Genomic DNA, 72,089 nt, shown 5'->3' on the forward strand with positions numbered 1-72,089 from the left:
AGAGTATATGGCTAGTAAAATGAGTTCCTATATATTGTCTGAGTTTATCCTCACAGAAACACTTGGGGAGAGAGAATAGTGGTACAGGAATTATTAACATCTCTGCTTTGGGCAAGTAAAATGGAGATTTTAAAAGGGTTAAGGGAATAGGCAAAGGTCATCTGGTTAGTGAGTAGACAAAGGAAGACTGAAACACTCATCTGGTTTTAAGTCCCAGCCCAGCCTGTTTACTCTGTACCTCAGCCAGCTGTCTCTCTTCCAGCAAGACCTGCCATCTGCGTGTGTGCCTAGGACCCTCCTGGCCCCCATCGTGGCCACAGCCCTCCTGTCCTGTCATAGACTCCCACCACGCGCAGCTCTCTCCGCATCGTCCTGCCATATACACACTCCTCACACTCCTGGACCGCATGCTCACAAGCTAGTTTAAATGGGATTTACTAGAACACAGTGACTTGCCTGGAAGCCGAGCCCTACTCTGGATCAACAACTGACTTGATGGCCCCAGTGTGACTGGTCTACTGTCTTTGGAGCCTTTACAAAAAGCCACAGCGAACTCTCATAACAGAGGAGTATTATTTAATTTGTCTTATGAAAACATTTTTTTTCTCTTGTATTCATCTTCACTTCCTCCCCTCCACGCTATGGCACGAAGGGGACTCAACTCACTGGAAGTCAGCAGACATCATAGTTTGTTCTGATGTTCTTCTTAACCATTTAGAGGCTGTGGAGACATCATAAATACTGTGAAACCTCATCCGTGAAAAATACCCAGGCGTGTACACACACTCAAAATTTGGCCCATAAGTTTGGGAGATCTGTACTCCCAGAAGCCCATTCCCCAGCCCATGAACTATGCCAGCCATGTCCCAACCATGCCCAAACAGGAAGAAGCCTGTCCTCATGCATGTTGTTAAAATACTTGAAAATCAGATACGGCTCTCCAGGACCTGAGCCTAAAACACCAGCCCTTCTATGACTGAGAGATCAGGAGCGTGGAACAGTCAAGCCGGCTGCCTCAAAATTGCAGATCTTCAAGCCCGGGCTCAGCCCCAGCTCGGTCTGATGTTGGAGTATTTGGGGATGCTGGTTAAATGACCCGGTCTCTGGGAACTTTGAATTCCTCACTCATGAAAGAGCAGGAATATTCTTATTATCATCAGTAAGAACACAATGAGCCCACAGAGTAAGTAGCGTTATTTGGGACTCTTGTAATTAAAAAGTATGATACAGTTCTCACTTCTGGAGTTTGCAATTTATTTGATGTGTTTTGCCAAAAAAAAAAAAAAATACTGAGGTGAGCTGCAGGCTCTTGCTCCCTACGTGTAGGTAAAATTAGGGGGTAGGCACATAGCCTGTGGAAATCCAGGGCAGCCAACCCTTCCTGTCAGCACCATGGTCCTCCACTCTTGTCTCCTCCAAGCATTCTTGCCCTGTCCCCTCCACCTGCTACATTCCCTTTCTTCCCTACCCCAACTGCAGCCCCCACCGTGCTTTCCGCTCTCTAATTCTTCTCATAGATCCTCACTTCCCTTCCTCAAAATTTGTTGCTGCCTGCGGCTTAATTTATGCTCAGGTGAAACACAACTGATAACAGCTTTAAAATGTTCCCCATTCACATATATTTACACTTAAAAATCATCAGAGTCTTTCTCAAAACACAGTTCTGATGGTGGAATTTCAAACAGGACCAACAAGGCAGGGTCTTGAAGAGGGGTAAAGGGAGAAACGAGTCTGCCAAAGACCTTCCCAGGCAAGGTCACCTTTAAGGTTTTGGGGGTTGTACATCGTCCAGCACTAGGGGGCACACTTCTCATATACAAGAAACAAACCACCTGCATAGAAATGGATTCCATTTCTTCACCCTACACTCACTCATCATACTTATTCCTGGACCCAGCAGGTTGGAAGGTTTCTTACTAAGTTTCCCAGGATGGGAGGACTTCCACTTAGTAAGCTACTGCCCTCAAATTTTTTATCTGGCTTTTCATTTACAAATGCAAGTGGAATTGCTACCTCATCTCTCCCTATCTCTTATTAAGCTAGTCAATGCACACTGCCTCATGTCATGCTTCAGGCCTCTGTTTCACTCTGGAAGTGCAGTGAGCAGACAATGGGTAATGAGCAATGGATGTCACCATGGGCAGCTCTCTCACCAAGGTGAGAGCAGTGAGCCCAGAATGGCAGAGAAGATTTCCAACTGTGAGTCCACAACCTAGTATGCATGAGGCTTATAGGTGCCAGCTCTCTCTGATCCTCAAGAACATCAGAAACTAAAGGGCAGAAAACTCTGGTATTTAACTACAGTAGAACATAAACTAGACCTCAACCCAGATTAGTGGGAGAAGAAAAGCTGTTTCCAGGTGTCTGGGCTCAGACCCACCTCCCACCTGCGTGTGGGCTAAGAGCAGAGCCCAAGGCATCCAGCAGACCCCACTCTTCTCCCACCTTGGGTGCCAGTGCTCTGCTTGATGTTATCTCCTTCATGAACATTTGCTGTCCTTCACCTGCCCTTGCTTCCTCCTTCCTGCACCTTCATGCAGCCTCCTTCATCACTGCGGACATTACCAAGAGGTGATGGGACATGGTGATGTCATTTCCTAGCCAACCTGATGGGAGCAGCCCCTCAGTTTGTCCAATACTTTCAAGCTGTGGTTGATGAGACTTCAAATATCAAGTTACTCCAAGTGAAGATTTCTCCCTTTCTCCCCTCCTTCTCTCCCAGCTACCCAGGAATCTCCTCCTTCCCCTCAGAACATCCCATCCTAACATTGCGAATCAGCCAACAGACCAACTGAAGACACTTGCAGACACAGAGCGCCGCTGGGTGGGAATCACTGCCTTTCGTAAAGTAAAACCAAAGGGCTTATTGCTTCTGGAAGTGTCCCAGATGTGGGAGAGGAGGAAGCAAGATTAACAATTGGACAGGCAGATTTCCCTGGGCTCTTGCAAGCATGAAAAGAGAGAGGTGGAGGAATGGGGAAACTGAAGAGTAGAAATTTGAAAGAAAACCGCTAATTTCACATACATTCACCCAGCAGAGTGCATTTTTACAGCATCAACTACACGTCTCAGTATTTGACTCCCAACTGGCGACTCCTCGTCCCTGTCACTGCTGAGCTTCCGTGATAGCCCAGTGAGGCGCCAGTAGGCCCAAAATTAAACTGATTAGTCGCTCCTCTCCACACGCCCTGCACAACATACACGTACGGGCACACCTTCTTCTTCCTGTTTTCCCCAACTTGGCCAACGGCATCTCTATCCATCTCACCCCTCAACCAGTCAGCCTTATCTTCTCCCCAGCCTGGCGTCTGCACCCCCCCACTACTCCCCCACAGGGCAAACTCAGAGGGGTCCCCGTGTGTTCCTCTCCGTCACCACCACTTCCTTAGTCCAGGCCCACACCATTTCTAGAAAGCTTGTCCCGATGGGCCTCCAACTTTCCAATGCCTCTCTTCATGTAGCACTCAGTCTATATAATTGCTAGAGCGGTTCTTCTAGATGATAAATGGAGTCATGTTACTTCCCTGCTTTAAGTCTTTAGGGAGTCTTCATCACCTCTGGAAGAAAGCTCTTGCCCCCCAGGGGGACAAACACACACCCTCCTCACACGCCAGCCCAGCTGATTCTTCCAGCTTCATTGCTGCCACTCCTGGGCAGCACCTTACACTACAAACCTGTAAGACTCACTTTCCCAAATGCAAAATTTCCTGTGTGTGTGTGTGTGTGTGTGTGTGTGTGTGTGTGTGTGTGTGTTTAGAGAAAGACAGCATGGCTTGAAGCTCGGCTGCCATTGTAAACAACAAAGTAACAATCCAGACCAGGAAGTTCATGGCCAACTGACTACTTCAGCGGAAACAAATGCTCATTGGGGTTCATCACCCCGGAAAGGCAACAGTACCTAAGACAGAAATTTGGGGCAAACCAGCCAACATGTACAGGACTACCCAGATATCATCTTTGGTATCTGGATTCAGAACCCATTTTGGTGGTGGCAAGACATCTGGCCCTGGCATGACTTAGGAGTCCTTGGAGTATGTGAAAAAAATGAACCCAAACATAGACTTGCAAGACATGGCCTGGATGAGAAGAAAAAAGACATCAGGAAAACAGCGAAAGGAGCACAAGAACAGAATGAAGAGGTTATTCTTCAGAGGGACTGCAAAAGCCAATGTGGGTGCTGGCAGAAAGTGAGCGGGAGATTGGATAGCAGGAGTCAAGGTTCTTCAGGGACTTTATCTATGGTGATTGTACAGATTTTTCATTAGAGGATTAATAAACTAAGAACTTTAAAAAAGAGGGAGAGAGAACTTGGCTGGGAGTGGGTGACAGATGTCACATAAACCATATGAGCTCAGGTTCTGCTCTGCAGGGGAACAGTGGGATTAGATGTGACACTGGGCTGAGAATCCACATTCTAGTCCTGAATCTCTGGGAAAATGCTCACGTCGCAGATCTCAATTTCGCCATCTGTAAAGTGAGAAGTTAGAAAAAGGATCTCCTACTCTCCGCCTCTAACGTCTGTGTCCCTTCAAAATCCTGTAGTGCCAATGAATCTAATGAAACTCCAGACAGAGAAGACTGTAAGGAAGTATGTTCTAGGAAGGCAGGCAGGCAGGCAGGCAGGAAGGAAGGAAGGACTCCTATAACTTCAGGAAGGGGCATCAGTGGACAGCTGCATAATCTGCTCTAGGCTGAGATGTCTTAAAAAAAAAAAAAAACTGGGTTTTTTTAATCCAGGTCAAAAGGATGCCCATTGCCTCCGCTACTCAAGAATACTTGAAAAATAAAATGAACGAGGCCTTAAAGTTCTCCTCTCCCACCCAATTCAAGAATCCTCTTGTAACACTCCTGCAGGTGCCCTCTGTTGTTGCTTGAACAAATCCAAAGATCAAAAAGCTCTACCTCGGCAAAGTCTTGCAGAGATGCACATGGGAAGAGATAACAGGGCAATTACTTGGGAGCCCTGGCATGTGTCCCTGACCTTTCCCCTTCATGGTAGAACCACAGTGTCTAAATTCTACCATGAGTTGTTTATCTCTAGTTAGTCTCTTAAAATTCAGACGCTCTTGGTCGTACTTGCTATCAAACCAAAGTGTTCATGATTTAGAGAATCCCCTTCTGTTCGTGAGAGCAGAAGGTCGGGTGAGCACCCTGGGCAATTCTAAAAGAAGGGAGACACTGAGGATGAGGGGAAAAAATGCCGAGACAAACTCCAGATATTTGACAGTTATTCTGCAAAGGCAGGTAGGAATGCATGATGATGATGATGATAGAAATTAACATTGATGTGTGCTTCATATGTGCCAACCGCTCTTCTTAGGGCTTCACATTCCAACTTGTTGTGAACACATTTCTACAAAGCAGATCCTTTTTACAGCAAGTCTCTTGAAATAAAGACTTTGAATAAGCACCTTACCTCTCTGAGAAATTACCCTCCATCCAAAGATCCTAGTTCCTTTCTTTCGTCCATCTTTCCTTCCCTCTAAAACAGGGAGAAAGGGTGCAGCTTTGCAAGTTAATATTATAAATTTATAAATCTATTTGTGCGTGTGTCTGTGTCTGTGTGTGTGTTATCAGATGCAGTTAAATAAACCCATTGTTACTAGAGATTTTAGAACCTCCTAGGATCAGCTATAAAAGATATATGTGACAAGACTTCCATCTAGTGGTTAGAATCAACAATGAAGATTTGGGGGCAACCTAATATTTGTATTAATAATTAACTGGATGTGCAGAAACCAAGCCATCCTCACAGTTAAGGTGGTCCCAGGCCTTGGAGACATCTCAACTTGTCCAGCTCTCCAAGACTGCCTGTAATCTGAGTCAAGAGATACTGGACTGATGAGGACCAGAAATGAAGGCGAGAAAAGAACAGTAGGAAGGAGAGAAGCACACGTTATGATAAACAAGACAACCGCACAACACCTCCTCCACCCTTCCCCAGTGACTGGGTATAAGAAACATAATAAACACTCAGCTTCTTTTGTGTACAGTTTTAAATAACTGCTGTCTCAGACTTTTATGGCATGATAGAGATTTCTAACTTTTGAAACCTTTTTTGAAAAGGTTGCTCTGAAAAGTGTAAGAGGATAAATATTAAATTGCAACAATGCCACCTGCTGGCCATCATGTGGTAAAGCAAGTATGACCTAAACTTAGGATCACAATGTCCTTTGTTATTCCTGTAAGACTCAGAATCCTCAAGTCACAGTAATATTCACTGACGCACTGCACAAGGAATCTTGAGCAACTTTATATGTGGGGTGCCCAACACTGAACCCAATAACTTGGCAAGTAAGTCACTGAAAATACAAACAGTGGGAATAAAAAGGCGTATTTGTGTGCTTCTTGGTGTATTAAAATCCATTACAATCCGGTCAGCAAGCAAGTCAGTGTCACCATTACACTCAAGTTTGTGCTAGATCTGGTTCTCAGAGGTAGAGATAATAGGATTGAGAGCACATCCATCCAACGGGTGTCTGTAAGCACCAGAATGACCAGATGAAGGTAAAAAACGCATTCTAAGTAGCTAGCGCTTTATAGAAGTTAGGAAGTTGAAGTTTAAAAGTAGTCGCAGGGGTGCCTGGGTGGCTCAGCGGGTTAAGCCTCTACCTTTGGCTCAGGTCATGATCTCAGGGTCCTGGGTTTGAGCCCCACATCGGGCTCTCTGCTCAGCAGGGAGCCTGCTTCCTCCTCTCTGCCTGCCTCCTCTCTCTCTGCCTGTCTCTCTGTCTGTCAAATAAATAAATAAATAAATCTTTAAAAGAGTATGAATTAGTGGTTTCCCAAATACTGGGTGAAGTTCCAAAGGTTCCAAAAGATAGAACATTTAGAACTAAGAAAGAATTAGGCAGAATAAAAATACGTAGGAATACTTGGGTACTTAACAGGTGACAATCACAAAAACTTGCATGTCAAAGGGAAAATAAGGTGAATGTCACCACAAATGTGATGTTAGAAACCAAGCATAACCTTCCTGGGATAGGTGCTCAGTAGTATGTCAGATAAAAACCAGGGAATTGTCCCTCTGTTATAGGCAATGCAGGGTGGTCATTACACAATAGCCAAAATTGTAGAAAACGTACACAAATTATGGTAAAAAGAGTATTATTTTGTTTAGAAAGAAAGAATCTTGTTATATAAGTGCTATAACAGTCTTTTGAGAAAATCTGTTTATTCCCTTTTCTGGGATCTCTAAAAATGAATCCTACAATCCCTTCCAGCTCTGTAATGCCATGATTTAATCCTTGGTTCTAAGTAAACAAAGGAACGCTAATTCAGTGCAGGACACTGTCACCAAAAAATAATATGTTTAATTGGTAGTTTATGAATGTGACCAATGAATGCCTCCACTACTTATTAACTGAGCCACGCTAAGCAAGTTACCGCACCTCTCTCAATCTATTTATCTGTCAGATGCCTTTTTCAGAGGTCTACCCTCATGACAGAGTGGAATAATGCTTGTGAGCTGCTCAGCACAGTGCCTCGCCCCCCAGCAAGCACTCTTAAAAGATGGAAGCTCTCATTTACTGAGGAGTAAATGAAAATTAAATTAAAATGAGCCTTTAGAACAATGCCTGACCCAGAGAAAGCACTCGATCTTAATAAAAGGTAGGAATTGCAAATGAAATTTGACAGTAATGCAATTTCTTTGCCTTCATACAGGGGGTATCATAGTATCTTGGGAAAAAATTCACCACTAACTATGCGTCTTTGGGCAAGTCACTGAAACCTCCGCATTTCTGTTTCTTCTCTGAAAATGGGTGTAAAGTGGATTAGATGATGACTCACGTGTTTTCCAATTTGGTTCTAGAAGGAGGTTCTAGACAATACCCGAGCTTAGTATACACTATAAGTGTATTGTCTGTAAAACTCCAGTTGTGAGCTAAGAAATAACTAGTGACCAACAGTACAGTTAAAAACTTAAAATTCACAATAGACCTACAGTATAAAGTACCATAGACATAAAAGTCTTTATTTAAGAGCTGATTAAATAATGAATAATTACTAGATACAGACTCAAGCACAAACATGAATCTTTGAATTTTATTTTTCATATAATTGCCTTTAAAGTTAAAACCAAGAAATTATTTTGAGCCTCTCATTCTGTAAAAGTCACGTAGTGAATTTAAATAATCCCATATTCCAAATGTGAGGACTCCAAACTAATGTTGCTTTACTGTAACCGAGGAGTCAGCAAACATTTCCTGCAAAGGACTGGACTGTAAATATATTTTAGGCAGTAAATATACTGCCTTTACAGTACAAGAACAGCCCATGTGTAAATGAATGGTTGTGACTACATTCCAATAAATCAGTAATTGTGGACACTGACATTTGAATTTTGTACTGTTTTTAAGTGTCATGATTTTTTTTTCATTTGTTCAACCATTTAAAAAGCGTTGACACCATTCTTAGTTTGTGGGCTATACAAAAACGGGGAGTATAGGATTTAGCCGATGGGCCCAAGTTTGCCATCCCCTGCTGTAATGACATACTTTGGGAAAGAATGTGATAATATAGGAAAGCCAGAATTAGCAGAATACCCTTTAGGATTTTCACTGGTTGGTTGATCGGTGTTTGTTCTGTTCTACTGTTTTCACCTACTATTTTCCTAAGGGTTTTCACCACAAACCAGGGACCTCTCAGTCCTAGGGCCAGGGCACGCACTGGGTTTAAGCATAAGTAAGGCAAGCCTGACACCTTGAGGTCGCTCTTCAAGTGGCAGGTGCTCCCCCGCCCCGAAATTGACTAGCAAGGCCCATCTCCTGGGAAGTATGAATCCAGGAGGGGGCAGCCTTGCAGACTCCAGGCAGCAGTGAGCCAGCCAGCAGCTGTTGTTATTGTTGAAATGGGGCAGGATAAAGTCCACAGATCACTGTCTGACTTCTCTCTCCAAAGGGCTGTCTTTAGGGGCATTTCATACTATTGAAAAAATAAGTAACTTCCAGGGCCTTCCCAACTGAGATCAGAGGGCTCCAAGGACATGCAAGACTTTCCCTGGTCTGGATAAGTCCCTGCCTGCAGTTATTAATACGTTATGTAGGAGAGAATGGGTTATGGAACACTACGGCCCCATCCCTCTCCTTTCAGACGCTTACAAAGGAAAAAGAAGGGAAATGTGTAGGACATAACTGCTACTGAAAATCAGGAGTTTTCTTCTGGGAGATGGTGATAAGGGGCTTTAAGAAGCAAAGGCCAATGACGGAAAAGTTACAACAGGCTTGAAGTAAATAGGATTGTTCATTGCCTGTCCAGGTCAGACTCTCCCAGGACTATCATGCCGTTGTGCTGGGATGCAGTGTTTTGCTCATTTTTGGAAAAGGATGGTAGGTGCAATTCTTTCCATAGCCCTCTCTCCAGAAGTGTTTCCCCGAAACATCCGAGACTCAAGTTATTCTTGTCTTGTAAATTGTCCGGGGAAAACAATCCTACAGCTGCTAGTTCCTCCTTGCATCTAACTGAAAGCCGTCTTTCTGTCTGTACCAGAAGGTAGATAGAGGGGACCCTTGGAGGGAATTTGGCAGGGTTTCCTCCCGGTTCTGTAGTCATAGAAGTATTTTTGCATTCATGAGAGCCTCCTCTTTGGAGGTGACAAAGCGCTGAGGGTCTCACATGCATATTGAATAGCCATCAGTTCATGGGCTAAAAAGCAAGAAGGATCTCAACCCTCAGTGCTCCCAACACAGGCAGAGAACTGGGTAGCTGGGTATAGGGGAGCTGGCTAAGGACTTAAAGGTCCCAGTCCCTGTGAATCTCCCGCACTGACAACTCAGAACAAGGGCAGAGAGGGGCGACTCTAAAGCCTACACCTAGAGACAATAGGACACTGAATCAGATTCAGAGCTGTGCCATTAAGACGGGGGTGCCACGAACCGCTGGGCTTTGTGGTCCTTCGTGGAGACTGTAGATCATGCCACTGCGCTCTCTCTCTAGGATGCAGTCCCCTATGGTCCTAATAGGAGAAGACAGGGTGGGACAGAAAGAATCAATTCTCACACATCTGCACCCACAGCTGTGGGCAGTGCCAGGAGAGGGAGCTTGCCACCTTTCAGGAAGCCCCCCAGGGAACTGAGCAGCACTCAGATCAAGTGTTCCGGGCCCAATGGGCAGTTGCTGAAGATCTGCTGCCCTCCTAGGGAATCGCTCACCTTCCCTCTGGGAATTCCTCCGGATTCTGCTTTGCTGCCAGCCACACCTCTGGTCATTAACCACTGTGCTGGGCTCTGCCCTGCAGCCGCTGGATAAAGCAAGTAACAGAGTCCTTGGTTGTGTTAACCTGGTGGTATTTTTTCTCAACAGCAGCTGGTGGTGAAAATGTGGGTTTTCGTGGGGAGCAGGATTTTAGTATGACATTTCCTACCTCCATCCTTTGCTTTACAACAAAAAGCTCTGGAACCTCTCCGGAGACCCCTCTTCTACATATCGGATCCCCAACACCAGATCTACGACAGTCAGATCCCCAGAGTGACTGCAGGGATGGAACACTGTCTCTGGGGGCGGTGCAGAAGCCTCTTGGAGGCTGTTTTCTGGGCACTTGGCCTTAAAGGAGATAGCGACTGGGGCCTCCCGAAGGACTCTGCCTGAAGAGCCAGTCCGGCATTGGAGGAGTTAATGTGGGACCGCGCGTAAAGGGAAGGGGGAAAAGTTGGAGTTGACACTTGCGGAGGGGGGTGGCGGGAGTGAGTCTTGCTGACTCCTGATTGGTTTTACATTTCATCCAAAAATTTTTTTCTCTACTCTCTCGCTCCCTCTTTTCAGTTTCTCTCTCTGATCCCAGGGGAGGGGAAACGGGAATAGTGAGAGATCAAAAATAAACCTCTTATGTCAAAGCCGGGAAGGAAGTATAAATACGAAGGGCTCGGCAGCCCACTCGGTGCTTCCCGGGGTGGGGAGGAGGCAGGAGGCGGCTGCGCGGGGACCGCGCGCGGGGCAGGGGCGGAGGACCGGCGCACGCGGACCGGGGCGCCAGTTGCTCGCGCTCGGCTCGGCGGGCGGGCGCGGGAGGAGCGGCCTGCGCCAGCCAGAGGGGCCGCTCGGGGACCGCCGCTGTCGCCGTCGCCGCCGTCGCCAGGCCTCCAAGGGCCGAGTCGGCCAGCGAGCTGATTGATTTGATTTTTCCTGGAGAGAGCGGCCGGGCCGCGCTCGCGCAGCCAACACCTGCCCGCGCCGGGCCGCCTTCTTCCCTCTCCCGCGCCGCAGCCGGAGCCCCCATGCCCCGCGCCGCCCCCCAGTGGCCGCCGCTCCTGCCGCTGCTGCTGCTCTTGCTGCTGCCGCCGCCGCCGCTCGCCCGCGGCGCCCCGGCCGGGTCAGGCGCCCGGGGGCAGGCCTCGGAGCTGGTGGAGCCCACGCGGTTGCCGGGCAGCGCAGGCGAACTCGCGTTCCACCTGTCCGCCTTCGGCAAGGGCTTCGTGCTGCGCCTGGAGCCCGACGCCAGCTTCCTGGCGCCCGAGTTCAAGATCGAGCGCCTCGGGGGCTCCGGCCCAGCGGCCGGGGGCGAGCGGGAGCTGCGCGACTGCTTCTTCTCTGGCACCGTGAATGGGGAGCCCGAGTCGCTGGCGGCGGTCAGCCTGTGCCGCGGGCTGAGCGGCTCCTTCCTGCTGGACGGCGAAGAGTTCACCATCCAGCCGCAGGGCGCAGGGGGCTCCCTGAGCCAGCCGCACCGCCTGCAGCGCTGGGGGCATGGGGCGCGCCGTGAGACCCCCGGGCTAGTCGCCTCTGAAGCCCACCCCCTCCCCGGAGGACCTGAGTGGGAGGTGAAGGGAGAGGATCAGAGGCAGGAGAGAGGAGACAAGGAGCGGGAGAGTGAAGAGGTGGAGGAGGAGGAGGAGGAAATGGAGGAGGAGGAGGAAGGGGGCAAAGAAGAGGAGGCAGAAGGCGCCAGCGAGCTGCCACCACCCCTGGGGGCCACGAGTAGGACCAAGCGGTTTGTGTCTGAGGCTCGCTTCGTGGAAACGCTGCTGGTGGCCGATGCGTCCATGGCTGCCTTCTATGGAGCCGACCTACAGGTAGGACTCACTTCGCCTGGAGGCTCCCAGCCACCTCCTAGAACCTCCCAAATCGTCTCTTTCCAGTTCCTCATCCTCCCAAGACCGACCCCAACAAGGTTCTTTGCTGAGAAAGTGTAAAAACTCTTTTCTTAACCTCTGACACTTGGGCCACCTACAGCTCCCCACCCCCATTCCCGCCTCGTGCCCCTTGCAGTTTAGAGTGGAGGTCCTGGTGCTTCCTCCTTTGCCACCCGCTTTCACCCGTGGCATTCTGAATCTCCTTCAGCACTTGCAAACTGGACTAAAGTGGGTTTTAAAGAGCACCCCCTTCCCCAGGCACCTGCCTCTCCCAACAGAGATGAAAATTGAACATTTTGGAAGAGCATCCACCCCACCCTCCATTTCTCAGCCCTCCACTGTCTCCAGACCTGAGAGGTTCCCAAGGATAGTCAGCTGGGACAGAAAGATGGGTCTATTTCATTCCCTTTGCAGACAGAACTGAGGTTGCCATAAGTAAAAGATATTGTTTGGAGGGAGTTGAACCTGGAAAGGGGCTGCCCAACTTCTGTGTGCCCAGCTGGTTCTGATCAAGGGACATGGACTACCTTGCCAACCTGGCACTCGGCCCTGGCCTGAACTTGGCAGTGCCCGCATCAGCACAAAAAAGGGAGGGGAACAGAATTTCTGCCTGGGGGCTCAGCCTGGGAAACTGAAGCTTCAGTGGAAAAGGGAGGGGAGAAGGGAGTGGGGATTTGAGCTCTTTCAGTTAATGTTCCTTGGTCCACCCCAGCGGCTCTCAGCCCAGACACAGCTCTCTACTGAGCTTGGGCAGGAAAATTGAATTCAGGGGACAACTCCTGTAGCCAAACCATGTCTAACTAGACTCAGAGGTGGTGCAGCCTTGGCAGGAGGAGTCTATGTCACCCCATGTCCTAACACCTTCCCCAAGAACCCTGTGAAGTACAAGAGTTCCAGGAGAGAGCGTGTTTTCTCTTCCCCTGGGGAGCACAAAACCAGAGGTGTGCTAGGTAGAGAACACCTGATCTGCCCAGAGGTCGGAGATGCTTGCCACAGGGATCCTGGCCATTGCTGCAGCTCAGTTAATGCCTTTTCAATAATGGCAATTTTGGCCAGTAGCCCTCTTCTAGGTTCAGCCTATGCCTGACTGTTGGGGGTACTGAGTGCTTCTGCATCAGCAGTACAGAACAATCTAGATGATGCGTGCCATCTTTATCAGTCTGCAACCCCTGGGAAATGCTTCTGGATGGAAGGCTGGAAAGAGCTAAGGGTGAGAGGTCCATGGGCTGCTTCCCTGGCTCCTGCAGGAGCCGGCCCCTTTGCACACTGTTGTAGGAGTAACTTCTCCCAGAGCACCGTTAAGGCAGCTTTGAGCCATCAGTGCGGTCTTCCCAATGGGCTTTGGGACTATGAGGATTGAATATCTGCTTCCCTGACTACCCTGAGAGCGGGGCGGGTGGGTGGGGGGGAATGGAGGAGGCACCAGCTGACTCCTCTGACTCCTTTTCCCCAAGCAAGTCCTCAAGAGGGTGGCTAGCGGGGCTTCTCCCATCACAGGTTAGGACAACCACACCTGGCTACTAGGCAGCTCTACCAGAGAGAGGCTGAGAGTACAATCATTGCAAACCCAGAACTGAGATGCTTGAGCCTGTCCCTGTGCAGGAACCAGGTTAGACTTCGGCCTAAGAACCAGGAGATAGGAAAGACGACAAGAATACAAAGAAGCACCAGAAAATGTAATGATTTTTCAGAGTTCAGAGCCAAAATGTTTTCTCTAGTGCTTTCCTACCATCTAGCTCTCTCAGCCCACCATCACCCGGTAACTTAAGATACTGAGTATTTGCCTCTAGGATATATTTGGCTGGGCTGGGTCTGCCCCAGGTTCTCTTCACAGAGACACCCAGGAGCGCTCCCAGATTTCTGGCTGGGTGACCCGGGGCATGCTTATCCCATCCCCTCCCCCTCCACACACACCATTTCTGGGCCATTCACAGACACACACCTCCGCACCCAGCCAGCCTACATAGGTCAGAAAAGCACAGCAGGCCTCTGTGTAGGCTGAGGTCCTTTCCATAGGGTACCAGCTTCCGGGTCTTACACCCAAAGGAAAAGTGCTCTTGGCTGGACCTGCTCCATCACCCCGGCCTTGGTCTCATTATGTCACAACCCATTTACACCCTTGCTGTCTCCATGCTGGGATGGGGCAGGGGCTGAGGGACTGCTGGTCCTATGACCTCCCACTGACCCCTTTGCTTTGACTGCTCACCCGTTGTGGAGATGCCACAGAATAGACTTGAACTTCTCAGCTCAGTCCCTTGAGCTTCCTAAACAGGTCCATGACCTCAGTCAAGACAAGAATGAATGTCAAGTTCTAGTTCCCCAAGACCTTCCCTGCCCAGACCCGTCTCCCTGAAATAGAATCCAGTTCTTTATTCTTCAGGGAGTCTCCTGGAGACTTCATTGACACGGATAGAAGGCAATTCGGGGATGTCTTAGCAACTTGAGGTGTATGGTAAGGACGAAGAGACTTTACCCCCTTGAGGGTGCATTTCCTCATCTGTAAAGCCAGACCCAGGTCATCAGGACTAATGCAAGCATCAGTGAGGCTACTTCATGCTGAGTCTTCTAGAAAGTTTAGCACTCGGTGGGGAAGCCATTCTCTGAGAGCATTCAGTTTGTACAATGGTTTGCGTGCATCACCTCAGCAGAAATACCTCTGAGAGAGGCAGAGGAGGAAGGTAGAGCTCACAGGGAATCTGTGACTTTCTCAAAGTCACACAGCTGGTAAGCGGCAGGGCTGGGTCATGACCCAAGTCTCCTGAATCTGGGGGCAGTGCTCTTTCTTATTGTACCGTGAGGTTTCTTTAGCCGAAGGAGGGCCTGTGAGTGTAGCTCAGCTTACCCCCTACACTTGTCTATATTGTGGGAATGGGTCACGGAATCCAGCAGTCCAAAGACGCCCAGCCAAAGTGGGAGGCCCTATCCTGGGAAGAAACCACCTTCAAGGCCAAGAGAAAGAATTAGCCATGCTCCGGGCTGGTCACACTGTGAAGCGACAATGAAGTTTTCCAGAACTCTGTACACTTGAGTTCACTTAATCCCTTGACAGAAGGGGCCCCTGCTTCCCACCTTCTTATCTGGTTTCAGAGTTAATGAGCTCAGACAAAGGGGGCTTTCTGAAAGGAGGGACCACCTCAGAAGAGGCCATTAACTCTGTCTGCATCCGGCTGCCACTGATTGTTGCCTGGACAAACGTGCCCCGGGGAAAGCAGTGTGTGGTGGGCAGAGCCGCGCCCCACGCTCGCTCGGACTGGAGCTCTGACCGGCCAGCGTATCACCTGCCAGCCGAGCTCTACATTCTCTGCTGAGCAGAGAGGGTCCGAGGAGGGGCACTCCTCATCCCCAGAGGAAACCATAGGATTCCCAAGATGTCAGGCTACCCGCAAGTGATTCCAGGAGAGGGTTAAATCCCAGCCATTCCTTCTCCCCCTCACCCATAACCTCTGGGAAAATGTCTTCCACAAGCCCCAGTACTAAAGTGATCCCAGATCCCAGCACAGTCCGCATTTAGGCCTCTTCTGGTATGATTATTAATAGCATCGTCTTCACTCTCAAAAGCATCCTGGTTTGGAAAATAACCGAAGCAGACATGTGCCCCATTTGCTCTGTAGCTACCTACGTCTTCAAGGGGGAGAGAGATGTACTGTGTCCACGTGTGAACTGTGTTCCCCTCCTGGCAAGTGAATGAGTCTTTTGCGTCTCTTTTGTCTGCTCCAGTCAGAATGAGTAACAAAGGGAAGTCTTTCCCAAAGAAAGTGCCTTCATATTCAAAGGTCTTTGACTGACCACTTCTGCCTCCGCAGGTATAGACAATGCCAGGGGTAGGCTTGCTTGCTGGCGTGCTTTGGGTTTGTTTTGGCTATGCCGTGACTGTCCTGGTAGCAGCGAGGAGAGGTGGCAGTCGGTGGGGTGATGAAGAGCATATACTTTGAAGGATCATCGAAATAAGTTGAGTGTCCTTGAACAAGTTACCAATTTCTCTGGACCTTGATTTCCTCCTTAGCAAAATAGGAACAGTTATACGAATGTCCCAGCATTGCCTTGAGGATACAATAAAATATGGAAAGCTCCTGACCCAGTGCCTGGCACATAGTAGCTGCTCAACAAAGCATAGCTAATACTGAAGTTGCCTTTGGTGATGGTGTTTGTCAGAGTAGGATGTGCCTTTGCTGTCAATGCACCGCCACGTCAACTCTGCTGTCCCTCGCGGCAGGGAGACCTTCCTCTTCCGCTTGCTCTGCTCAGAGTGTTTAAGCTTGACTCCTTGTGCTAAGTGTGTGTAGTTTTGGAGAGGTGACATTGCCCCCCGCTGTTTTGAGACTGAGGAGAGATGAAGGACATCAGTGCAGGACCCTCTCTTTTCTCCAACTGCCTCTTTACTCTTCTTTGCTTCTCCACCACCTCCTCAGCAGAGAGGACCCAGAGAGACCCCCAGTAGGAAAGTAGGGCACCAGTGGCTGAGGTCCGAGGGTTTCCATGATGCTGCTCTTCCTCTCCTTGCCTCTCCCAGGAGTGCTGCAAGAAGCAGTGACGGAACCACGGTATGAAGAGCAAATGAGCAAAGCTTAGGGATGACACTCTGAGTAGAGGAGCTGCTGGAAATGCATTTGGCCCAGACCCAGACTTCTAGACTCCCACAGCCGTTGGCTTTGGCTGCCATGGGAGCTCTGGGGGAGGAATGTCCTGAATTGTATCACAAAGAATCAAAGAGGCTGAGACCCAGCCCAGCTGCCTAGGCCATTTCTTTCTTTTCTTCAGGTTGTAGGGGCACCAATGAAGAAGGAGACTCCCCAAAATAATACCATGTCTTTTCCTAATGAGAATCAGGAGCATGAGGTCCCCACGTCATTGCAGGGTTGTTTGATCACCCCTGGCCAGGCTGGTCATGGGCTCCCACCCACCTGACATGGTTCTTGGAGGCTGTCTGCCATGATGGGTGCCATCTTGTTCCCCCCGTCCACTAGGGGTGCCATCTCGTTCACATTCTTCAGCAAAGCAGCCCACACCTGGGTGGTGCACAAAGAAGTACAAATAGACGCCAGGTGTGGAGTGGGCCATCTGACCTTCTCCTTGACTGGCTCCTGAGCCCTCTCTCCGTGGATCTCTAAGTCAGGCTTGGCCTTTTGGCCCAGGGTACTGGCCAAGACTCGGAGGCTCATAGACCCTCAGCCACTGCCCCCACTGTGCCCTTCTCCCTAGGGAACTATAAGATGCTCTGCAAATATCAGACACCCTGCCCTGGTTTCTTAGAGGAGCTAACAGTAGGGATGGTAGTATCTCCCAGCTCCAAAATCTCATCAAGGCAAGACGGAGGGGAGGTGAGTAGAACCAGGATTGCGGATTTTAACAGCAACACTGGGACTGCGTATTCCTTGCAGTTGTCTGCAATGAAAATTATCTTCTGAAATAGCAACCAGGGGATATCCAAACTCTAACCCATTGCCTTGACGGGAAATGGCTCTGAAGCCCATTCGCCTGATGGTTACTTAGTGTTTAGAGGATGCTCTGAGCTCCCTGACCTTCAGAGGAGACTCTGAAAATCTGAGTGTCGGGAAGCCTCCCCTGATGCCTCGCCTCGTCCTTTGAGCAGAAATTGACACCCTTTGTGGCACTGGGGTGCATGGTCCCCACTCAGCCACATTGCCCCAGAACCTCAGTCTGATCCGGTCACTTGAGAACGCTGAGCCCTGTTAAACCCAAACCTTCCAGCACTGATGCTGAGCACCCAGCATCTCTTGTATTAACAACTTCTTGGTAAAACATCGTCTCCCCAATTCTGAGATTGTGAAACTGAGGCTCAAAGTGAAGAGATCTTGTGCGGAGAGTTGCAGGTTAGCTCTGAAGAAATTCCAGGGCTTGGTCCCTGGCCCATCAGACTCGACCTCTTCTGGGGCAAGAGAGCAGGAGACTCTGTCTGCCCCCTGGGAGCAGTGAAGGCCTGGCCAGGAAGCAGCCTCAGCAAGCTCCCACTCCTCAGCCCTCACCCCCAGTTGCATAATGATGTGATTGCTTTTCTCCCTCAGGAATCCAGCTCCAGGAGCAAGCGCCAAGTTTCAGCTTTGCTGATAAGATGTTTACATCAGCCTAAACATAGCAAGAGTGCTTGACACGCTAAGAAACCTGCCAACCCCTGTTTGTAGGGCTTACAAAATACCTGGCTTGTTGCCCGTGAGGTGAACAGACAGATCCCATTCACAAATAATAGGATTCGTCTGGAACTCCCACACGTGGCCTCAACCGACGGAGTGTCCCTCTTTAGCCTTTCACCCTCTTTGCCCCTCCTTCCACTCCTACCTTCCAGACCACAGGAGGGAAAAAAGAAAGGCTTACGGGAGATGGTGCCCTAGGGAACGGCGAGCACAGCAAATGAATGGCAGCTCAGTTGGCCACACTCCCGGCCGAAGGCAGCGTGCCTCTGCCCCTTTCTCTTCTGCAAAACAGTCCAAGAGGACTCACTTCTAGAGGTCCCTGAGGCAGGAGAGTGAGCTCCATCTGGCTGCCTCCAAAGCCTTGGGAGCAGTTGGCAGGCCAAGGATAGGACAGAGGCCAAGCAATGATGTGAACTCCTTCAGCTGGGCCTGGGCAAAACTGGAAGCAGGTGTGATCCTCAGTGCCTGGCTCTCATTAGGCCCACTGCCTCCTCTCAAGCCCCTGGCAGAAAGGAAGAAACCTTTCATGGTTGTCCAGAAACCCAGCAGTCAAGCACTGGGAAACTTCATTTGAAGAGTGTAGGCCTCAGACACAGACGTGCCTGGGCTGGTGTCCTGGCTTCCAGAGCTGTGTGACCTTAGACAGCTTATTTAACTCGTGTGAACCTCTCTACTCCCTCATTTATAAAACCGGGATGACAATGCCTACTTCACAGAGGGAGCGTGCCCATTTAATGAGGTGTGGGTCTGGTGACGGGGGCAGGCTCGCCGTGAGTGGTGCCTGTTGGAACGATTTCAGGTTAACAGGGCCCATCCTGAAGAGAGGAAGTTTCCCCAGCAGGCACCAGAAAGAGGCTCCACTGGCTTCCAAGGGACACATTCTACTAACCCTGAACACTCCAGTAATTGCTTCTGGGCTGAGAACAGAGAGGGGATGGGGATGCTTGGCAGGGAGGCGCCGGGTGTCCGAGTTAAGCAGAATAATGAGTACAGTCCCATGGGACCTTCTGGTGATGCTAGAAATGTCCTGTCTGCTCAGTTTAATACAGAAGCCTTGACCTATAGGTGGCTACTGATGTACTTGAAACGTGGCCAGTGTGGTGGAGGCACTGTAATTTTAATTTTATTGAATTTTAACTAACTCCGTTTTACGCAGCCACATGTGGCTGGTCGAGACATTAAAGGCACAGGCTTTGGAGCCCAGCCATCTGGGTTCCGAGGTTGGCTGTGCACTCATTAGCTCTGTGATCTTGGGCCACTTACTGAGCCTCCAATTCTTATATGTAAAAATGAAGGGAAATCAGGCCAGGACCTCTGGGGTTTTGTGAGTCTTCAGCAAGTTGCCGTATATGCAGTGCCCAGCACAGAGCCTGGCACACTGAGGGGCGGTGGCAACAGGCAGAAGGCCATGGGCTGGGAGATTGAACCCTTCCCTCCCCCTGCTCCCTCTTCTCCGACAGAACCACATCCTGACGCTGATGTCCGTGGCGGCCCGTATCTACAAGCACCCCAGCATTAAAAACGCCATCAACCTCATGGTGGTAAAAGTGCTGATCGTGGAGGATGAGAAGTGGGGCCCGGAAGTGTCTGACAATGGGGGGCTCACCCTGCGCAACTTCTGCAGCTGGCAGAGGCGTTTCAACCAGCCCAGTGACCGGCACCCAGAACACTTCGACACGGCCATTCTGCTCACCAGACAGGTCCGTGGGCTGGCTCCAGAGAGCCCAGGCAGGAAGGGAGGCGGGATGGGCGGATCAAAGGGAGGACCACAGGGCCTGCCCAAACATGGGAAATGTCTCCCTGCTGGCCCCAGCTGGACGCCAGGAGCCTCGTGTGTGGAATGATGAGGGGGAGGTCATGAGGACAAGTGTGAGGTATTTGCAAGGGAAGGAGAGGAATCTTGTAAGGGCTCTTTTCCAAAAGTTTGTGACCAGCTGTCTGCTGAGGTCATAACAAGAGGAAATGGGCTCAAATTGCCCAGGCAAAAATCTGGAGTTGGAATGAAGAGAGGAGGTCCACCACAACGATTGTTAAACACAGAGGCAAGGAACTGGGGGTCACCCTCGAGGTTTCTCCAAACAAGGAGGCTTGTCCTCCTAGCTGTTCAGTTGAAACAGATAGCTTCCCAAAGGCTGGAAAATCTAATAACATGTGCCAAGCCCTGTTGACACCTTCAGTCCTCAAAACAAGCCCACACAGGCCCATTTTACAGCGGAGGAAACTGAGGCATAGATTGCCCCCACCCCCACAGTGGTGGGGGCCTAGGCAGTCTTGCTGCAGGGTCTGTACTCTTCAGTACTATGCTATCCTCACTCCCAAACCAAGCCAGCCCTAGGACACACCAACTCTAGGACACAAAGTTGCAGCCAGCCAGCTGTGTAGGACACACCAAGGTAGAAAAAGAAATAGAGGGTGCCTGGGTGGCTCAGTGGGTTAAGCCTCTGCCTTCGGCTCAGGTCATGATCTCAGGGTCCTGGGATCGAGGCCCACATCGGGCTCTCTGCTCAGCGGGGAGCCTGCTTCCCTCTCTCTCTCTGCCTGCCTCTCTGCCTACTTGTGATCTCTCTCTGTCAAAGAAATAAATAAAATCTTCAAAAAAAAAAAAGAAGAAGAAGAAGAAAAAGAAATAGACTTCCTCATATGAGTGGCCTTTGTGAAGAAATAGGGCCTTCGGCTTAAAATTTTTCCTTTAGGGACACCTGGGTGGTGCAGTCGGTTCAACCTCTGACTCTTGATTTCTGCTCGGGTCATGGTCATGGGGTTGTGAAACCAAGACCTGTGTCAGGCTCTGTGCTGGGCATGGAGTCTGCTTAAGATGCTCCCTCTCCCCTGCCTTCTGTCCCTCCCCCTCCCTCTCTCTACCCTTCTCTTTAAAAAAAAAAAAAAAAAAAAAAGATTTCCTTCAACTCAGGAGGAGCAGAAATAGGAAGATTTCCTACGGTGTGTCTGTTGTCACACCCTCATTCTCTCCGCCAAGCAGAACTTCTGTGGAAAGGAGGGCATGTGTGACACCCTGGGTGTGGCGGACATTGGCACAATCTGCGACCCCAACAAGAGCTGCTCTGTGATCGAGGACGAGGGCCTCCAGGCAGCCTACACCCTGGCCCACGAGCTCGGTAAGACTTGCGCTGCCAAGCTGACTAGACTGTATTCTGTCCGAGGGAAGAGCCTCTTTCAAATCCAGGCCAGCCCTGGGGCTAAGGAAGATACAGCTCTCACACTTGACCAGGTTCCTCTCAGAGTGTTGACAGAGTGATTATATGCAAATAGGTACTGTGCTTTCTCCATTTCCACCATGAGCTGAGGCCATAATATTAAAATAAGGTCTTGGACCGTCATCAGGGGTCACCAGGGAAATGCCAAAATGAAACAAATGTTCGGGTAAAGTTGTGACGCTTTGCCCAAGCGAAGCAGTAACAGTGAGAATTCTGGGAAGATCGGTTGTAAAGAGCACCCTGTGAGGGAGTGAATCATTGAGGACAGGCTGAGGCAGAAAACAAAGGGATATCAAGGTTCCCAGGTTTTCTGCAAGAGAAAAGCCCAGAGTGAAGCCCAAACCAAAAATCTTTAAGGAATAAGGACATTGCCACCCCTGTGAGGACTTGGTGACTGGTTGTACCCTGAGACGCCCTCTTTGGTCAGCAGAGAGAGAGGGATCAGAGAGAGGGAGAGGGGCGCTGGGCCATGTAGGGAGCCCTTGGGGCGGGACAGGGCGAGCAGGAGGGCAGTGGACACTGACTAGGATGGGCTTTGGGTCTCTCTCCCCTGCAGGGCACGTCCTCAGCATGCCGCACGATGACTCCAAACCCTGTGCACGGCTCTTTGGGCCCATGGGTAAGCACCACATGATGGCGCCCCTCTTCGTCCACCTGAATAAGACGCTGCCCTGGTCTCCCTGCAGCGCCATGTACCTCACGGAGCTCCTGGACGGGGGACACGGTAGGTGTCTCTCAGCTTCTCCTTGCTTCTTTCTGGCCAGCTGCTGGTGTTTGGGGTCTGCCCCGCCTGCCCCCGTGATCGCTGGAGTGCTATTGGCATCTCTGCACTTTCTGGCTGAGCTCCTTCACAGAGCAGCAGAGATGATTCGGGTAGAACAGACATCAGAGAGGTGTTCCTCACCCCGCCTCGTGTGCCACTGGCAGGCTAAATATCCCCGCCAAGCACAGTCTTCCTTGCCTTGTCTTCCAGCAGCCAGCATGCTGAGCTAAGTTAGGTGATTAATCCCAGAGCAAGTGGAATTAGTCTGAGAAGGTTTGTCTGGAGGTTCGAAGGAATGGAAGGATGCAGTACAGAGGAGAAAAGAAAGCATCCGGGCTGGAGAGCTAGATTGTGCAGTAGCTCAGAAATGGCAAAGAGGTAGGGAACAGGTCAGTAGGAGAGCAAGGGTAGGGAGTAGAGGTGGGTGATATGCTGGGTTAAAACCTTTCGGCTTATTCAGTACAGCAGTGGAAACACAACTTACCCTGGATTGTTCTCATCGAAGGAGACAGGGACACCTAAGATACAAAACTAAGAGATTATCCAAACATCAGTCCTTAGGCTTTATTTTGCATGCCGTGGTTTCTGAGAGCACATCTGTGCCCCAATTATACGTGCTGTGGACCAGTATTACAGTTACAATCCCCGGGTGCACACTGCATGCATGTAGGATGTTCTGGGTAACCAAAAAAATTCAATCCTAATAAAATTGTACTTAACTGATAGTCAAAAATTGGATAAGCTCATCTAGATGATTGAGTGTTGACAGTTGTTAGGTTATGGTCAAAGAAACTATGATGGCTAGGCCTTATACCCCATCAGTAGGAATGTAAGTGTAATGTGGGAAGCCATGGGGGAGCTGAGAGGGGGAAACCCCTGCTCGTCATTCTTGTTCCTCTGCTTGCCTCCATTTCTCAGGAGACTGTCTCCTGGATGCCCCCACCTCGGCCCTGCCCCTCCCGACAGACCTGCCGGGCCGCAGGGCCCTCTATGAGCTGGACCAGCAGTGCAAGCAGATCTTTGGGCTGGGTTTCCGCCACTGCCCCAACACCTCAGCACAGGACGTCTGCGCCCAGCTCTGGTGCCACGTGGATGGCCCCGAGCCCCTTTGCCAAACGAAGAACGGCAGTCTGCCATGGGCAGACGGGACGCCCTGTGGGCCTGGGCACCTCTGCTGGGATGGCAGCTGTCTGCCTGAGGAGGAAGTGGACAGGCCCAAGGTGAGGGACGGCCATTGGGGGGTGTGGGAGGAAAGAGAAGGGAGGGCTATTTTCCAGGAGGAAACCACACTGGAGAGCCATGACTGAAGAGACTTTGGACCAGGCTGCAACTATGACTTCTGAGTAAAATCAGTCTTCTTTTAACAAATAAAGCAAAGCTTATTTAGCCAAACTCAAGAGGAGCCCTCGGGGCACATGGATGGTTCTGCCGTGCTCAGGGCATTCTGGGAACTCCCCCTTTGGAACTGTTTTGGAGTTTTCTTGAAGGTTTATGAGGGTGGACGATGGGCGTGAAGCCTTCCGGCACAAAGACCAGATTGTGGCCATTCAATAAAGGGAGCCCATTATGAATTCCATTAGAAACAGACAGAGCAATGGCAGAAGAGGAACATTCAGTCAAGAGCCGAGGGGAAAGTATTCCTAGCCCACCCTTGTCAGAGCTGCTTTCGTATTCAGAGGTCAGGAGCATGAGACCAACTGCGGGCCTTCCGTACTCACGAGGAGAGAGGGAATCAGAGCTGTCTCTGACCAGGCAGAGACAAGTTGGCCTAGGACAGAGTAAACTTACAAGAAAAACCAAGGCAACGTCAGTGAGTTTTTTAAATGATTCGCTTCTTTGCCCTGCTCTTAATACTTGCAAACTGTGAGGCCGATCACATTTCTCTTACTGCAAGTCACTGAGCCCTGCCTATGAGACAGCATCCGCTGAGTTTCACAGCCTGGTCCAGGCCCAGCCCTGAATCACCAGGGTGGCCTGAGCACTCACTCTCCAGAGCGCTGTCCTCAGCGGCATGTCCTTTTCACTGAGGCTCAGGATCCGGCTTGGATCAGGTAAGCCCCACTCTGGCTAAGCTGTGACCAGGCCAGCGGTCACAGATCCATCCTCAGCCTCTTCTCATCCTCCCCATTCAGACACTGAGCTTCTCTTCTATGTACCGACTCTTTCTACCTCCTCCCTCCCCAAAGCACGTGCTTCACACATCACTGAGAGTAGGGAAGGAGGTCTGTCCAACATTCCCCAGCACCAGAGCCAAGCTCAATTCAGGGAGAGTTAGACATGGAATGATCATGGGATGATGTTTATCATCTATTTTTAAGGGCAAAGGACAAATCATAGAACACTATACATGTGACAGAATCATAATTATGTACAATTAAAACATCACATCTTTATGATTATTCAGAGCAAAAGTGTGAGAGATTATTGATGAAAATCACATCAGGGGTTTTACTGGGGTAGTGGTTTTTTTTTAAGTTTTTTATATTTTTCTGTATTTTTCATTTTTTATATAAGCAGATATTACCTTTGCCATTTTTTACAAGCATTTCCCTTTCAAAAACTCAGAAGCAATCAAGGGCAAAGCTTTGTTCTCATATGTTGATTGTAAGGATGGAAACAACTCTGATTATTTCCCAGGCATTATCCTAGCACTGGAACTGGTAGCTGGTAGACCAATCGCAACAGCTCCCAGCAATTATTCCTTTAAACAAGGACTTCTCAACTTCTGCACTAGAGACATTTGGGGTCACATAAGTGTTGGTTGTAGGAGACATTGTTAGACATTCATTGTTGGATGCGCATTGCCAGATGCTCGTGCTTGGGTATTCATTGTTGGATGCTTATTCTTGGGTATTTATTGTTGGAATCTCATTGGTGGATGTTCATTGTTGGAATCTCATTGGTGGATGTTCATTGTTGGATGCTCATTGGTGGATGTTCATTGTTGGATGCTCATTGGTGGATGTTCATTGTTGGATGCTCCCTGTTGGATGTTCATTGTTGGATGCGCATTACTGGATGCTCATGGTTGGCAGTTCATTGCTGAATGATTAGCAGCACCCCAACCTCTACCTGCTAAAGGCCAGCAACATATGCCCTCCCCAACTGTGATAACCAAAATGTCTTCAAACATTGCCAAATGTCCCCAAAGGATAAAAATGGCCCTGAAGGAGAACTGCTGCATTAGACCCAACTTTATTCCCATAAAATGATGTTTCATTCGACAACTAATACCAAGCACCTCGCCAATGGCAAGGCACTGTTTTAGACACTGGGGAGTCAGCAGTGAACAAGTCCAGCACATCCTCTGTGTTCAAGAGGCCAATCGCCAAGTAAGCCACACAGTCACTAAAAAATGATTAAGGCAGTTTACCGAACAACACCCACCAGGATGAGCATAACTAGATGAGGAGTTCAGGGCCATGGCCCCTTGTTACACTGAGAGCTGAGGCCTCCCCACCTCTGCTCTCGACTCAGTGTGGCCTTGTGTGTTGCAGGCTGTGGTGGATGGAGGCTGGGCCCCATGGGGACCCTGGGGAGAATGCTCCCGGACCTGTGGAGGAGGAGTTCAGTTTTCACACCGTGAGTGCAAGCACCCTGAGCCTCAGAACGGAGGAAGATACTGCTTGGGTCGGAGAGCCAAGTATCAGTCATGCCACACAGAGGAATGCCCCCCTGACGGTAATCAGACCTGACGGCCACTACTGTTGTCACTGTAGCAGATCCCCAGACAGGAAGTAGGGGGGGTCTCCCGGGATGTAGAGCTTTCCTGGGAGCCAGACATGAAGAGACCCTGCAAGGCACCAAGTTTTAGGACAAACCCTAATGGCCCCAACTCTCATTGTGCTGGGAGAGTATAGCAAAGCCAAGGAAAGAGATTGCCCTGATCTTCCAAGATGTGGAAATCAAGGATGTCATTCCCAACCAAACTTATTCAGGGGGTTGGGAGGAGCTCTGCAGAGAGGCTAACATCTCAGATAATAATCCTTCTGGAGGCATCTGAACCCTCGTCTGTGTGCAGAATAGAAGTGTTTTCCAAAGCAAGTGTCAGAGCCAAACCTCCACTGTCTTTCCAGCCAACATTCAGCCCAGGGTGGAGGGAGCGTTTCTGAATCTGATTCTAATGCACATTCCTGCTGAGAAGAGTTGCCCATCTTCCCTTGAGGCCGTGGCAACTGCCTGATGGAAGCTTACTAGGGAGCAGCACTGCCTCTACCTCCTCTTGGCATACATTCCTACCCCCCTAGTACCCACGAGAGAGCACACACATTAACTCAGAGGCAGCAGGGGGAGCAGCAGAACTGGTGAGAGGGAATCATTAGCAGTTTTTCCCCACCATCCCATCCAACTCCTCTTTGTGCAGCTCCAGGAAATATTGGCAGACGGCAAAAGACAAGCAGAGTTTTAAGAGAGATGCATCCAAGTGCAAAGACACACTGACATTGGGTTGGTGTCTAATGAGGAAATCTGTAGGCTTTGCAGTTTTGCAAGACGGGAAGGATCCGCAGTGGCATGCGGCTCTAGAAACTTTGCCCTGGAATCATGAGAGTTTGCCTGGCATATGCGGTGAAGAGAGAGAGGGAGAGAGAGACCAAGGGGAGGGATAAAGATAAGGCACAAGGTAGACGTTATGATTTCAGTTACCCCGGGATCAGCCTCTCCATCAACAAGTAGTTTTTAGTGCCTCTCGTGTGGCTCGAACTATAATGGATGTTGCAAATGACTTTGTAAAAATGCACAAAGCATGCTTCACTCTCCTCAAAGAACTTGCAGGCTACTTAGAGATCCATATGCCTTTTACAAAGCAATTAAAGCCTAAAGCTCTGAGGCTTGGGCCCCCGCCTATGCAGAATTCAGAGCAAGGAAAATCTTCTGGGCTAGCCAGAAGCTTCACAGGGAGTTAAGGCTGTGCAGGGCCTGGAGGCTGGAGATGGTGATTGGGTGTGGGAGGACACATGCCCACGCAGAGAGGGGAGGTTTGTGAGGGGCTAGCATTCACTCAGCTGGAGTCAAGCAGCCCACTAACATTTCAAGGCTGCACAACAAAGGTCTGGGAAAGCTGAAATGGTCTCCGGAGGTTCTCCGAACCAGCTGTCCTGTCACGTCACCTGGGAAGCTTGTTGAAACACAGAGGCCCAGACCCCACAGATGCACTGAGTCAGACTCTCAGGAGGAAGGCAGGGCCATCTGTGTTTTGAAAAGTCTCCTTAGGCCATGCAGAGATACAGCTAGGATAGAGAACCTCAGTTGTAAGAGCAGGTTTAATTTCAGGATTTGGGGGGTGTGGGGAACATTTCCTACTTCTGACAGACTGTTCTGGAAGCAGCATGAAGTAGGATGGGAGAGGAGGCTGGGTACTAGATCTCACATGAAACCAAGAGGTCTGGACTTGTGGAAGGTGGACTCAGATGGTGAGAGTGGGAAGGAGACACTTAAAATCACAGATTGTCACGAATAGAGTGTAGGACTTGAGGACAGGTTGGAAATAGTCGATATAGATACTCAAGTGTTAAGCGGATACCAGATGCCCGTCTCACACCAGAATGTGGCAGTATCTCCAAACGAAAACTAAACCAGTTCATGGAGGAACCATATGGGGTTGGGCTTTTTCTTAGCTGGAGGTAATCGCACCGCTACCCATGGAGGTCCCCCAGAGACATCCGGAATTACAGCAGGTGAGCTATAGGGGCAAGGTCAGAGCTAGAGATGTCGATCGGACAGTCTCTGGCCACACGTTCATAGTCACCAAGGAAGTCAAAATAGAGCACGATTAGCAGGGACCCCAAAATATGCTCCACAGATTGTTCAAGCTTGTTGATTGTCCCCTGTTCCTAAGTGTATTCATCTATAAGACAGAATTGGTATCTTCCCCGAATGGGAAGGATATTTATCACAGAAAGCCCAGCTTGAGGCTGGAGGCTCCTTTCCAAGCCACACAGACCTAGGTCAGACATGTCTAGGAACGCTGGGCCCAGACGACACTGAACCTATGTCCTGGGATTGGATCAAAACCAGGAGGAAGGAAGGGGCCCTGAATCCTGGCATTTCTGCTGCTGGGTCTTCCCTGCTTCCGCAAGGTATGTCAATGTCACACCGTGTCTTCCTCTTTGTAGGGAAAAGCTTCAGGGAGCAGCAGTGTGAGAAGTATAATGCCTACAATTACACTGACGTGGATGGGAACCTCCTACAGTGGGTCCCCAAGTATGCAGGGGTGTCCCCCCGGGACCGCTGCAAGTTGTTCTGCCGAGCCCGGGGACGGAGTGAATTCAAAGTGTTCGAGGCCAAGGTGAGAATCTTTCTGGAGCTCAGAACCACAGGTGATGAGGAAGGCCCCCTGCTCCGACCCCATCTACGGGCTGCCTCTGTGCACACCACGCCCTCTGTTACCTTCCACTTCCCTGCTGCAGGTGATTGATGGCACCCTGTGTGGACCAGAGACTCTGGCCATCTGCGTCCGTGGCCAGTGTGTCAAGGCTGGCTGTGACCACGTGGTGGACTCGCCGAGAAAGCTGGACAAATGTGGGGTGTGTGGGGGCAAAGGCAATTCATGCAGGAAGGTGTCTGGGTCCCTCAACCCCTCCAGGTGAGTCTTACCCATAGTTCTGTGCGTAGGTTCTACAAGAGTGGAATACGCCTCAGCATCACACTGGCCTTAATGTGAATTGTGGCAGCTACTTACTACCCATGCGGGCCTGAGCTGTAGTTTCTCTGTAAAGCATTGGGAGTCCCCTCTATCTCAGAATCACCATAACAAGTCATGAGATGGGCGGAACGCTTGGCTCAAGGTCTGACCCATAGAGCAGATGGGGTACGGGGCAGCCAGAGGCCCTAAGGATAGGGGTGTGTCAACTCTGAGTCAACTGGCCATAGAGCTCTGCTGAGTAACCTGAGCCCTTGCCAGAAAACGGCTCTTCTGGGCCTGTTTTGGGAAGGTCATCCCACCCTACACCGGTGAGTTCCATCCTTTCTGCAGGTGGAACTTTCAAAAAGGGGGTTCGAAGAAGGGGGTCTTGGTGGCCTTGCTTTCATGAATCTGAGACTCTGGACGCTTTTGTGGACATTAATGCCATATGTTCATAAAATTCCTAATATCGAAGAGCTTTCACTTCTTTTTTTCTTATGTGCTTTCATTTCTATGGCCTCATTTGATTCCTAAAATAAGTATCAGGTGGCCAGTACTATTATACCCAATTTACAGATGAAGAAACCAAGGCACAAAAAGATTACATGACTGAGGTCACACTGATAGTTAATGACAGCCAGGAGCAGAGCCCAGGTGTCTTAATTCCTGCCATGGCATACGATTCCCAGAGAGGAAGGGCCACGTTACGTGGCCACGCCTTGGTCTCTCTCCATCTCTCACCATGTCCGGCTCGGAGAACAGAACAGCAGACAACTTGGCAGGCCTCAAAGTTAAACTCAAAGGATATAGAAAAAAGAAGCATGTGGTGTGGGATATTCAGATCCTGGGTCTGTTGGCCGGCTTTCTCATAGGCGTTAGACATATGGGGCTGCGGATCCTTTCAAAGCTGCCCTAGATTCAGCAGCTAGCCGGAGTGGGCAGAAGGCAAGACTAGCAGAGAACCAACCGCCTGTCCTCAATCTTCTTTGCTTTCCTCCCAGCTTTTGTAAACCAAACACTTCGCCCCAGAAGAGAAGAATAAAAACTAAGGTTTCTCCACCCCATGTAAAGTCCTAGAGCTACAGTAGAGCTGAAACACAGAGGAAGGCAACTAGAAGCAACTTTTCTCACTCTGGCTCCTGACCTGGGGCCCTGTGAACCAAATACTAGGGGCTGATTGGCTCTAACAGGTAGAGAGAGAGATGTCCGTTCTGGTGGAATTCTGGGCCTGGTGTGTGGTGCAGAGTTTTCCGCATGGGTTTGAACTCTGGGTATGCAGGGGGCCAATGAAGGTTTATGGCCCTGCGGGGAGCTAAGCATGATTGAGATCTCACTTGAGCCAAGAGCTGCCAGTTTCGGTAGCACCCAGGCTTCTTGGCGAGCTCTTCTGGGTTGTCTTCCTCTGTGCTGATGCCCAGATCCACACATCCAACGTGCACCAAGCACTTCGAAGCAGAGCCACCAAGCAAAGCAAAAACCCTTGAAAATCCCAATGTGCGAAACATTCTTGTCGGTCTCCGCCGTAGTTATGTGGGACTTTGGGGCAACTACTTGATGCCTTGCTAGCGCTCTAGGACTGCCCCCCAGGCGCTAGGCGGGCTCTAGGCGAGGCACTAGGCGGGGTCCTCAGGGTGTCTTTCTGTTCCTATCATAGTTATGGCTACAATGACATTGTGACCATCCCGGCTGGTGCCACTAACATTGATGTGAAACAACGGAGCCACCCAGGGGTCCAGAACGATGGCAACTACCTGGCCCTGAAGACGGCCGATGGGCAGTACCTGCTCAACGGGAACCTGGCCATCTCTGCCATAGAGCAGGACATCTTGGTGAAGGGGACCATCCTTAAATACAGCGGTTCCATTGCCACCCTGGAGCGGCTACAGAGCTTCCGGCCCCTGCCCGAGCCTCTAACCGTGCAGCTCCTGACTGTCCCTGGTGAGGTCTTTCCCCCCAAAGTCAAGTATACCTTCTTCGTTCCTAATGACGTGAACTTCAGCACACAGAACAGCAAGGAGAGAGCGACCACCAACGTCATCCAGCCCCTGCTCAATGCGCAGTGGGTGCTGGGGGACTGGTCTGAGTGCTCCAGCAGTTGTGGAGCCGGCTGGCAGCGGCGGACCGTGGAGTGCCGGGACCCCAGCGGCCAGGCCTCCACCACCTGCAGTGAAGCTCTGAAACCCGAGGATGCCAAGCCCTGTGGAAGCCAGCCGTGCCCGCTGTGATGCTGGGCAGGGTGGGGGATGGTCTCGTGCTCATGGACTCGGGGTGCTGGGGCATAGACCAGGGTACGCGCTGCAGTGACCCTACTTGTAGAGGCGGCATGGTCTACCCAGGCCTATCATTGCCACAGCCCCTCCAATGTGGCATGAATTCCTAATGGGGAGACAAAGATGTGGACAACAGATCCTAAAGTCTACTATCTGGCGGGTTGGACCTAGTGTGGGTTTGGGTAGAGGGTATAGGTTAAAAGGTAAAAAATGTGCTTATTGACCCAAACAGGAGACTCAGCCTGTTTGCAAAGGACTAGCAGAGTCAAATGCTAGTTTTGGTTTCCCCGATAAATAATCTACCTCAGAGGGGAAAAACCTTAGTAAAAGAGAGGTGCAGAGTGGGGAGGATAATGATGAATGTCAAAGCGCCCTAGCTGCGCCCCCAAACGGTCTTCAGAAGTGACCGTGACTATCCTTGGTATTTAGCTCCGTGGCCAGAGGGGCTGCAGAGCTGCAGGACTGTGGCGAGCTGCGGGTTCTCAGGCCTCCACCTGCAGGCGTGGATCCATTTCAAGTATTTATGCAAATGTGTCTCTGAACTAAAGTGTGATCTTGTGCCAAGGCAGTGGTCTGAGCTGGTTCAGTGTTTCCTTGGAAAGGGCCAAGGACCCGGAGCCCAAGGACGGGGGCTAACACTCGGTCAGCTAACCTTGAACACACCCGGAGAAGCTGGCACCTGGCCTCAGGCTCTCAGGCCTCCCTCCTGCTGAATCCGGTTCCCTCCAGCAACTCTTCATTATAATCTACACCAGTGGTTCCCCAACTCCAGTGGGCATTAGAATCGATAGGGATTCTTAAAATACAGGTTGCTGGGCCTTACACCAAGAATTTCCGAGTCAAAAAAAAAAAAAATTTGAGTTTCCGAGTCAGTGGGTCGGGAGCTGGGGGGGGGGGGGGGGTTCCTGAGAATCTGCATTTCTAGCAAGTTCCATAGTGATGTGGAGCCTGTTGGTTTGAGAACCACTGCTCTAGGGGAAATGTCCAACTCGGAGGTGGCAGTGGCAGTGAGATGCCTCTGGGCTCATTATTCTCGAGGAAGACTATCCCATCCGCTCTGCGAACGCCCCATCCTCCCTTTGATATACCGAGCAGCCAGAGATACCAGATTCTCCTAGGACCTGAGGAATGCTGAACTGTTTCTAAGCACCATCATCCCAACAACCTCAGCCCCTTCTCTCCACATCAGATTTTATCCCCACCTCGCAACTCTTCTGACCCCAACACTTGCAATGGCCCCACTCAGCCCTTTCTTTCTTTCTTTCTTTCTTTTTTGAGAAAGAATGCATGCACACATGTGCGTTTGTGAGAGGGGAAGGGGGAGGGGAAGGGGGCAGAGGAAGGAGCAGAGGGAGAGGGAGAGAGAATCTTAAGCAGACCCCGCGCCCAGTGCAGCATCCGATGTGGAGCTCAATCTCACGATCATGACCTGAGCCAAGATCAAGCGTCGGATGGTTAACGGACTCAGACACCCAGGTGCCCCCCATCTGTCCTTTCTACACAGAACTGCATTGTCCACCTGCCCCCGAGACCTCCCTGAGAGCCCCCCAAATCCCAACTTCCACTCTGTATCTCCTCCCCTCTTCCTGGCTCAGTCTTCCATATGGTCTAGTAGAGGGGAGAGTTAGTGTTGGTCACAAATGGGTGAGATGGAAACAGGCGACATCAAAAACTCACATTCTAGTGAAAAAGGAGGAACATATATACATTTGCATCTTCCCTTTTTTTTTATTGACTTTGACACCTTCATCCTTCCCTTTCACTTTCTCTCAAGACCCCTTCAAATAACTGGCGACCTGGGCAGAAAGGAGGCTATACAGAGCCCTGGGGTGAATGAGGACAGGGGGCCCCTCTGGGAGGACTTGCCCTGAGGGCGCGAGACAAAACAAAGGGGATTTCAGCCCCTACAGTGCCCTCGGCTGGTGGCTGCTGGTCGCCGCTGTGTGGTGCCCAGCTTTGCACCGTGGCCTTCAACATGGAGCTGACTGCTTTTTCCCTGCCTGCCGACTCGTTAATGAGTGGGAGGCCAGGCTTACCTAAACGTAAACAAGCACACACACAGGCCCATTGAGGATGACTAGTAAAACCAGACTGATGTACATTTCTGCGACTCCTCATCTCCTTCCATTTCTCATTCTCCCCAAAATAACCGAGTCCCTGCACGTCCCTCACGCACTGCCCATATCCGTCCGGCAGTGCCATCCCTCCCGGCTGCATCGTTAGCAGCCACAGCGTTTGCCCTGGAGTTCAGCTGGCGACAGAGCTGCTGATGTGCAAAGCAGAATGGAATCCAGCTTGGCTCTCCCTTGTTGTGTGGGCTCGGCCAGGCTCACAGAATGCATACTTGTTTGTGTCTGGAAATTCAACAGCTGCGGTGCAGGGACTCAGAAAATAGATCTGCAGAGAGAGACCACACCAATGTTTCCCCCGGCCAGCCTCGACCACCCTTTTAGCCCAGAGAAGGGAAGAATACGTTTCCTCTGCTGCGAGTTTGCATTTTCCAGCTAGTGTTCCTGAGGGAGACTGGGACCAGCATCCCCTAAAGTCCCCAAGGGCCTGACTCGACAGGTAACTCCACCGATCATTCGTCTGGCTCCTCCCGACACCTGCCAGAAAGATTTCAGACGTGGTACATAGCAACCGAGTTCATTTCCTCCATCCTTAAGAAAAATGAATCTTTGCCTGAGGTATGCTCTCTGCCCTTTTATTCCCCTGTAGCTGGCCAGAGGGATTTGTAAATTTACAAAACTATGCAACATTGTTGTTCCCCAGCCCACTGTAGCAAACCACTCCTCCCAGGAACACAGTCCAGGGGTGATGGGACCAGCTTCCCTCTAACTCCACGCCCCACATCTTGCCGCTCTGATGATGTTCACTAGGTTCAGGTTTTTAACCAAGTGAGCCCTCATGATAAGGACTGTCCCTCCTTCCAAGCATCGAAACATGTAGCTCTTCTTGCTTTCCTCCGGAGCTCTCTTCATTTTTTCCAAGCCTCCCCAACCAACCCCCCAAAAATAAATAAATAAATAAATAAAAGAAGAAGGAGAAGAGGAAGAGGACAAGAACAGAAAAGTTCTTAAGAGTATGTTGGCTTTTGCTTTGTCCTGATATTTTCAACTCGTGGTCCAGGGCAAATAGAGAGGGAGGCTTTGTCACCATTGCATTCTTGGGTCTGTAGAGTGGTAAGGCTGTGTTGCTGCCTTGCGCAGGGCTTTCACACACAGCCCAGGACTCGCAGGGTCTGAGTCTCCCCCTGGTTGTAGGAGAAGAGGCTCCTAAGCCCACAGCAGTTTCTGTTCCACGTGCTCTGCCTCAGACCACCAAGCCCCTGGGGAAGCAGCCCCATCCCCTTCACTGTTGGGAAAGAGGAGTGGTTTGGGAGTGTGAACAGAAATGCAGAGGCTACCAATGAGAATCAGATGTAGTATCTTCCTTAGGTTCCCAGATTTCTGCTGCCACAGCCTTGTCCCTTCTTTGTGCCTCTTCTGTCAGCTGAAGCTCAATTACGGAAGATACAGCCAAAACAAAACACGAGGTAGGGCAAGCACAAGGAAGATGATGAAGGCAACGTTTTAGGCAAGGTTAAGCTACCATCCCCAACACCCGTCCTTCTCCACCTTGACTCTGCTCTATGCAGAGTGGGAGGGAATCCCCTAAGTAAAGAGAAGTGTATCCTCACCAGCACTGCCCACTCCAAGTCCTCAAGCATGCACGCACAAGGGTGCCAGGACAGAAGGCGGAGGAAGGGAAGGAGGCAGCCGCAATCCTGCCCTTGAGAACTATAAACGGGTTTGCTCGCCTTTGGTGGCCCTTGGCTGCGGGACAGTATGTCTGTGAGAAATCTCTCTTCTGGCAGAGTATTTTCCTGTGGTCCTTCAAGAAAACTGCATGTGGAATGCAAGAGAGAGAGAAGTCATTCACCTAAGCTGACATTTTTGCTGGTTCAATTTAGATAATCACTAAAGTGATACATTGCGGTCATGTTGACCTTACATATGGAAAAATTATAAACAAGAGAAAATATCACACTGAAAGGGGACTAAATGTTGGAGCACTGAGTGAGCAGAGTGCTGGGGCCATGACCTCCACGCTCTCCTTCCTCACTGGCACGACATCAGCCCTTGCCAGGCACCTGTCTGCTTTCTAGGTTAACCCTTGCCAACAACCTGGCCAGGCGTATCACGATAGATGTGAGCCCTTCACAGCTCGGTTCATTCTTCTTCAGGAGGTAGTTGGTCTTCCTTGCTTAAAACTGAGCCCACACCCCTTAAAACTCAAATTAAAAAAAATTCCTCAAGACACTGCCCAATATTGGGAAGAGAAAGGGAAGATGGAATGTACAACCGTAGATGCTAGTGCAGGGAGAGAGAAATTCAGGAGTTTTCAAAGCCACCTGTCTCTTTTAGAACATACTTTCCCTCAGTCCTTGGGTTCAGTGAGGAGAGACAGGAAAATTCTGGCTAGTCTTCCATCCCCATGAGCTGCCCAGCCTACCCCTGGCAGACACTTGCCTTGCCCCAGGAAGGGAGAGAATAAAGAAGCCTTCCCCAGGCCTCACCGTTCCTCATTCCAAACATCTTGTAAATCCCAGGGACACTGGAAGAGTTTGTCCTTGGCCAAACACAACTTCCTGTTTCTAAGAAAGGGTGGGGGGGGGGGGGTTGAAAGAGGTTTTGGACGCTGGAGATTTCAACTTTCAGTAAACTCAAATGAATCAGACACATGTGGAATGAATTTCTCCTGAGGTAAGAAAAGATGCTGTGATTCCCTTTGCTGGACCACAAAGTGGGAAAGGGGTAGTTTGAGGTGGGAGGTACATCAGAGCCTGAAAGGAGAGTGAAAAGTCATGTGAACGCTGGATCAGGGAGAGGGTCCCTGTGGTGACAGGGGTCAGTGCGGGCCCTCCCAAGGCCACATCCTGAATTTGCTTATTCCTCAGAACTTCTCCACCTCCGAAATCATAAGTTTCAATATCCTACTACCGAACACGACCGCCTATCCTTCCAGATATCTCACTCGCTCCAGTTTATTCTAGGGACCCCCAGATTCTTGACCACCTCTGTATATACACATTCCCCAGTCTTTATTCCTCCTTGGTGTCCCCTTCGTCTTTCCCTGTGCTGCTTAGACTCCGTGTTCTGGAAACTTCACTTCAGTCTTGCCAACAGCCCCAACTTCCTTGTCCCATTGACATTCTCTGGAACTCAACAAGCAGAGCCTGAGTCCCGACCCCCTTACCTCTCTACCTTACCTCATCATCATCGTGCTAACAACGAGGCTTCCCTCCACTGAGGGAAATCTCATAGGTGTCACTATAAAGTTGTGGTCCCCAGTGGAAACTCTGACCCAAGAAGACTTCTTTAGTCAGCTCTATCTGGTTCTTGGAAATTATTATACACTTTCTCCACCATCCTCAAGCTCATGATCCTGCCACATTTCCCCTTCTACGAGTAGAGAGCTTTACCTCCTACCACCAAGTGGTACCAAACACTGCATCACCCATGATACAAGGGAGAGAGAGGACAGTCTCATTGTTAACAGGTCAAGGTACAGACATGAATCTCAAGTAACATTATAATTCTACCTTATTTTGGATTCAAGAGGTATGTTCCAATTACTGTCCAGTCCACAGGAGAGTGACGGTACGGAAGATCACTTCTCTACCTTACTAAAGTAATCCCTCAGCTCCTCTGAAGCTCATAGCACATCAGGTCTAGACACCCAGGACTCACACATGGCTCAACTCGCCCATCCTATCATCCTTGTTGACTCCTCTGCTCTCCACAGAGTAAATGCCTTTTCTACCCAGCGAAATGCCTTTCCTTGGGGTTGTCCCCTGACAAGATTTATCAGTCATTCTGTTCCATGTAGAGTCACTGCTGCATGGAGCTGGGTCTTCAGATCTCAAGGGTGGAGGAGGGGACGAAGGAAAAAGTCCTCACAGGGACAGGTCCAAGGACAACCTATCTTAAAGACAATGGACTTTCCACATTGCTAATTTTGGCCTCCTGTGGGCCTATCTCTGTTGCAATGCTGAAAAAATGTGTCCCTCTTCTACCTCTTGAGTTATTTACCAAAGGCCCATTTTGTTTTCTCAGCCTCCAAATGTGCTAGATTTCAGGAAGGAGAATGGGGAGGGAGAAAAAAGAAAAACCTGCCCCAGAAGAAAATTACAGTCATCATACAAGATGCTCGGTTTCTTGCCACCAGTCCTAATGTCGTACCTGTAGTTACACCTATCCTTTTAAAACCCATCCTCTCTTCCTGTTTCTGTTACGTGGTGAGTTTTTTCCCTACCACAATGCATCCATTCTGGACACCACGGCCCTCCACCTTTTCAAGTCCTTCAAGAATCCTTCCCTCTCCTGTAGATTCAGCTCCCCCCCCCCCCCCACTCTGCTGGCTCCTTCCCATGAGAGTCTGAAGGGCACGGCCTCATCCTACTGCTGTCCTGTTGTGGTCCCATTTCTTCCCACTCCGTTTACTGGCTAAGTTCCTGCCGCTCCTCCAACAGACACACTTTATGCTCCCTCTGGACAACCATATGCATTCTTCCTTTGCCCTGAAATGTCTTTTTTCCCTTTTCTCCTCGCCTCACTTCCACAAACTCCTATTTATACATTGAGCCCCAAATTCAAGGTCACTTCCTCAAAGAAACCCCCTAGGTTAGGTTAAATATCCTCATGGTATTAGACACTTCACGTTTCAAATACCCAGCACCCTGGTAGTCCTTCCTGTCTTCACTGCTGGACCCACAGTCCAGGAGAGCTAGACCACAAGTTGTGTTCATTTGCATACAGCAGGCATGTCATAAATGAAAAGACAAATGATTGAGTTTTTCTACCTCAGTACGTTTACACCACCTCCACATTCTGCTCTTTCCACAGTCACATTTCAGAGGATTGCTTCCCCCTTCACCCCCTAACATTCCAGCTCCCAACAGAACTGCCAACAGACTGTCTTGCCAAGGTTGCCAATGACCTTGTGCTAAATCCAGACATTCCTCTCTCCTACCACCTGAGTTCTGGCCCTCCTTTGTAGTCGTGGAGATCCTCAGGGATCTACTCAGTCTTCCTGGTGATTTCATATGCTCCCACAGTTTGAGTCTTTCTCACATTCTAATCACTCCCAAATTTAAATCCTGAGGCTGTGTCAGGGGACCCTAAGCCAACCCCATCGTTTGGAGATTCACTTCGAAGCTCAACAGAACTCAGCATGTAGCTATTCTCTTGGCCGAGATTTATAAGAGAGACATAGTTGATTTATAAGGGGCAAAGACACAAGCAGAGACTGAAGGAATCCACAGGAGGCTTCCTTGTGCTCTCCCCCAGCAAGCCCAGTCTTGCTCCAAAACCTGCTTGTGATGTTTCTGCCCAGGGAAGCCCATGAGAGACTCGCTGCCCTATATTTTAATTGGGGATCAGTCAGGTAAGCAGCCTCTGCCTAGCACATACTGAAATTCCAGACTCCCAGAAGGGAAGTAGGTGTTCAGCATAAATCATCTTGTCTTCACAAACAATGCAGGGAACCATTCTTATCAGTCAACTGTTGACTGGGACACCCTGAGAGCCAGGTTCCCAGACACCAGCCAGGGGCCCACCGTGCCATCAGGTCTTTCTAAGGACAGCAGTGACAGGCCTGCTGCATTCACTGCTTTCTGGCTGGAGCTGTCTCCTGAACAGGCCCATGTCTTTGCAGCTTCCCACAGACTCAATGTCCTCAGACTCACCCTCTTCCTCCCAGCTGTTGTGACTATGATTTATCTTCTGTTTCTCCTTCTTCTCTACCTTACTATCCACTGGCCCCCAGAGGCAACCACTCCTCTCTACTCCCACTGCTGCTCAGGGTCACCTCCCCTCAGGATGGCCACAACAGGCCTCTCCCATTCTGCCTGATATTCCTCCAATCTGATGCTCACAGTATTCAGTTATCTTTTAAACATGAAAATTGGATCACTTCATTTCCCCCATTTAAACTTTATAATGGCTCCCCAATCCGCTAATATTATAAATCTTAAACTCCTAACAAGACCTACCAGTTCCTTTTTTTTTTAAAGATTTTATTTTTTTATTTGTCAGAGAGAGAGAGCGAGAGAGAGCACAAGCAGGCAGAGTGGCAGGGAGAGGCAGAGAGAGAAGCAGGCTCCCCGCGGAGCAAGGAGCCTGATGCGGGACTCCATCCCAGTACCCTGGGATCATGACCTGAGCCGAAGGCAGCAACTTAATCCGCTGAGCCACCCAGGCACCCCTGAGACCTACCAGTTCCTAAGTGAACATGATAGTCCTCAGTCTTATTTTATGTCACTCTCCCCCCTATGGTGACATTTGTGTCTTATCAGTTTCTCACCAAACCCTTTCTCATCCAAGGGCTTCCCACATGCCCTTCTCAAGCCCGGGTTGCTCTTTCCTCTGCCCACTCCTGGCTCCCCTCAATTCATCCTCAGGGTCTCAAGATGAAGGTCACATCCTCAGGAATCCCCCATTTTCTCCACTGTAAATGAGGCACCATTACTCCCTTTCACAGTTAGTAACTATACATATCTTACATGCATTGTTGCTGTCATGCTTCTCTCTCCTCCCCACTAGACTGGAACCTCCATGAGGACAAGAACTCTTTGCTGCTGGATATCCAGAGCCAAGCTACAACCAGCCACATGGCTGTGTGTGGTCTCCATTGACTCGGGCTGCCCGAATGAAGTGGCTTAAACCCAGACACTTCTGGAGTCCGGAAGTCTGAGACCAGGGTGCCCCCATGGTTAGTTCCTGGTGAGAACCTACGGACTTTGCAGATGGAGATGGTTGCCTTTCCTCGTTTCACACTGATGGGGAGAGAGTGAAAACCCAAGCTCTCTGGAGTCTCTTCCCACATGGCCAGAAATCTCATCATGAAGACCCCACCCTCATGACCTCCTCTAAAACTACTTCCTCAAGGTCCCATCAGCCTGGAAGTTAGGGCTACAATACACAAATTTGAGGATGGGACCCAGAGTACATTCTCTCAGTGTTCAGGGAACAAATGCATGAATTGCTGACAGAGTGGGATTTCTAAAGTGCATATTTAATCTTGTTACTCCTTTACCCTAAACTCCCTCCTGATTCCCTGCACCTATAGGATAATTCCCTGAAGTCCCTGGGACAACCTCTGAGCTTGTGATAACCCAGCCCCTGCCTCTCCGCCCAGGGTCTCTCCCCACGGCGCCCCCTGGAAACCTCCCCTTTCTCCTTCAGGAGGCTGGTGGGTGCTCCTGTCTTCTTCTGCCTCCCTGCCACCATGGGGCCGCCCTCCTCTCTGCGATGGCACCAGTTACACAGCCCCTGCTGCCCTAGGGAACTCCCCCCTACCTGCTGGATGGAGCAGAAATAGTCGCACCACCCAAGCACCACCATCACCCCCACCATCACACCCAGACAAAACTAGGGCGCCTGTCGTATCTCTGCATGTGTCCTTGCCCAGTTTGGTGAATAAGTAACAGGTGAGCATGGCGCAGCAGACACTCGATCCACACGCTTTCTTGGCCTCTCTTCCCATCCTCCATCTTGCAAGCCCATCCCCTGGCTTCCACATTAAACCTGTGCTTTCAGCCCTGGTACTTCTCCCACCATACTTCCTTCTGCTCCCCCGGATGACTAGCGTTGCCCTCATCACATTATGAACTATCCCAGTGGATACCCTATCAATGCAGGAATTAGCCCATCATTTCTCTTGTCTGGATAGCTTCAATCTATCGGCTGATGGAAAGGAAATTTGGGGGAGAATTTGCTAGAATCCAGTCTCCCACCATATTCCAAATTGAAAACTGACTCTGATGTCACCTACATGGTGAAAGGGTTAGCATGTGGATTAGGAAAGCGGTAGGCTCATCATCAGATGACCTGGCTTCAAGATTTATATCTACCACTCATCAACTAGGGATCGTGGGCAAGTCACATAGTACCTCCAAGCCTCAGGTTCTTCATCTAGAAAATGTCCTGCCAAACCCAGAAAATCTGTGTAAGAATCAAAGGAAAAAATGTTATATGAAGGTATTTTGGCAAATTATAACATTCTACAGAAATGGATGGAACTCAGAGCCTTAAGTATTAGGAGATTAGGGGCACCACTTGCTGGAAGAGTTTTCTGGTTACAATCAAACCCCTGGATAGGAGGAGGATGTAGGCAGAAGAGAATGAAAAGGATAAAAGTATCTAATTCAGTGAAACTGGAGATCACAACATAATTCACTGCATGATAGCATGCTGGAGAGAATTAGGGAAAACAAAAGTTTTTTGTTTTTGATGTATTTGACTCAGTGGTCCAGGACTTCAAATCCAGTACCAAGCTTGGCAGGTATGTGGAGAGCGACCATACCCCTCCCCTCTGAGCGCCGAGTCTTTGGGGAATAAACACAAGATTTGAGGACCAAAAATGTCAACTTTATTTTTTTATGGTAACAAAAAGTTGGAAACTACCAGATGTCCATCCACATGGGACCCGTTAAATAAGCTATTGATATCCGTTCAATGAACTACTATGCAATCATTTAAAAGATGAAAAAACCACAAGGTATTCAACAAAATATAGAGTATGCTACCAATCGTGGGGAAATGTATGCACATATGTATGTATGTATTATTTGCTAATGGACTTACAAAGTGTGTCCAAAAGGGTATATAAGATACTGTAGACCCCGGTTACCTCTACAGAGGGGACTAAGAAGCCAGGAGAATAGGAATGCTGGAAGACTTTTCATGCTCTGCCCTTTTATGCCTTTTGAATTTTGAACTATATAACAATAAGCCTGCATCACATGTGTATATGTGTGTGCATATGTGTGTGTGTGCGTGTGTGTGTACATCGGCGTTATCAGACTGGATAAATGTCTTGGACCAAAAGCCAGTGAGCTCCCTATTTCCTACTACTTAGGTACCCACCCTAAATTCAGACTCCATGACCCACATGGGGGGAAGCCAAATCCAGATAGCACAGTGAAGGACAGGAACAACAGAACACATGTCATCAGTCTCCAGCAGGACAGCCACGGGCTATGGACAACAGCCCCCCCCCTTTTACCAGTCTCGGCCAAGGGAAGAGAGGAATTGGAAATTCCTCCAACAGCATGTCCTCTCCCTGCTGTGGTGGTATAAGGAGTAGGATGACAAGCGTCCTCCCTAACAGTCCAAGGAAAGTTAGCATCAAGCGGAGGACTCAAAGATGGGTCACATGTGTAAAAGAGTGGGGCTGGGGAGGGGGATGCCCAAAAGGAAGGTGACACGAGGCGACAAGTCCAAATTGAAGGATGAGGGGGGAAAAAAATAAGTGGTGTCAGGGTGTTATGGGTCACAAACTTTTTAAGGGCCAGAAAATGAGAGAATGGACCTGAATGGGACCAAAATATTTTATATTGCATCTATTAGGGAGATCGAAGAGTAAAAAAGATGTAACCTCTGGTCTGGCACGATTATCGAGGATGCTGACAAGATGGGTCAATGACAAACCTCCCCAGAGCATGATTCAGTCTGGTTCTAAGGAAACCCCTCCCTTTCCTGATCCCTTGCTGTTCTCCACGGCAATCCCCCCCCCCCCCCCCCCCCATTTAGAAGAGTCTCCTCGTTCGGTGTTCCAACGTTCTGTTTTACATTTGGTTTTGTTGAGCAGCAGTGTCTGCTTCGCCAATTTCTGCTTAGGAGCCTCTGTGCCAAGAAACAACACAAGAAGAGCAAGGCCTGGGCAGGCTCAGAAAATGCCAGAGATGTTGCCACCGAGCCTCCTCCACCAAGACTGCCAGGAGAGCTTTGCAAATGGAATCAATCTGAATGTAGCTGATGGGAAACATCTGAATGAAAGAAGCCAGTACAAACAGAAACTGTTGAGTTTCCCACTGCAGTAGCCTGGTTTCTCCACGTATACGTTTGCTTTTCTATCACAAGGAGGACACATGCTTCTTCTCGGAAAAGTCTCCAGATCATGATGATTAACCATGACCTCACAAGCCCCACTTTCCCTCAAGTCCACTCAGCACGCTCTGCTGTAGTTTGACCCTTGGCTGTGGGCCCTTGTCGCCTACCCTGTTTGATATGTTTTTATACAAGGCAGGTGGGAGGTCGGCTTTGCTCACAGTATGCTGCCTTCTTTTCCCTGGAATTTGAAAAGGTCAGAAAACCTCACCCATAGGTCCCATCACCCCCAAATAAAAGACCAGGATACCTCCCAATGTAGGCAAGGAATCTAGTGTGTTTCTCTAGAATTCCCAAGCACACCTGGTGTCCAAAAAGCTGTGGTGGCATTCAGTGTAACACACCTCAGATGAAGTCATTTTTTTTCAAAGATTTTATTTTTATTTATTTGAGAGAGAGAGAACAAGCACAAGCAGGGGGAGGGGCAGGCAGAGGGAGAAGGAGAAGCAGACTCCTGGCTGAGCAAGGAACCCGATGCAGGGCTCAGTCCCAGGACCCTGAGATCATGACCAAAGCCGAAGGCAGTTGTTTAATGAACTGAGCCATCCAGGCGCCCCTCCGATGAAGTTATGATAAAGGAATATGATTCCTTCCCTAGAGCTGAGGGAAAAGATTTAGGTAATAAAACCTGGACAGAGATTGTCCAGCAAATTCCAAGGAAGAACTGTAGCTAATATCTGGCATTGGATCCCAGGCTTCTGGGTCTGCAAGGGGGGGGAAGTCAGAACAGTCTCAAGAGATATTATCAACTTTATTTAGTTTTTACGTTATCAACTTTAGATAGACGCTGTTTTTTCAGGGTCCTGTTTCCTTCTCCTGATCCCATTTTCACAAAGCAGCCTTCTCAATTATAGGTTAGAGCAGCTGGTCAGTTCCAGCTGCCCTCACAGACTGTGGCTACTATACCTTAATGTTGTACTTCATCAGTCTGGTGTTCTTGATGTTTCCCCAGATCTGGCCAAATGCCACATGGGGATTTGGCATCTGTAGAGTTTTGGTTCAGACCTGGGATGCATGGTGATTAAGAGTGCTGTGATTCAATATTCAGGAACCCTCGAGCACCAGTCCAGAAACAATTAAACCATAAGATGGTCAGGGAGTTGCTCTGCTTCTCAGGTTCTCTGAAGGATAACTCAGCTACGTGCTACACTGAGAATAAACATTATGCTGACCTTGATCCAGGAATTTAAACAGTGTCATTTAATGTAAACGCTAGCAAATACCTTCTTGCTGAAGTGATCTGTTTTCAGGATGGGTTAGGGTTTCTTCTCTACAAAAGCATTTTGGGGCTTTGGATTTTAAACTCACAGATCTGCATTTCTTCTCTCACTGACTTTGCCCGGCCTTCATGGATTCCAGCTTCTAAGGTTGAGGGAGCCCTCTGCTGATGGCTTGGGTGAACTTCATAGCACGAGGCCCAGAAAACTGGGCAGTCTTAAAGACTCTCGAATCTAAGAGCCATAGTGTCTCTCTAGACCTGGAGCAGACTACTGCCGTGAAAAGCCAGGTTCTAGAAATGTCCTGAGTTGTCTCAGATTATGCACGTCATTTCAGGTTTTATTATCTCCGGAAGTAGAAGGCAAAAGTTCTGGAAAGTGGGTCTCGTATTCCGCATCACACGTGCCCAGACGCACACACACATGCGCACACACGCTGCGAGGGCAGTGCCCCGATCCACTACCAGAAGGCTCCGCTCTGCGTGTGCACACCCTGGAGTAACGGAGTGGGAGGTGCTTGGGTATATATAGCATCCCAGAATCATGGGACTGGATTCAGGAACATTCGCCCTTTGTGGTGTGTCCAGATGAAGAACTGTGATGAGACCGCAGCTTGAAAGAGGAATTCTTCCCAGCAGCTGTGGCCTTGATGCTGGAGGTTAACGGCTTAACACCAGAGGGTGCTGCCCAGTTCCAAACTCTAAAAATTAATGGTGATAAGGGTGGGCTCCCTGCCAAGGCCTGTGGTGTGAATCCCAAGAGAAGTGCCTTCTATTTTGAGACCTCGCACAATGCACCGATGTGCTGTCCTGTGCTTTGATGCATGTCCCACATCTTTGTCTATGTGCCTCTTTCCCCAACTCCTTTATCGCTAAACTTTCTTGAGCTTTCAACCCATAGGCAGTGATGACCCAAGTAATTCACCGAAAAGAACAGTCATTTGGTAATAGGAGTCAGATACCTGACTCGGATGCTAATCGCAGGAACCAATGGGAAAACCCCTACCTTGCCAAAAGGATCAGAAGAGAGAGGGGAAATGGTAAATAGAAAAATCAAACTAAACTTTTTTTCCCAGGCAAAAGGGGACAAAAGGACAGTAAGTATCTTTTCCTTAAGAGAGTTCCCCTAGGGGCGCCTGAGTGGCTCAGTGGGTTAAACCTCTGCCTTTGGCTCAGGTCATGGTCTCAGGGTCCTGGGATCGAGCCCCACATCGGGCTCTCTGCTCACTGGGGAACCTGCTTCCTCCTTTCTCTCTCTCTGCCTGCCTCTCTGCCTACTTGTGATCTGTCTGTCAAATAAATAAATAAAATTTTTTATTTAAAAAAAAAGAAGAAGATACGGTCCAGGGGCACCTGGGTGGCTCAGTGGGTTAAGCCTCTGCCTTTGCCTCAGGTCATGATCTCAGGGTCCTGGGATCGAGCCCCGCATCGGGCTCTCTGCTCAGCAGGGAGCTTGCTCCCCCCTCTCCCTCTGCCTGCCTCTCTGCCTACTTGTGATCTCTCTCTCTGTCAAATAAATAAATAAAATCTTTAAAAAAAAAAAAAAAAGAAAGAGCTCCCCTAAAAAGAAAGAGCTTCCCTAAAAAAGGAAAAATAAAAGTGCAACTTGCGCCAGATAACAGAACCAACACTGTCGAATAGCTGTGCACACCAGAGGAGCCATCCCTGGAAAGCGGAAAGATGAAAAGATGCTACACTCCTGCTCAAAAGTCTTCTGAGACTCCCATTGCCCATAGCGAATCTAAACTCTTTAAGAGGTATTCAAGTGTCTTTACCTCTCCTGCTGCACCCCGCACCCCTGCTCTTGTCTGCCCCAAACCTGTACACACACCTCCCTCTCGCCTTAACTATTAAACCACTCTCACCTCGTGTTTCTCCGACTGCTGTTCCTTCCTTCTCCATTTGTCAGGGAACTGTTCATCCTTCAAGAAGGAGCTCAAATGTCCCATCCTCCATGAAAGCTTGTCCAGCTCTCCCAGACAGAATAACCTACGCTCCCCCACATGTTCTCAAAGAATTTTCCTTAGATCCTCCCTCCACTGCCACCATTATCGTACTTACATAGAGTCCTCGCCATTCCATCCCCTCTACAATTTATACATTGAGATCAAGGCCATGTACTCGTTTTTGCACCCTACCTTGAATTCCCACCTCCATGATGTCATTCCGTGCCCCAACCCCCACAGCTCCTCCCTCCCATCAGAGGTCTGTCCTGGCAACTTCCACATGAGGGATTCTCAATAAGTTGTTTGTTCCATTAAATTCAATTCATAACTAAGAGGACTGAGAGCGAATACGGTCACTCCAAACACAGAAGAAGAGCAGTGCCCTGATGACAGGCAAGTGAGATATCACTTCAGATCCTGCTAAGAACTCTCATTTGCCACTTTCAAGGTGGCTCATCTAGAAGCTGCTCAGGATTTCGAATTCCTCCAGTTTAAGGATCCTGCCCTCACATGTGACGCTAGAACACTGAGAACAATTTTTAAGCAATTACAGGGTGGGGGGGACCAAAATCTTTTTTGAGACTCTCTACAGCCATCTGTTAGAAATTTGTCATAAGAACTATCCAAACGTGCTGTGAACAGGAGTTCAGTGCCGCCCCCTGGCGTTTGTAGTGAGCAGTCCTCAGAGGCCCTAACCATGTAGGGTTCGGCACATCCCCATCAACTGTTTGTCCTCCAGAGCGGCTCGTCATAGTGCTAAATGGGCTTTGCAGTCTAGCAAATCTGAGTTGAAATCCAGGTTAGCCATTATAACCTTTTGTTTCCATGCCTCTAAGATGGAGCTAATAAAATCCCTCTTCATAGGGCGGCTTTTAGGATTAAATGAGATTTTAAATATCAAATACTTAATGACTCACAACAAGTATTCAGTAAGTGGAAACTATTATTATTACAGTAATGATTCTATAATTTAATACATTTCTGAATGTGCTCTTTTAAAACCACCTTCAAAGCCCCAATATAAGCCCAATATAAGCAGAAATCATGGATTTCTCCCCACCCCCGGTGTTTTTGTTTTGTTTTATTTTTGGTATTCCTTATTTTGTGCTAAAATACCATGATATTCTATATTCCTTATTTTGTGCTAAAATACCATGATTTTATTAATCATGTTTATCTAAAAGTTATATTTAGAGGTTCAGGAAAGCCAAATAAAGCCACTATGGAAAGAAAAAGTCTTGCAACCACTGACTATATTTTGCAGGTACTTCCAGAATTTCAAAGACATTGTTCAAAACCTAAATTTTGTACAGAAAGCGTTCGCATCTGACACAAACACCCCAGACATTCTTCACGAGATCTAGAAAAAGTTTAGACAAACGGCTCCTTGCTTAATCAAATCATCACGTAGTGGTGGAATATGAATATGGAGGCTACCATGGGATGACAATCATAAAAATCAGGTCTTCTGAGTTCATAACGTAGAATCCCAAGAAACCTAAAACTGTGGAAGCAACCCAACATGGGAGCTGAGTTAAGCTGACATTCTGGATGGCTCCAGGGAACTTCAGTGGAGTGATATTCTCTGAGCTCCCTACCGGACCTGAGAATAACTTTAATTATTACCTCACATTGTACTGCTTAGCCAGAGAACATCCTTGAAAGGTCGCTGGCTTCACTAATAAATACTGCCAAAGCTCTGATTTTTCAATAGGAGTTTACTACTCATTCAATTAGTAAGTACTCCCTGGCCCCGCTTATGTACAGGACATAGTCCTTAACACTCTCAAAGTCACAGAGAAGATAATGCATGAGCCCTGACCTCACAGGATTTCCATCCCAGAGGAGACTAGAATTCCAATCTAAAATCTGTCAATTCTAATCAGTACATGAGCTTATAAAGAATATATCACAAGTAATACAATGACTCAATGAGTAAAGTAGAAATAAGGCATGCTATGGAGAGAAAGACACCTGTGGATGGGAGTGGTCATGGAGGTCCCAGAATTAAACTCAGCCTAATAACTAGAAATACTTTTCCACTGTCAGAGAGAAGGGGAATGATTTTAGGGGAGGAGACCAATACAATAATGGCATAGTGGCATAAGTGGCCCAGGGAAACTGAAAATAAAGCAATCTAGTTAAACAGAAGCTAAAGTAAGGATGTGGTGAGTTATAAGATGGTAACAGTGTCTGGAACCATACTGTAAAGGACCCGAATGGCAGGAATCCATACTTCATCCTGTAGAGGCCAGGAAGGGATGATCTCCTGCAGCACATTGTAGGAAGCTGGGCAGGAGGTCTGGAACTGCTGACCTTTGAATGGGCCTTTTTGACATTAGCTCCGTTGTCCCAGGGATTCACAATTGAGAGGGTCTAAATCTTCTACCTTGAGAAGACTGAAATAAAAGACTTAGGGTTTAGCTGTACATCCCCATCCTCCCATGTTCACCCTGGCCTCTCTGCCCAAGGGTCCTGAGTAATGGGTGATAGGACCAGGAAAAGCCAAAGAAACTCAGAGCTGCTAGTGGTTGGAAAGGAATTGTTCCTGGCAGGGAGATCTGCCCCATCGATGCCTGGGATAAAGCTGTGGGATTAGGTGGTTTGCTGGGCCCCACGGCCTGGTCTGTGGTGCTGTCAGCAGCCTTTCATCAAAACATGACGGGGTAACACGCAGTGCAGGCTGGTTTATGTTCTGGATATTAAATACAGGCTTACATGTCCCTCTATTTATACATGCACCCAGGCCTTCTGGATGACTGCCATTCCATTCAAGGGAGATAAAATAAAACCCTCCCGTGTAGCACGCCGGGACACACACCACGTATTCCTGGAACCAGCAAGCAAGAAAGGGTCTGACCTCCAACCACAAAAAGGAATCCAGCAGGGGAAACCACAGTGGCCTACCAGACCACAAAGAGAAATCCATTCTCAGAGTGTGGAAAGCTGGTCTTGGGAAAAGTTGTAGGTGGGATTTTTTTAAAAAACCACACCAATTTTGAAGGAGGACAGCAAGGCGAGGGGCCCTGAGGTCACCACGTGTCTCATTCATATCAGCTTCATTGTCAAACTACGGTCTTGTCAAAACCCTGCTCATGTGAGGCCCGGTAGATTACTCTAACTTCAACCCCTGATTCATCAGACACATCCCACGACTGTCTCCCCAGAGACTAAGCCAGCTTCAACCAGAAGAGACCGGATTGCCAGACTCCGTGTAGTTGGTTGGGTGGGTACTGGCTAAATGGAGTCTGAAGGCCCCCAAACAGAGCAGCTCCCCCTGACAAAATCCACTGGTACCTAGACCTTCAGTTCCATCCCACCAGCCTCTCATTCCTCTCCAGGTCCCCACCCTTGAGCATTTCAGACAGACCCAGATTTTTATTGGCCACTTCCTTCCTAAAGCTTTCCTAGACTGCCAGACCTGAATGCTTCTTCGTTGGAACTTGTTCTAATTTCATTGTAATTTATACATATCTCCTTTTATATAATTATTTACATACCCAGCTTTCCCCGCCATGAGTTTGTAAAGTCCTATAGGCAAGATGTAATTTCCTCCCTCCCCCTACACCACCTTCAACATCAGAGACATTCAAGAAACTCTTATTGAAACTATGCACCAATTATAAAACCTCAGTGGGTTTTGACGAAATGTTGCTGACTCATTCGTTGACTTTTAAAGCAAAACGGCACACTTAAGCAAAACACAAATACCACCCAAAATGATGATCATGATGCAAATATTATCACTGTTTGGCCAGACTCTAACCCTCTCTGAACAGATGACTGGGTATTAAAACCAGTGCTGTTCAAAAATAAAAATTGAGGGGCAGCAGGCCTTGGAAAGTGATGACCAACCTTGACGAAAAGAAACAAATATCAAGATTCTGGCCTCCAGGCCCTCCACTCCCATCCTCTCCTCTTCACTGCCACGATCATACTTTCCTTGCCAGACTCCCATCTCCTTCTCCCCTCACCCCTTGAGTTCAAATGCTCAGTAACTATCCCTTGAACTGTGGCACTTGTCTCTGAATTGGTCTTTGACTTGAATAGCCTTAAGAGTTTCCAATTTTTTTCTAGATGATTTATAGTTTCCCAAACATATCCCACACAGTCCCATGTCTAGGTCTCTGCTCAGGCCTTTGCTAGGCCTGCAGAATATTTTTCCCCACAACTAACTATTGACATTTTATTTATTCTTCAGTCTGACCACTTCATCCTTCATGGAATCTTCCTTGAAATTCCCTCCTGGAAGCAGTTTCTCTTTTCCTGAATTCTCATAGCATCTGGCACTCTTCCGATGGCATTTAGCGTCTTGTACATTGTAATTTCCCATGCATGTCTTCTCTTTACAATTAAGATGGAAATTCCTGAGGGCAGAACCATTTATCTAATAGTATCGTGCATCGTTAATTTCTTATACTATGTCCTCAATGAATATTTGTTGAGGGAAGGGATGTATCTATGAATGAATGAGGCTATATAAATCATTGAATGAATGAGAGGCATTGTCAGTATTTCCCACATTTAAGGAAAAGGAAAGTCCCTCCAGATATTTATGAGGTTGAACCTTTGGCCTTTACTGAGGTTAGTTATTATTAGTCTCACTTTAAACAGACCAGGCAACCGAGGCCAATATAGACTAAAAGCCTTGAAAAAGTCAGACAGCCCAATGTAGAATTCTTTCTTCTGTCTGATTCTGCTCAATATTAGTCTCTGTCTTTTCAATACCTGGCAATGTACCATGGTATTATCTTCACAAAGGCCAGAAAAGACACCACACCCGGTTCTTTTCCTCCTCTTTTCATTAACCTTCTTGGTCCCATGCCTTCAGAAAGCATACAGATGAACACTTACTTATAGTAGGATGAGATCTTTCTCATTATAAATAAGGCAGACCTGGTCTACGTAATTCCAAAAAGCACAAGCTTTCAGGATCAAAAGTAATTCCCAGAGTCTACAGACATGGCAGGAAGAAACTTAAATCAAAAGAAATATAATCAAAATGTTCTCCTTGGTAGATGGGTCCCTGGACTTGGTTCAACGCCTACAAATGGAAATTCTCAGGGCAAGCTTAGTCTTCTTTCTGCTGGCAAACTGCCACAGAAACATTCCAACGCACTCAGACCCCACCAGAGAAGCAGGTATCAAATCAAAAGACCAGAGCACCCACTTCTAGGGACAGGATGGACCCGGCTTGGTAGTGGCCCCAGGCCCCAGGATGTGTGAAGCCCACTAAAGAGGCTAATTCTGAGACAAAAGGAAGAGTTAAGTCTGCTCTTGGGAAATCTCTGGCAAATGTTCTTGCAGTTTGATTTGTGAGAACAGCAGTATCTGATAAAAGTCCAGAAAGAAGATAGTAGCTATTAACACCCTTGGCCTGAGGCCTGCAACTCTTTTGACAGTCTTTCTGCGTGTCAGACAAAAGTGCACAGAAAATTTATAGGCAGGTGGTGGTTAAAGCCACAGCTTGGCACCAAGAGGTAGTTCTCACCCAGCCTTTGTAAGAGATAAGGAGGGGCGCCCTGGTAGCTCAGTTGGTTAAGAGTCCAACTCTACATTTCGGGTCATGTCATGATCTCAGGGTTGTGAGATCAAATCCCATATCAGGCTCTACAGTGGGCATGGACCCTACTTGAGATTCTCTCTCCTTCTCCCTCTGCCCCTCCCTGCTGATTAAAAACAAAAACAAAAACAAGAGAGGGAAAGAGAAAGAGCAATAAAAGCTAAATGATTCTGCACCTTTGTTTCTCTTGCTATAAAATGGGTTTGGTCCTGAGGTTGGACTTTTGTGCTTCTTGTAAAATACCGAATCTCTGCTCCATGAGTGCAGGTCAGATGTCTCCAAGCTGCATCAGCCTGGAGTGGGAGCCCTGACAGAACAATACAGAAGGCACCCTTCTCACCTAGGAGGGAACTTCCTCTCCTGCCTTTCTAGTCCAGGAGCTCCTGAGTATCTAATGTGTGCTCTGGAAATTCGGCTTCCTCCTGGAGCCCCCACCATGCACCCAATGCCCCCAGGACAGTGTGACCTTTTCCTAGCTGCACTGACCCTGTTGGCACCCCTCCTCTGGGCTGAGGGACAGGGCCAGCCCCAGAAACACGGATGTGGTACCCTAGTGCTCTACTCCAACCCCGCCTTACCAAAGCCTGGAAGATCTGGCCCTCTTCATTTGTATTGCATTCTCTTCCTAGGCTCTCATATCATCCTTTCAACCCTTGAGTGAAGTATTTGACTGGTTTCCATAATTAAGGTTCCCTGAATTGTTGGGGTAAAAGACATTGGAAAGGCATATATTTCACCATGTTACCCTCTGTCTAAAGTGTCCTTATTTAAATGTTGAGGACATTTTTTTTTTAAAGATTTATTTATTTACTCGTCAGAGAGAGAGAGAGAGAGAGAGAGAATGAATAGCACCAGCAGGGGGAGCAGCAGGCAGAGGGAGAAGAAGGCTCCCTGCTGAACGGGGAGCCCAACATGGGGCTTGGTCCCAGGACCCTGGGATCATGACCTAAGCCAAAGGCAGATGCTTAAACGACTAAGCTACCCAGGTGCCCTAAGGATATTTTAAACATAATTACTATACCTTCAACACACTTACCAAAATAACAATAACTCCTTAATGACCTCTCCTACCAACCCCAATGCCTATTTCCTTGATTTTTCTCCAACGGGTCTTTTTATTGTTGATTTGTTTGAATCAGGATCCAAACAAGAGCCTCCCAATGCATTTGGCTGTTTTCTCTCCTCTGTGTATTTTATCCTATAATAATTCTCCTTCCCTTTTTCTCTAATGCCATTCTTGTAGGAGCATAAAGCATATTTGGAGAAACCGGGTCACATTTCCCATAGTGTCCCATCTTTGGGATCTAGCCAGTCACATCCTTGTCGTTCAAGCAGTTCTTCTATCCCTCACATTTCCTGTAAACTAGTAGCCGTTCTAAAGACTAATCTTAAGTTCTAAAGACTAATTCCAATCTAATGATTGGAATCAGTTTCCATTTTTTAGGCAAGAAACACCATAAGGGATACTTCCTGGTGTATCATCTCATGTAACGTTTGGGCTGTCCAACTTTTCAGGAGGCTAAGATTGGTTACAGGGTATAAGTGGTGTCAGCCTGACCTTTCCATTATAATGTTCCCCATCAACAGTTCAGCTAATAGTTTTAGCCTCATTAATGAGTGTTGCCTAAATCAGCTATTTCATTAGAGGTCAAAAATGGTTGTTTTTTTTTTTTAATTCTATCATTCCTTCTGCATTTATTATTTGGAATTCTTCTATATAGGAAATTTATCAAATATCTAGTTTTATCAAATATCTAGCTACTGTAACATACAGTTGGCATAGAAAAGATAAAATAAAAACTTTCTCATGATTTATTCATTTTCAGAATAATTAATTATTACATAGCAACTGCCTAAGGCAAGCTATTAGCTGTATTTTGTTTTTGTTGTTGTTGTTTCAGGTATCATTATGAACTCATGGGTTTAACATATTTGACAGGTTTTAATCCATTGTAGTTATTGTTCTTTTTCATGTAGAAATGGCCCCACTTTAGCCAGTAGGAGCCCATTCCAAGTGGTTCCTGTGTTGTTTTGACATGACCTCAGTCTGGGATAGATTCCTTGCAAAACAACTTGGCTCGTCATGTACTCGTCATGCATATTTCCTTCTCCCTCTCTCTTTTTTAAAGATTTTATTTATTCGAGAGAAAGAGAGAGTGCATACAGAGGGAGAATAAGAAGGAGAAGCATCAAAAAAAAAAAAAAAAAAAGAAGGAGAAGCAGACTCCTGGCTGAGCACGGGGCTCAATCACAGGACTTTGGGATCATGACCTGAGCCAAAGGCAGATGCTTAACTGAGTGAGGCACCCAGTTGCCCCTCAACATGTACATTTCTTTCCCAGACCTGGGATTAGCTATTTCACCGGGTGAAATGTTATCTGGAGACCTGTCTCAGGATTTTATTTTAATTTAGCATTTTTCTAATTAAGCATTAATGAATACAATTGAGACTTCCAATGCAGACATATCCCCAATCTCATTGCTCTTCTTTTTCTGTTGGAGGTAAACACTACCATGAGTACATTATTTATCATTCTTATTCAAATTTTCTTTTTTTTTCATACATATGTTGTATACATACGTATTAAATAGCACTGTTTTACAGTTGTTTAAATCTTACAGAATGCCATTACATTTTAAGTATCTTAGTTCAACCAGTTTTTTCTTACATGGTACTATTTTTTTCATAATTATCCATATTGGTATATTCGTTGCTGGTTCATTTTAACTGCTACATGCTATTTCATGGTATATATTATGACAATTTTTTCCTGTAAATTAATTCTTAGGCTTTCAAATTTTGCTATTACAAACAATGCTGAAATGAGTATTCTTGCACACTTCTCCCTGTGCATTGTAGCATATATTTCTAGATGTAAACTGTTGGGTCATAGGGTACCTTTGAATTTACTAAATATAACCAAATTCCTCTCCAAAATGATTGTGCAAATTTATACTTCCACCAGCAGTGTACAAAATGCTTTGTTTTTGAATTATACTCAAATTTTTAAAAAAAAATTTTTTTAGGGGCACCTGTTTAGCTCAGTCAGTGGAGCATTTCATTCTATATCTTGGGATAAAGATGGGTCAAGCTCCAAGCTGGGTATAGAGATGACTTAAAAAAAATAAGACCTTGAGGTGCCCAAGTGGCTAGTTGGTTAAGAGTCCAACTCTTCACCTGGGCTCAGGTCTTGATCTCAGGGTTGTAAGACTGAGTCCCACATTAAGCTCCACACTGGGCCTGGAGCCTGCTTAAGATTCTCTCTCTTGGGGTGCCTGAGTGGCTCAGTGGGTTAAGCCTCTGCCTTTGGCTCAGGTCATGATCGCAGGGTCCTGGGACTGAGTCCCACTCTGCAGGGAGCCTGCTTCCCCCTCTCTCTCTGTCTGCCTCTCTGCCTCCTTTTGACCTCTCTCTCTCTCTATCAAATAAATAAATAAAATCTTTAAAAAAAAAAAAAAGATTCTCTCTCTCACTCTCCCTTTGACCACCCCCATAAATAAATAAAATTTTTAAAAAATTTTAATAAATGAATAAGTACAACTGAAACTAAGATAACATTTTGTATCAACTATACTCAATTTTTAAAAATTTTAATAAATAAAAGGTTTCATCTTCTTTCTATATCCTCACTCAAATTTGGTATTATCAGACTTTTTTTTCCCAGCTCATGGGTGTGAAATGATTTCTCCTTGATATTTTAATTTGCACTTCTCTGATTGCTAGTGGGACTGAGATTCTTCTTATATGTGTGTTGACTACTTGGGTTGTTATTTCTATCGAGTGTGAGGGCAGGCATAGTGGCTAAGACCATAGGAACCAGAGCCAGACTTCTAGGCTCAAACTCAGTCCTACCAGTTGCTTTGAGCAACTTATCAAACACTTTCTATGCCTATTTTTCATCTGTAAAGTGGGAACAATAAACAATAAACACCTCTCTCACAGGGACATAGTACAGATTAAATGAGTTAGTATATCCTGAATGCTTTGGACAGTGCCTGGCTATTACCATTATCATCATTATTGGTTTGTAAGGGCTCTTTCTGTATTCTGGATACTTTTTCTCTGTCAGATTTTGCATTTAAATATCTTTCCCCCAAATATCTGCATTTTTGCCTTTATACTTTGTTTATGGTATCTTTGGTTGGTATATAAATTTACCATTAATATAATGTAATAGAAATTATCTTTATTTTTTTTTTCTATACAATTTGAGGTTTTGGTGTAAACTCTAAGAAATCTTTCTTTCTTTTTCTTTTTTTTTAAAGTTTATTTGTTTATTAAGTACTCTCTAACCCCAACATAGGACTCAAACTCATAAATCCTGAGATCAAGAACTTCACAGTCTACCACCTGAACCAGCCGGGTGCCCCTAAGAAATCTTTTCTGGAGTACGTGGGTAGTTCAGTTCATGATCCCAGGGTCCTGGTTCAGGCCCCTCATCGGGTTCCCTGGTCAGCAAGGAGCCTGCTTATCCCTCTTACTCTGCCTGACACTCTACCTACTTGTGTTCTCTATCAAATAAATGAATTCTTTACAGAAAGAAAGAAATTCCTTCTCTACACAAAGTCATTAAGACAAATATTTCCTTCTAAAATTTTAAAGTTGTGTTTGTTTGTTTGTTTGTTTGTTCTTACTTGCGGGAATTTAACCCACTTGTAAGATTAGAGAGGTAACCAATTTTGTGTTTTTCCATACCGATAATCAATTTCCCAAGCACAGCTATTGAACAGCCATTATTTCTCCTCTGATTTGTAATTCTACCTTTATCATATACCAAGTGCCCATGTATGTGTGAGTGGGTTTCTGGGCTTCCTATCCTTTCCATCAATTTATTTTCAAATTTTTGCACTATCCCATGTCCTAATTTTTAAGATGTATTTAAAAACGAGTCTACATATCTCATAGAACAAGTTTCACCATCATTTTTAAAAAATGGTATCTAGGTTTCTTGGCTCCTTGCTTTACCATGAAGTCTCCTGGAATGTGAAGAACAGTGTAGACTATTTCTAACATCTTGGAAACCTAAACAGGGAGAGGCTGGCTGGTAGCTGCTCTGAGGCAGAGCAAACAGAGGCATTAGAAAAATCCCACATCTCCAGAATTTATCTGAACAAAGTATGGAGAAAGTTCCCATAGGCCAGTTGTGGGCCATAATATGTGCCTTTGTGGGATCATCTTAGAGCCATGTAAGAGGGCCAGCTTTTATAAAGAACCAGCATTCCTATGGGTGGAAACTAAGTAGAAAAGATGCACTCTTTTGCATGAATGAAATTGTAGGTGAGAGATTCCAGAAATAGAGGGTCTCAAAGAAAGCTCATAGAGAGTTCCATGATTAAAAAATAAATAAAAGTTAGCTTTAAGCTTCTGTCCAGTCCAGGCTGTTCTGATACCAGTTCCTAAGAGTGCTGGGCAAGTAGGACATTCCTGCTGTTCCCCTCTCTTCCCCTGCTTCAGTCCTAGAGGAGTCAGAGACTGACTGACAAGTGCCTGAGAAGGAGAAGGAAATCCAGCCGTGGGAAACAAATGAGACACAAGCCTGCTGTCTATTCCCACCACAAGCTTTCCACATGCCACAGGCTCAGGTCAGGGATGAGAATAAGCTTTAATGTTGTGAATCTCTAAGTTTAACTATTACCAGGAGCTATACATCTTAATTCATAAATTGAGACAATTTTTCATGAGCAAAGGACTTTTTACTTGGAAGAGCCAGAAAAGTCCCTGAATTTTCATTTATTCATAGGCAAGAAAGAACTAGCCCCATAAATCGGCTTATAAGGACAATAGCAGAAAGGAAATAATGACACTACATGGCTGCATCCCACGGATCCTACTTATTTGAAGTATTCGCTATCTCTTATTTTTTAAGTTTTTATTTTCATTCCAGTTAGTTAACATACAGTGTTATATTAGTTTGAGGTGTACACTATAGTGATTCAATAATTCCGTATGTCACCTGGTGCTCGTCGTAAGTGCCCTCCTCCTTAATCCCCATCACCTAGTTCACCCATCTTCCATCCACCTCCCCTCTGGTAATCACCAGCTTGGTCTCTAGAGTTAAGAGTCTGTTTCTTGGTTTGTGTATGTCTCTCTTTTTCCAGTTTGCTTGTTTTGATTCTTAAGTTCCACATACGAGGGAGATCATATGGTATTTGTCTTTCTCTGATGGACTTATTTCACTTAGCATTATACTCTCTAGCTCCAACCACATTGTTGCAAATGGATACCTATTATGTATATTACACTGCTGAATTAAATTTGCCAGTCCTTTATTTAGGAATCCTACATCTACATTCTTAAGTGTGACTAATAGATCATTTTCTTGTTTTGTCCTTGTCAGTGGTATCAAAGTTAAACTAATTCATAAAAAGATCTGGGTAGCTAACTTACCTTTTCTATCATCTGAAACAGGTATAATATAATGATTGTATGTTTGTTAATGATTTTGTAACACTTGCCTCAAACCCTCTCAGCCTGGTGATATTGGGGGACAGGATAGTATAATCTGTAATTCCCCTTAGGTACAGATAAGGTCTCAGTAGCCTGGAAGCTGCAAAGGATGGGATTGCAGGACCACTCGCTTTCCTCCTGAGACACCTCGGGTACCATCGATGCCTCACAGTTGCCTCAAGAAAAATGTCAGTGTCAATTTGGATATCAACTTCAGTAAAGCGGAATTTCTTTTCTTTTTGAGTAAAAATCAAATAGAAACTGAAAAAAGGGGGAAATATTGTCCCCCAGGCACCAGCAGAACCTCTATGCACTCTGTCTCTGGAGACCACTGCTCTAGAGAGTGGACCGAGCATACCAGCAGCTGAAGCAATTCCTCAGATGCTCTGCAGGGAAAGGGAGCAGAAAGGAAGAGGGGCTAGCCTAGGGCAGAGGCCATTGGCAAGATTTTTTTTTAACCTGTGGGAGGCAGCATGATAGTGTGCATTTTTAAGCTAGTCTAATCACAAGACTCTCTGAGCATGCTTGTTAACAAAAGAGATTCCCAGATGTTAACCTAGATTTACTGAGTCAGAATCTCAGGGGCGGAGCTGGGAGGAGAGGGGAGAGTGTGTCTGAAAACCTGTATTTTTGATAAACATTCCAGAAAATCTTGCCATAGGGCACGTTTGGGAAACACACAAAAGGAGAAAAGGCCTGCACTTTGGAGTTAGGCCAGGTTGAATAATGACTCACTTTTCGACAGTTGTGTGGCATAGAGCGTGTCATTTAATCTCCCTGTGCCTCGATTTGCTTATTTCGAAGAGGGGTTAATCATACCTGCCTAGTAGGGTTAAAAGAGAAGATATATGTAAAACCCACTACACGACATCAGACACTTGGTAAACGGTCATCTTCTTTATGGAGAGGGTTCTGGAAGAAGATATTAAGCTTGAATTACCAACCTGCAAAGGCATTCATCCCTGAAGTGGAGATGAATGTACAGTACCTCAGGTTTTCTTGTTCAGCCTCCAGTCTGGTTTTTCTGGTAAACGTGCCTGGTTTTTCTTGGAGACTCACCACCACCTTCTATTGCTAGTTTACATGGTTCAGACTGATGGATCTGACCCTGCCTTTCACCCTCAGAGGTGAGCATGATTAAGGCCAGGCCAGTGAACATACTCCATGCCCCTAGCCTCATAACTGATTTGGAATAAAGATCATGACCCAAGCTGGTCTAGTGAAATTCCATCTTGGGACTTTCACCAGAGATGTGAGCCTGGAGCCAAGCTGCCACCTGCCATCTTGCCAGAGTAGGGACGGCCCACCTAAGGATACAGCAGGAGAGGAAAGAAGAGTCAAGACACGGAGAGCATGAGACCAAAGCTTGAAGATATTTTGGAGCTCTGGAACCTAGACATGCTGAAGCAACCCCATACAGGACCTTTCATTTATGTGAACCAAAAAAAATGTTGACATAGACAGTTTGATTTAGATTTTCTGTTACTTGTGTCCAAGAGGGTCCTGACAATGATCTTAATGCATTTCTTCTATTTTAGTCTCCAGCTCACTGTGTCATCGTGCAAGCCTTTTTTCTTGTCTGATACATTTCCTAACTTTATTAGGAAGAAGCAATCCCATGGCCTTAACATTTAGATTTGATGGATAATGGAAATTGCTATGGCATGATCACTCTCTGGGGATTAGAAAACTCAAATCCTTTCCATCTAAATGGATTCTTTTCTCTCAGGGTGGGAAGGAGTTGATATTTAGGTAAGTGTCTGTTTTCGTTCTCCAAACTCTGAGAAAGGTTGCCATTAAAGGGCAATACAACAATTAAAAGCTGTTGGATATGAGAATGACAAGCTTGGCTGGTATGCAATACTGTGCAGCTGAGATGATTATTCTCAATTAATGGGCAAACATTACACAATTGTCTCTTTCAAGTCCAGAGTGCTAATATATAATACACAATCAGGGGGCATTGTACATTGGAATATAACTCATTAGCCAGTGCCAATTTTTTACCCCCAGAAATAAAATAGTCCCTTGTCTATGAAAGCTGCAACTTTGAGTCTTTTAAATTTGCAGTTACAGACCAGGTGAGAGATTTCAAACGGGGAAGAATCCAAATGGAATTGGGAGTAGAAATTCCTATTGGAATTCATTATTAAGGCAAAATGGTGGTAGAATAAGGGGCTTGGTGGAACAGTCATGGAGGGTAGACTCTGACCAAACCCCAGGCCTCCCACTGGGAACCAAAGTCAAGGACCTTTGGCAGATCTGGCTGAGGCAGCATCTGCCCTGCTGAGGGACATGCCAGAATGGACATGTCCCTGTGTGACTGCCCAGCAAATACCAAATAGATTCGGTCATTTTATTCAAACCTGGAGTACTTGGCTGCTCAGGCACATGCTCTGTGGATGAACTCACTTTTGCTTTAGTCCCACGGGGCTGCTGAAGTCTCAGAAGCTCAGACAGCAAGGGACAGAGGTGAGGAAAACACTGGGCGGGTGATCAGAGAAGTCTAAGGGGATTGGATTACTGTCAGATTGCAGCGTGTGGGAGACTCTGGGACAGATTCGTGGGAGAGCTTCACCAGTTGGCACGGGGCTGAGAACTGTCACAGGCGGCTGTGCTGAGCCAGCTGCACCTTGTGTACATGCAGAGGGCAGGCTAACTGGGAGGAGGAAATCTTAACAGTTACCGGAAACACCCTGTGGTCCATCAGCCCACCCAACTGAAAAACAAAGCATGCCTCTTGGACTCCAAATGTCACAAACCAAAGAGACATCTACAAGGTTACCCCATTTCTTGCTTCATAGGACAAGTCACTACCAGTCTTCCAGTGGACACTTCTAAATGTCAAGGCTGTGCTAGGCACTAGGGATATGGAGGAAATATGTGAAGAACTTTCCTCTAAGGAGCTGGCCACCTCGTCAACAGTTACAGGAAGGGAAAACTGTAATAGGAGCTGGGACTAAAGAGAGCACAGGTACTGCAGAAGCCTAGGAAACAGGCCCCAGATCATGTACGTTGTGATCTAAAGCGAAAGAATTTGTGAGTTTCTTCAAACACGTAGAAATTACTCTTCATGTGCTACCCAACATTATGCCCACCCAACAACGTCCTCTCCTCCAACCCTGTCTCATGTCTGTGACCTCAACATGGTAAAAGTATCCCCCGTGAATGTCAAGGTCTAGTAAAAATCGAAAGTTTTATTCTCCCCTATGTTCTCTATGTTTTCACATCTTGGTGGCCTTTCTTTTAGAGTGTTTATTCTGGTTGGTAGAATCTGATATTAAAAGGTCAGGGCTTTAATTTTGTGGGCCATTTAGCTTCATTTGGAATGAGGATAAAGACCCCACACACAGAGGTGTAGCCATCAATCAAAGCCAGAGGCCAGGGGCGCCTGGGTGGCTCAGTGGGTTAAGCCGCTGCCTTCGGCTCAGGTCATGATCTCAGGGTCCTGGGATCGAGTCCCGCATCGGGCTCTCTGCTCAGCGGGGAGCCTGCTTCCCTCTCTCTCTCTCTGCCTGCCTCTCTATCTACTTGTGATCTCTCTCTGTCAAATAAATAAATAAAATCTTTAAAAAAAAAAAAAGCCAGAGGCCCAGCTAATGTCTACTGTGACCTTTGTTACTGCAGGCCAGAGCAAGAAACCAGAGATGGCTTACTCCATTCAAACCTACCGTCATTACCAGATATGCCGTCAGTAGGACATTGTCTTTAGAGCAATGTGCGTGAGTGTGTGTGAGTGTGCATGTGTAGTTTTGCAATCCCCCTGAGGGCAGCAGAAATAATAATTACTATGAACTTACAAGCATAATCCCAGATACTGACAAGAACACTCCCTTATACCTTTCATGTCTATGCTCAATATCACCTCCTCAGAAAGTTCTTCCCTGACCAGCACTACAATGTAAATTCACTGTAATTGCTGTTTTGTTCATTGTCCATAAAATTAAAGCCCTGAGCTTGTAAAATATCAAGTTCCATTAATTACTTTATTATTTTATTTTTTTATAAACATATAATGTATTTTTATTCCCAGGGGTACAGGTCTGTGAATCGCCAGGTTTACACACTTCACAGCACTCACCATAGCACATACCCTCCCCAATGTCCATAACCCCCCTCCCCTCTCCCAACCCCACCTCCCCCCAGCAACCCCCAGATTGTTTTGTGAGATTAAGAGTCACTTATGGTTTGTCTCCCTCCCAATCCCATCTTGTTTCATTTATTCTTCTCCTATCCCCCTAACCCCCCATGTTGCATCTCCACGTCCTCATATCAGGGAGATCATATGATAGTTGTCTTTCTCCGATTGACTTATTTCACTAAGCATGATACCCTCTAGTTCCATCCACGTTGTCACAAATGGCAAGATTTCATTTCTTTTGATGGCTGCATAGTATTCCATTGTGTATGTATACCACCTCTTCTTTATCCATTCATCTGTTGATGGACATCTAGGTTCTTTCCATAGTTTGGCTATTGTAGACATTGCTGCTATAAACATTTGGGTGCATGTGCCCCTTTGGATCACTACATTTGCATCTTTAGGGTAAATGCCCAGTAGTGCAATTGCTGGGTCATAGGGTAGTTCTATTTTCAACATTCTGAGGAACCTCCATGCTGTTTTCCAGAGTGGTTGCACCAGCTTGCATCCCCACCAGTAGTGTAGGAGGGTTCCCCTTTCTCCGCATCCTCGCCAGCATCTGTCATTTCCTGACTTGTTAATTTTAGCCATTCTGACTGGTGTGAGGTGATATCTCATTGTGGTTTTGATTTGTATTTACCTGATGCCAAGTGAAGTGGAGCAGTTTTTCATGTGTCTGTTGGCCATCTGGATGTCTTCTTTTCAGAAATGTCTATTAATGTCCTCTGCTCATTTCTTGATTGGATTGTTTGTTCTTTGGATGTTGAGTTTGCTAAGTTCCTTATAGATTTTGGATACTAGCCCTTTATCTGATATGTCGTTTGCAAATATCTTCTCCCATTCTGTCAGTTGTCTTTTGGTTTTGTTAACTGTTTCCTTTGCTGAGCAAAAGCTTTTGATCTTGATGAAGTCCCAATAGTTCACTTTTGCCCTTGCTTCCCTTGCCTTTGCCAATGTTCCTAGGAAGATGTTGCTGTGGCTGAGGTCGAAGAGGTTGCTGCCTGTGTTCTCCTCAAGGATTTTGATGGATTCCTTTCTCACATTGAGGTCCTTCATCCATTTTGAGCCTATTTTCGTGTGTGGTGTAAGGAAGTGGTCCAATTTTATTTTTCTGCATGTGGCTGTCCAATTTTCCCAGCACCATTTATTGAAGAGGCTGTCTTTTTTCCATTGGACATTCTTTCCTGCTTTGTCGAAGATTAGTTCACCATAGAGTTGAGGGTCTATTTCTGGGCTCTCTATTCAGTTCCATTGATCTATGTGTCTGTTTTTGTGCCAGTACCATGCTGTCTTGATGATGACAGCTTTGTAATAGAGCTGGAAGCCCGGAATTGTGGTGCCACCAACTTTGGCTTTCTTTTTCAATATTCCTTTGGCTATTCGAGGTCTTTTCTGGTTCCATATAAATTTGAGGATTATTTGTTCCATTTCTTTGAAAAAAATGGATGGTATTTTGATAGGGATTGCCTTAAATGTGTAGATTGCTTTAGGTAGCATAGACATTTTCACAATATTTATTCTTCCAATCCAGGAGCATGGAACATTTTTCCATTTCTTTGTCTTCCTCAATTTCTTTCATGAGTACTTTATAGTTTTCTGCATATAGATTCTTAGCCTCTTTGGTTAGGTTTATTCCTAGGTATCTTATAGTTTTGGGTGCAACTGTAAATGGGATTGACTCCTTAATTTCTCTTTCTTCTGTCTTGTTGTTGGTGTAGAGAAATGCAACTGATTTCTGTGCATTGATTTTATATCCTGACACTTTACTGAATTCCTGGACAAGTTCTAGCAGTTTTGGAGTGGAGTCTTTTGGGTTTTCCACATATAGTATCATATCATCTGCGAAGAGTGATAGTTTGACTTCTTCTTTGCTGATTTGGATGCCTTTAATTTCCTTTTGTTGTCTGATTGCTGAGGCTAGGATTTCTAGTACTATGTTGAATAGCAGTGGTGATAATGGACATCCCTTCCATGTTCCTGACCTTAACGGAAAAGCTTTCAGTTTTTCTCCATTGAGAATGATATTTGCGGTGGGTTTTTCATAGATGGCTTTGATAATATTGAGGTATGTGCCCTCTAGCCCTACAGTTTGAGGAGTTTTGATCAGGAAGGGATGCTGTACTTTGTCAAATGCTTTTTCAGCATCTATTGAGAGTATCACATGGTTCTTGTTCTTTCTTTTATTAATGTGTTGTATCACATCGATTGATTTGCCGATGTTGAACGAACCTTGCAGCCCTGGAATAAATCCCACTTGATCGTGGTGAATAATCCTTTTAATGTACTGTTGAATCCTATTGTCTAGTATTTTGGTGAGAATTTTTGCATCTGTCTTCATCAATGATATTGGTCTGTAGTTCTCTTTTTTGGTGGGATCCTTGTCTGATTTTGGGATCAAGGTGATGCTGGCCTCATAAAATGAGTTTGGAAATTTTCCTTCCATTTCTATTTTTTGGAACAGTTTCAGGAGAATAGGAATGAGTTCTTCTTTAAATGTTTGGTAGAATTCCCCTGGGAAGCCGTCTGGCCCTGGGCTTTTGTTTGTTTGGAGATTTTTGATGACTGTTTCAATCTCCTTACTGGTTATGGACCTGTTCAGGTTTTCTATTTCTCCCTGGTTCAGTTGTGGTAGTTTATATGTCTCTAGGAATGCATCCATTTCTTCCAGATTGTCAAATTTGTTGGCGTAGAGTTGCTCATAGTATGTTCTTATAATTGTCTGTATTTCTTTGGTGTTAGTTGTGATCTCTCCTCTTTCATTCATGATTTTGTTTATTTGAGTCTTTTCTCTTTTCTTTTTGATAAGTCTGGCCAGGGGTTTATCAATCTTATTGATTCTTTCAAAGAACCAGCTCCTAGTTTCATTGATTTTTTTCTATTTTTTATTTTTGTTTCTATTTCATTGATTTCTGCTCTGATCTTTATGATTTCTCTTCTCCTGCTGGGTTTAGGGTTTCTTTCTTGTTCTTTCTCCAGCTCCTTTAGGTGTAGGGTTAGGTTGTGTACTTGAGACTTTTCCTGTTTCTTGAGAAAGGCTTGTACCGCTATATATTTTCCTCTCAGGACTGTCTTTGCTGTGTCCCACAGATTTTGAACTGTTGTGTTTTCATTATCATTTGTTTCCATGAATTTTTTCAATTCTTCTTTAATTTCCTGGTTGACCCATTCATTCTTTAGAAGGATGCTGTTTAGTCTCCATGTATTTGGGTTCTTTCCAGCTTTCCTCTTGTGATTGAGTTCTAGCTTCAGAGCATTGTGGTCTGAAAATATGCAGGGAATGATCCTAATCTTTTGATACCGGTTGAGACCTGATTTGTGACCCAGGATGTGGTCTATTCTGGAGAATGTTCCATGTGCACTAGAGAAGAATGTGTATTCTGTTGCTTTGGGATGAAATGTTCTGAATATATCTGTGATGTCCATCTGTTCCAGTGTGTCATTTAAGGCCTTTATTTCCTTGTTGATCTTTTGCTTGGATGATCTGTCCATTTCAGTGAGGGGAGTGTTCAAGTCCCCTACTATTATTGTATTATTATCAATGTGTTTCTTTGATTTTGTTATTAATTGGTTTATATAGTTGGCTGCTCCCACGTTAGGGGCATAGATATTTAAAATTGTTAGATCTTCTTGTTGGACAGACCCTTTGAGTAGGATATAGTGTCCTTCCTCATCTCTTATTATAGTCTTTGGCTTAAAATCTAATTGATCTGATATAAGGATAGCCACCCCAGCTTTCTTCTGATGCCCATTAGCATGGTAAATTGTTTTCCACCCCCTCACTTTAAATCTGGAGGTGTCTTCGCATCTAAAATGAGTTTCTTGTAGGCAACATATAGATGGGTTTTGGTTTTTTATCCATTCTGATACCCTGTGTCTTTTGATTGGGGCATTTAGCCCATTAACACTCAGGGTAACTATTGAGAGATATGAATTTAGTGCCATTATTAGCCTGTAAGGTGACTGTTACTGTATATTGTCTCTGTACCTTTCTGATCTACTACTTTTAGGCTCTCTCTTTGCTTAGAGGATCCCTTTCAATATTTCCTGTAGAGCTGGTTTGGTGTTTGCAAATTCGTTCAGTTTTTATTTGTCCTGGAAGCTTTTTATCTCTCCTTCTATTTTCTAATGATAGCCTAGCTGGATAGAATATTCTTGGCTGCATGTTTTTCTCGTTTAGTGCTCTGAATATATCATGCCAGCTCTTTCTGGCCTGCCAGGTCTCTGTGGATAAGTCAGCTGCCAATCTAATATTTTTACCATTGTATGTTACAGACTTCTTTTCCCGGGCTGCTTTCAGGATTTTCTCTTTGTCACTAAGACTTGTAAATTTTACTATTAGGTGACGGGGTGTGGCCTATTCTTGTTGACTTTGAGAGGGGTTCTCTGCACCTCCTGGATTTGGATGCTTGTTCCCTTTGCCATATTAGGGAAATTTTCTCCAATAATTCTCTCCAATAGACCTTCTGCTCCCCTCTCTCTTTCTTCTTCTTCTGGAATCCCAATTATTCTAATATTGTTTCATCTTATTGTGTCACTTATCTCTTGAATTCTCCCCTCATGGTCCAGTAGTTGTTTGTCCCTCTTTTGCTCGGCTTCTTTATTCTCTGTCATTTGGTCTTCTATATCACTAATTCTTTCTTCTGCCTCATTTATCCTAGCAGTGAGAGCCTCCATTTTTTATTGCACCTCATTAATAGCTTTTTTGATTTCAACTTGGTTAGATTTTAGTTCTTTAATTTCTCCAGAAAGGGCTTTTATATCTCCAGAGAGGGTTTCTCTAATATCTTCCATGCCTTTTTCGAGCCCGGCTAGAATGTTCAGAATCGTCATTCTGAACTCTTGATCTGACATATTACCAATGTCTGTGTTGATTAGGTCCCTAGCCTTTGGTACTGTCTTTTGTTCTTTTGTTTGTGGTGATTTTTTCCACCTTGTCATTTTGTCCAGATAAGAGGATATGAAGGATCAAATAAAATACTAAAATGGTGGCAAAGACCCCAGAAAAATGCGCTGTAACCAAATCAGAAGAGACCCCAAATTGTGGGGGGGAGAAAGGGGATAAAAAAAGGTTCAGAAAAAAAATAGAAAAAAATTAAAAAAGAAAACAAATTAAAAAAATATGAAAAAGAAAGAAAATATATATATAAGATAAACTAGTTAAAAAACCTTTAAAAATAAAAGGGTAAAAATTTTAAAAAATTTAGCAGAAGAAGAAAAAAGAAAAAAAAATTGAATTAACCACAAGACTAAAGAATCATGGGGAGAAAGCCATGAGTTCCGTGCTTTGCTTTCTCCTCCTCTGGAATTCCGCTGCTGTCTTAGGTATTGAACCTGCTTTCCTTGATAGATGAACTCTGTCCTGGCTGGATATTTTGTTGATCTTCTGGGGGAGGGGCCTGTTGTAGTGACTCTCAAGTGTCTTTGCCCAAGGCGGAATTACACCCCCCTTACCGGGTGCCAGACTAAATAATCCACTCGGGTTCGCTTTGGGGAGCTTCTGTTCCCTGAATGCTTTCCGTAGAGTTCCGGAGGACGGGAATGAAAATGGCGGCCTCCTAGTCTCCGGCCTGGAGGAGCCGAGAGCCCGGGGCCCCACTCCTCAGTGCGCCCCCCAGAGGACAGCACCCAATCACTGCCTTATCCCCAGCCTCCAGCCACGCTCCGAGCTCACCCAGCCTGCAACCAGTTCAAGGTAACCCCGAGCTGAGAGTTCAGTCCTCGGCTCTGTCTCTGTAGTCGGCTTCCCCATTCTAATACCTGCGAACTCTGAGACACTCAGACACCCCCGATCCTTCTGTGACCCTGCGGAACCTGGGGCCACGCTGACCCCGCTTGGGCTTCACCCCGGTTCAGCCTCTGGAGCAATGTCCCTCAGTGGAACAGACTTTTAAAAGTCCTGACTTTGTGCTCCGTTGCTCCACCGCTTGCCGGGAGCCCGCCCCTCCCCCCACGGTCTATCTTCCCGTCGTTTTGGATTCACTTCTCCGCCCGTCCTACCTTTCAGATAGTGGTTGATTTTCTGTTTCTAGAATTGCTGTTCTTCTTCTCTTCAATCTCCCGTTGGATTTGTAGGTGTTTGCAATGTTGAGATAAACTATCGAGCTGATCTCCTGCTACCAGATGTAGTCTCAGCCTGCTACTTCTCTGCCATCTTGACTCCTCCCCCCCATCAATTACTTTAAAGAGCACACTCAAAAAGAAAGGCAATCAAGATGTGAAAACATAGAGGACATACACATAGAAGACACAAGCATTAAATTGCCTCTAGACCTGAAGGGTCTGGAAGCTGTTTCTTCCATGCTGAAGTCACGAACATGAGACCAGATGCAATGAGAGAACATTGCTGGATGATGAGCATAAGAGAAGATGTGGCATTTCAAGAGTGGTTTATGAGACTAAAGACAACCATTAAACTCTTTAAATCACAGCTTACATGATCTGGTGCTGTCTTCTGGGAGCAGTTTCTGGGACAGTGCCTGCCACATGGTCACTGCTCAATAACTATTTATTGAGTGTCCGGTGAATTAACCAACCAAGTGCTCCTTTATGAAGCTTTTACTTAATTTTGTAAAAATGGAGTGTGTTGGCATAGCTCAACATTTATTTTAGTGTTAGAAGATAATACAAATTCTTTTTTAAAAAGAGATTATGCTGAGTGAAATAAATCAAGCAGAGAGAATCAATTACCGTATGGTTTCACTTACTTGTGGAGCATAAGGAATAACACGGAGGACATTGGGGAAATGGAGAGGAGAAGTGAGTTGGGGGAAATCAGGAGGGGGAGACAAACCATGAGAGACTGTGGACCCTGAGAAACAGAGGGTTTTGGATAGGAGAGGGGCGGGGGTTGGGTGAGCCTGGTGGTCAGTATTAAGGAGGGCATGTATTGCATGGAGCACTGGGTGTGGTGCATAAACAATGAATTCTGGAACACTAAAAAATTAAATTAAATTTAAAAAACATTTTCTTTATTTGACAGAGAGAACACAAGCAGAAGGAACAGCAGAGGGAGAGGGAGAGGGAGACACCATCTCTCCATGGAGCATGGAGTCTGATGTGGGGCTCTATCCCAGGACTCCAGGATCATGACCTGAGCCAAAGGCAGATGTGCAGGTGCCCGATAATACAAAGTCTTGTTCTTACCCCATTTTCAATCCATCCGGTTCCCACATTCTGCACAGCAACGTCCCACTATAACCATTTTATTAGTTTCTTATTTATTCTTCCAGAGTTTATGGAAATCATATACAACTATATTTTTATTTCATTATGCAAAAAGAATGTACTATACATTCTCATGTCAACCTTACATTTTTTCACTTAATAATGTAACCCAATGAATGAATAAAGAAAAAATACATATAAATGAACACCGTTCAACCATAAAAAAGAAGGAAATCTACTATTTGGACAACATAGATGGATCCATAGGGCATTATGCTAAGTGAAGTGAGTCAGACAGAGAAAGACAAATACGATATGATCTCATTTATATTTGGACTCTGAAAAAATAAGCAAACAAGCAAATTCTTAGAAACAGAGAACAAATTATTGGTTGCTGGTGGGGGGAGGGGTAAGCAAAATGGGTGAAGGTGGTCAAAATACACTAACTTCCAGTCATAAAGTAAACAAGTTCTAGAGATGTAATTTACAGCATGATGACTATAGTTAACAATACTATATTGTGTATTTGAAAGTTGCTAAGATCTTACAATATCTTAAAATTCCCATCACAAGAAAAAAAAATTGTAACTATATAAGGTAATGGATGTTAGCTAAACTTGTGATTATTTTACAATATATATACATATCAAAGCACTGTGTTATAAATCTTAAACAAATACATTGTTATATGTCAATTATATCTCAATAAAACTCAGGGAGAAAATGCAACTTGGAGATTCTTCCATACTCAACTTTGAGAATGATTTCAACTTTTTTTTTTACAGTTCCAGTCAATTTCACTGTATGAACGTTCCACAATTTATTAAACCAGCCCATGTGGATGGACATTTGTGTTGTTTCCAATCTTTTGCTATTAAAAAACAAAAACACCCTGTACCATATGATAGGACGAATTCCCAGAGACAAGACTGATAAATCAAATAGTCTATGTATTAGTGATTTTATACATACATTTCCAAATTGCCTTTGGTATACCAGTTTTATCCTCATCAGAAATGTAAAAGAATGCTTGTTTCCCCCACAGACTTTCCAAAAGAGTTTTATTAAACTTGAGTTATTGCTAATTTAATAGATAATTAATAATATCTCAGTATGTTTTGATTTGTATTTCTCTTATGACACAGAGCACCTCTTTATTTCTATGAATGGACACTTTGTACCTTTCTTATGGTTCTATTAGTTGAATTGTCTTTTTACACTTGACTTACAGAAGCACATTATATAGGGAGATTAGCCTTTTCTCTGTAATATAACTTGGAAGAAGTTTTTCCAGTGGTGTATTGGTTAATGTCAAGCAATGGTCTTTGGGGAAAATAAACCCTGGTTTAGAGCATTTGCCAACTTCCATGATGTAAATGTTCCCACCACAGACAATCTCAAGCTACCACTATGTCATCTCTAAATGTGGAGTTGGAAAGAGATGTTCAGTAGCAGACCATCATATAATATCTCCACAGTACAGATACAACAGACGCAAATGACCTCAAGATCAAGGATGATGGCAAAATGTAATTAAACAATTAGAAAGTGATGAGTTTGGAGAATTTATTACCTTTGTAAAACTCTGTGTTTAATTATAAGCTTGTTTGCCTTAATTTTAAATAATGGCTGAGTTTGATAATCCACTTTCAAAATTCCTGAAAATTTAATAATCAACCCCTGTGAGCCAGTGCAGGCCATCTCCAATGCAATACTGTTATTTATTACATTTGGTTTTTGCTCTTTGACTTCTTCTCAAATGATATTTTTTGGCATATAAATGTTTAATTTTGATGTAGTTTTATTTATCAGTCATATTCTTTATGAGTTCAGAATTTTGAATATGATTGGAAGACCATCCCCATTCCAAGATTGTAAGAGTTTTCTCATGTTTTCTTCTAATACTCTTATGGTTTCATTTTTACATTTAAAGCTTTAATCTGTTTGTTATATATGGGAGATATGGCTTCTACTTTCATTTTTTCCAGAGGCCTATCCAGTTATCCCATACCATACACTGAACGGTTCATCTTTTCCCATCTTTAATAATAATAAAGCCATCTTTATACAATGCAGCTTTCTTGATTTTTATAATCATGGTATTTAGCATCATTTGAATGAAAAGTTTTAATTACAATTGTATTTTATAAACAGTTTCCCTGCATCTGCTCATTTGATTCTGTAATGGCAAGTTTGATAAATTATAATAGCTAAATATTTTTTAAGATTTTTAATTTTTTTGACAGAGAGAGACAAAGTGAGAGAGGGAGCACAAGCAGGGAGAGAGGGAGAGGGAGAAACGGGCTTCCCACAGAGCAGGAACCCCGATGCAGGGCTCAATCCCAGGACCCTGAGATCATGACCTGAGCTGAAGGCAGAGGTTTAACCCACTGAGCCACCCAGGTGCCCCATAATAGCTATAATATTTTTATCCCCAGCATATTTTCCCACCCTCTGCCTTTTGAGTCCTTTAGGAAATTCTCCCTCATGCAACGTGATTTATGGTATCCTGGCCAAATCAATGGTTATACCTCTGACTTAGGCTGGCCAATCAAAAAAATCCCACTACAGAGCGACAGGTTAGGGTTGAA

The 72,089-nt window shown here is 46.4% G+C and overlaps 1 protein-coding gene across 1 annotated transcript; it reads left to right on the forward strand.

Moving 5' to 3' along the window:
• The first annotated feature begins 10,822 nt into the window (after nucleotides 1-10,822).
• Nucleotides 10,823-31,655, forward strand: ADAMTS8 (ADAM metallopeptidase with thrombospondin type 1 motif 8). Its single transcript, XM_046014200.1, is given in 10 exon segments — nucleotides 10,823-10,993; nucleotides 10,996-12,008; nucleotides 19,678-19,917; nucleotides 21,198-21,333; nucleotides 21,989-22,156; nucleotides 23,114-23,415; nucleotides 25,693-25,876; nucleotides 28,309-28,481; nucleotides 28,603-28,778; nucleotides 30,472-31,655. Coding segments are annotated over 10 exon segments (3,132 nt in total). The 5' UTR covers nucleotides 10,823-10,824; the 3' UTR covers nucleotides 31,043-31,655.
• The last annotated feature ends 40,434 nt before the right edge of the window (nucleotides 31,656-72,089 follow it).

The sequence above is a fragment of the Meles meles genome, chromosome 8 (assembly GCF_922984935.1).
Source record: "Meles meles chromosome 8, mMelMel3.1 paternal haplotype, whole genome shotgun sequence".
NCBI classification, from domain to species: Eukaryota; Metazoa; Chordata; class Mammalia; order Carnivora; family Mustelidae; genus Meles; species Meles meles.